We start from the raw sequence: 72,089 nt of genomic DNA, 5'->3' as shown, positions 1-72,089 counted from the left end.
CTCTGGGTATCAAGAGCATTATAAATAACCTATCATACTATCATATCATGTTTCCACTACGCATTATAGCAGTGCTGAACAGTAAAGAGAAGGCCTCATTTTAGTGTGTCACAGTTAAAAGCAGTTGAGTTAACAAAATCAATCTCAGAAGGCAGAGTTGGATGAGCCAAGAAGCCAAGGTCTTATCAAACTGGAGCAAACTGACATTGGATAGAAATCGTCTGAAAGAACAGAACTCCTATTCTGAAGGCATGGACAAAAACAAAAGACTTCAGAGGTCTATTGAAAATGTGTATTTTAAATGCACCAGAAGCTTGAGTCCATGGTCTCTAGTCATGTGGAAGGATGAGGTTGGACGAATGAGATGGTCACACCTACACACGAAGGCAGACTGTGCTTTCACTCCCGGAATTTCTCAGAGCTAAGAACACTATCAAGGACAAATTTCAAAGCCATAATTGACACTAGACCATTGAGGTGATGATGGATTAGTATGCTAATTAGTGGGAAGCTGGTGCTAAGGCGAGCTCACCTGCACCTGGATGTTCATCCTGCCTGCTGCTAGACATAGTTGGAAAAGTACTGATGGAGGTTAGAAGCCAACCAATTATAGACGACTGCGTAATTAAGGGTCCTATAGTTTTGGAGCCAGTGGGACGTCGTACATTTATTGATGTTCATAATGGCCATTTTGAGGGGAGGGCTCATTTGCCCCACCTGATGTTAAGTACCCTATCACTTTCATTCACTGACTCATGCTAGTATAGAAAGTATACTTAGGTACTCACTGAGAGCCTATCATTATCGAGCATAGGTTTTTATAGTTTGCCACATAGGATGACGTTGGTAGTTGGTAGTACGCAGGTTAACGTCATTGATGACTTATTTTGGGTACAAGAACACAGTTTTTTCGACAAAGTTTTGAGTAAGAGGATCGAGCAAGTGCATTGATGTTCGTTGTACTCCCTCTTTTAGATCATTGAAAATATAACAGTCTTCCTTTCGCCAAATTACCTGAGTCTTAGGACTAGGAGACAAAGCCTATTGATGAAGCTCCAGATGAAGATATCAATGTACCTTCACTTCCATGGACTTCAGAGGAAGAGAACATTTGACATGGTCAACTAAAAGAAGAAACTCTGGTTTAGGGCCTAACGAATGAGAGAGGGTAAGCTTATTGGCCATGAAGGGCAGTTGTCTGACATTCTCCACCTGCACCTGGGTTTCACTTTTTACATGCTGCTAACGAGTCAAATGCAGTGCCAGCCAATCATGAGGTTCTGTGTAATGGTGGATCATACATTGTTGCATGGGCCATCCGCTGCTGTTATGTTATTATCTGTATTTTACGCAGTTTAGCGGTAGTCCGAAGTGTGATGATCAGATAAATGCTATTCAATAGTAATTCTAGCCCCTATGTAATCATATAGGTATATGTTTCCATTAACTTAACCAATCCCTCCAGCCTGTAGGTGTTACTATTAGCCATGTAGGATGACGTCATAGCTGATATATGTCAAGGTATAAAAACGTTTGTATAACTGAAATACATTGCGAGTGTGTGAGCTGAAATTCGTTTTGCTTGCCAGATTTCCCTACTTTATTGGTTATTTGGGCATGAGATCGTTTATATGGTAGTCCCATCAAGCACTTGAAATGCACCCGGTGCTCCTGTACAATCTTAAGTTGAAGAAGGAGCACCGCAATGAAAAAGTGTGTGAAGAAAACACTTGCCAGCATCACTGGGGAGTCAATAAAGCAATACGCTGGTACCCAAAAAGCAGTTCTGCAGCAGGCAGTCAGCACTTTACAGATGTGGTTGCTGCACACTTTGTTCACCAACCAAAGAGGGGGCCAATGATGAGTCACTGGTGCAGGAGGGACACCAACCACCTTTGTAACATGGATTATCATCTATCCAGTGATTCCCATGTCAGGGGTCAAATTCAGAGGAGCGGAAAGGTGAGTCAGCTGTGGTTGGTAGTTACCAGCAATGCAGCGTTCCCATATCATTCTCTGGCACAGGATTCGCCTTCCTGGGTTGGGTTGAGCTCTGAGATATCCCGAGAATGGACACATATTGAACAATTGCTAGAGAAGATACAACGGAGAGGGGCCAGCCACGTAAGAATGAGGAGGAAGGTGAGTTTGTAGGTGGGGTCACAGGATTAGGTGCAGTACAGGCCTCTGGAGATTCCCAGCTGGGGGGTTAAATCAGAGCATTTTCTGGATGGGCTGGGCGAATGAGTCTCTGTCAGTTTGGCACAGAGAGTCTTTCTGAGCCCTGACATCGAAAAGGCAAATGCTTGGGGGACTGGCCATGCAGGCATGGTCAAGAGCTATAGGGAGGAGATGCTTATGAGCAGGAGTGGTGATCCATTTGTCCACATCGAATTAGAGGAAGGTAACACTGCTCCGGGTTCTTTCTGGTCATCCCGGAGAGGGAGAGGTTTGCTGTCAGATCATTCTGGGCATCAAAGGATTCTGGTGTAGAACTTGCATAATTCTTCGAGCAGCAGGTTTTCCAGAGCATAAGTTCAGAGTTCAATCTGTTGACAGGGTGAGTGGACAATGGGTCTGCTTGTATCCTCCTTAGGGGGCAGTGAGAGACCACAACACCCAATGACACTCAAAGCATCATTCAAACAGAGGGATGGTCAGCGAAATGCCAGCCATCTCTCCAAGCATACCCATGCAGGCATGAAAGGCACTCAAATAAATAAGTAAATCCACTCTGTCCTAGGTGGGCATCTGCCAGACAAATTGGTTCCAGGCTTACTACAGCCCCCAGTCCTGCGACACACTCATCTACTGGCCAAAGATGGCCACCTCCTCTTCCATACAAAAAGAGGGACAAGGGCTAGTCATGTGATCGCTCAGGTCTTTCAGGCAAACAAAGACAACCTCAATTTTATGAGCACAGGATTCGAAAGGACTGAGACAGGTAAACATAGATGTTACAGTGTGGAACAACTTTACAAAAATGAAAATGCAGCCACTAACAGAGAGAGGGTACTTTCTGTGGGCTCTTTCTACAGCCTCAGCACATGTTTATGACCTTACTTGCCTTGCCAGGGGGATGTTTGTATATCAAGCAAAACCTCTTCAAACAGCTTGTGATACGAGCATTGATGACATTTGAGGTAGCCAGAGGTAGCACCCATGGCACCCGCCTTGCTACCCCAGACAGTCCTCCTTCTAACCCTGGTCAAAGAGTCACTGTCAGTAGCAGTTTCTAACCGCTTCTCAGAAGCATCCAGTTCAATGCAGAAAGAAAACAGCACAGCCTAAATTCTTTTTTTGTTGTTGTGAAAAGCTAAATGCTGTAACATGCTGATTTGTTTAATGTCTTCATGACTTTGTATGAAACTCATGTTCTTAAACTTCTTGAATATGAAGCAGATGGGTACTCTTTGAGTGCACATTTTAGTCGGAGCATCATTCTTGTTTTAACATGTTATTCGGGCAATATTTATTTTCATAGATTTGGTTAAGGAAATAATGGACGTCCCTATTCATGAACAGGAATTAACAAAGTGTGTGTTAGCGGTGTTGACACAAAGGAGACTCCTGTTGTCCCTTTCCAATTATATTCTTTGCATTCTAGCACCTGTATTGGTGCATATACAGTACAGAAAATAAAAATACATGTACCAGAATGCAACGAAAGAAACAAGGATGGGATAGGTTTTTCACAAATCATACCTAGCAGTACTTCATTGTTGAGTCCTATATAAAAAGTTAAACTCTATTTAGTATGATATGAGGTCTGCGATGTGGCACCATGACTTGCTGAGGAACTCTATGCACACAAGCCAGTCAGACCCCTGACACTGAGGTCTAGACACTGAAGGCCAGGGGGGATTGAGACGCAGGTCAGGCGCTACCTGTTCATAAGAAGCACACTTGGCTTATTATGTCAGCACCTGGGTGTGGAAGACTATACTGCTCTCAGGTGACGCTAGAACTGGCATAAGTATGCAGTGCTCCTCAGCTGTGATGAGCCTGCTGGGAATGTTGTTGTAAAAGAACAGGACTGCACCATGGCCTATCAAGGCAATAAACCTGGTTAATATATGGTTGCTAACCAAAATAACTTTTATCTGCTTTTGAAACAATTTATTTGATTAGATTCTGCAAAGTGTAGGCTGTATTATATCAGGGATGCCACTTCCTATTATATCAACGTCAAACGTCATGTGACAGCGCTTCCTGTGATGTGATTGAGGTCAAAGGTTGTGTGATGGCACTCTCCCTACCTATGTCATTTTGGTGAAATGAAGTTCCTAGATAAGAGAATGTGTGCTTTAATTAAATAATGAATACGCATCTGAGTTGATATATTTTGAAGGTGGCAGGAGTGACCTTGGAAGACCAATGCTTGACGCTCTCCTCATAGAGGTCTATTGTACTAACTGGAGTAAAATTCTCTTTAGTCAAGTCATAAAATCGAGAAAAACTCCTTTAGTTGCATTAGATTCTATGCCCACTCCAGGCACTCTTTTGTTCATCTTTTCACGCCGGCCGCATTTATTTACTTAATTTTTCCTACTCATCATTTTATCTTATCTTCCCTGTTCCTGGCTTTATTTATTTATTCTCTGCTGCACCCAGCTTTATTTATTTCTTTAGCTCCATTCTTTACTCATATATTCTGTGCTTCATACTTTCTTCATTTACATTTTCCTGGACCCACAGTAATTTGTAATCCTCCTGTTCCTGTGTCCTTCCCTTCCAGCGTCCTCCCCTGTCCTCTCCCCGCACCACTTCCGTCAACCAAACTGGGATTGGCTGCCTCCCAGGAACTAGCCCTCTTAAAGGAGGACCCCAGGGCAGCCTTGCCCAAGCAGCCAGCTAATAGACAGAGGCAAAGGGCAGCCCCCTGGAGCAGCCCCCTCTGTGTTTGCCCCTATTAAATTGTGGGCACTTGACAAGACAACCTACAGAGGCAACAAGGTAAGGTGGTATGGGGTGGGAGCACAGCCATTACTGTGCTCTGTTAAAATCATACCACTCCTACATTACTACCATGTGCTCTTAACATTGTGCAGATCTTCATTATGCTCTCTAGTTAGCCTTTATGATGCCAATGTATCACACTTGGAAGAATTGTGACGGTTAGACTATGTATCGCACTTAGAAGAATTGTGAAGGTTAGCCAATATGGTGCACTTAGAAGAATTGTGAAGATTAGCCAATATGGTGCACATAGAAGAATTGTGAAGTTTAGACTAGGAATTGCGTTTAGAATAATTGTGAAGGTTATACTTTGTATCACACTTAAAAGAAATAATTGTGAAGGCTAGCCAATATGTTGCACTTAGAAGAATTGTGAAGGTTAGATGATGTATCACACTTAGAAGAAAGAATTGTGAAGGTTAGCCAATATGGTGCACATAGAAGAATTGTGATGGTTAGACTATGTGTAGCATTTAGAGGAATTGTGAAAGTTAGCCAATATGGTGCACTTATAAGAATTGTGAAGTTTAGACTAGGAATTGCGTTTAGAATAATTGTGAAGGTTATACTTTGTATCACACTTAAAATAAATAATTGTGAAGGCTAGCCAATATGTTGCAATTAGAAGAACTGTGAATGTTAGATGATGTATCACACTTTGAAGAATTGTGAAGGTTACACTAGGCTAGGTATTGCGTTTAGAATAACTATGAATGTTAGATTTTGTATCACACTTAGAAGAATTGTGAAGTTTAGACTGTGTATCGCACTTAGAAGAACCGTGGAGGTTAGCCAATATGTTGTACTTCAAAGAACTGTGAAGGTAAGCCAATATATTGCACTAGAAGAACTGTGAAGGTTAGCCAATATGTGCACTTAGTATATATTGTGTAGAATAGCCAATCTGTTGCACTTAGAAAAATTGTGACAGTGAGACTATGGGCCTCATTACACGGACGGCGGTAAGGGTTAACGGTCACCGTTAATGGCAACGGTGACCGTTAACCCTTACCGCCGTACTACGAGGTCCCTTTGCGGGTTGGAGGATTTAACGCCTGCTTCTTGCAGGCGTTAATATCCAACCCGCTAAGGGACCTCGGAGCTAATTACGGCACCGCAAAATTGCGGTGCCGTAATTAGCGCCTTCCCCATTCCCATAGAGCCCTATGGGGCAGAAATGGGAATGGGGAAGGGCAATGGCGGAAAGGGGATTTACTGCCCCTCCAACCTTGGAATGGGGCGGTAAATCCCCTTTCCGCCAAGGCGGTGCCGGTATTTTACCGGCATGGACCAAGGTGCTAATAGCACCTTGGTCCACCGCCTACCGTGTAATGAGGCCCTATGTATGGCACTTAGAAGAATTGTGTAGGTTAGCCTACGTATTGCACTAAGAAGAATTGTGAAATAGCCATTATGTTACACTTAAACGAATTATGTAGGTTAGCCAATATGTACTGCAGGTAAAAGAATTGTATCATTTAGTCTATAGACTGCACTTAGCGGCTGTACAATCTAGCCTCTGACTCAACCTGACTCAACCTAGGTGATTTGGAGTACAGCCAACATGTCTAGTCTAGGTAACTGTTAGAAGTAGCCAATGTTTTGAACCTTGTCGCACTCCATGAATATGGGACTGTAGCCGAAGGAACTGCCAATGACACGCACACATCTGCTATTTGTTTAGGTGTCAGAAGTAAAAGGGAAGGATACTGTCTTCTGTAGCATATTACTGGCTCATTTGGCAATAACTAGAGTATAGAAATGTGCACAGGCCACATTAATCTGTAACTGGTACAATGAATTAGTAAAGAAGCTACACCCTGAAAACCAGGTGTTACATCGGCAGGAACTCAATATAAATTGATATGGGGCACAATAGAGAAGTGTGTTGCAGAAGAGTTTGGTTGTGCTTCTTAACAATTCTAACAATTTCTGCTTTCAACACGTTTAACTAGAATAATCATGTTAAGGTACTAAATGCACTTCATAAATTCTAGGCACTTTATGTAATGAATGTACTTTAAATAGCTTGCGCATTTTATCATTGGTATGGTTCAGAAATTACCAGATGTAGCAAGATATAGTGTATGCATTACATATATCGGGAATATTTCTTTAGGGAAACCTTTTGCTAGTACAGTATGATTTCACACTGATTAGTAGGCATAGTTTAAAGGAATATATGGATTCATTAATGTTATGTCTTTTGCTGCCTATAATGCATGAAATGCCATTAAAAAATAATTGCTTTCAAAATTAAATGTGTGAATGTGACTTTCATGGTCTACCCTACCACAAAGAGTGCTAGGGTAGACCATTTTGTTTTGACCAAGGTGTTCATGTAAGAAGACTTTCCAAAATAATCATGATCGGTACAATTTGTATCTGACTTTCTGAGAGACTGTGGCATAGAGTGCCACAGAATATCCATCTACCACACACAATCCATTGGGTAGTTGGATCTTACAACAAGGTTATTAATGAATGTCCTCAATGTGGAGGGGCAATCTGGGGAAGCATATGGGTACATTGGTTGAACGTATGCTACATCTGCAATGGGAGTGACCCTGTTCCAAAAAATGGGAAGAAGCCTAGAAGCAAGTCATTGGAAGGCAAGTTTCTCACAAGTAAATCATGGCGGAAGTAAGGAGGAAGGTGGAAGAGGTTCAAGAAGTACATCACCCTTGGAAATTGACATTTAGTATAAGGTGTACCATGAATGGTGGTAGCTCTCACAAGTGCAGTGATTTGAATATATTGATGATGGCACACAAACATTATTCGAGGACACCAAGCGAATCTGGAGGGTTTCTCAACTGCCGGGCTGCAAGAACAGCTGGATGTTCGTGAAGCTGAACTTACCTCCACAGGCTCCAAGTGTGTTGGTTTCCAGATGAAACCGACTTGCTGCCAGGGTATCATGAGTGGGTGTGGTCCTACCATCATGATGCAACTAGAGAGCAAAGCTGCAATAGAGGAGACATTTGAGGCAAAAGAGTGGAGAAGCTTTTTCATGGGTGGAGGATCTTCATCCTTCCTGCGAAGCACAACGTGGCAAAGAAAGGTGGCACCTATGACTTTTGATCCTTGTAGAAAGCCAAATGCCTGCTTATCTTACTGGGCAAAGGCAGTCAATACGGCACTGAGGAGACAGGATAGGTTGGACACCCACAGTCACTGATGCATTGGATGAGGTATCACACTTGGGCATAATATTGAAGTTCTTCATTAAGCCAGCCCATTAAGGTGAGCAGGTGAATGTTTAGGTGCACAGTGCCGGAATGTAGCTTAACATAGTAGTGACTGGCTTCCCATCGCTTCCCATCGCAGTGTCAACGTTTTTAGGACAAGGCACAATTTGCACAGACCTGATAGGTAGTTTGCCGTATTTTATAGTCTACTTGGCTGGGGGTCAGGTAAGTTGGAGGTTACACCAGAATTTTTGAAAAATCTTACTAAAAACGTGATTGTGAGGATTTTCAGATGTAATTTAATGTTCACAAGAAAAAAAATGTAAAAGATGTATTGTTTGTCGCAGTTTATTAGGCATTCACACTCAACTCAGGGAGTTCCTTTTTTGCCCCCAAGCAAGGTGGGGCACAAACAAGGCACTTATACAGATTTACTTTGGTGAGGCCTCCCACTTATTTCGCACCAACCCCAACAAATGCCCTATGTCACCAATGGACTAGGAACCAGGCCGGTGTATAGTAAAAATATATATATTTATTTAAGGTTTGACAAAGCAGACTAACAACCAACATCAACCACCAATGCTGTGGCACTAACAATATCACTACTCCAAATTACTTTCCGTTACCAAAACAACACAGGTAACATTTTTAAATATGCTGTCACAATTTACATCAGATTTAATTGCAAATTACCAATAGAAAACATTCACAATACAATGGAGAAATCGTTTTGAAACACACATTCAAAGGACAGGCAGTGCTTTGGAATTCTGGTTTGGGATGCAAGGGAATAGATGGGAAATTTCATTTGTGGCTTGATTTTTAGAAAGGCATTGTTTGAGAAAGAAACTGGATGGGAAAATCGTTTTTAGGCTTTTATTTGAAAGGCAAGGTTGGGAAAAGGAAATAAATGGGTCATTTCATTTTGCACCACATATACAAAGGACAGGCAGTGCTTTTGGATTCTGGTTTGGGAGGCAAGGGAATCAATGGGAAATTTCATTTTGCAGCATCTACATTGACTTGAATATCAGCATTTTAGAGTTATTGATTTTGGGATTATGGACACCCTCTTTGGGACAGAGGTCCTGGGTTTCAGAAGGACAGTCACCCCAGTCTTTATTGTTTATACCGGCTCCCACACACTGGGCATGAACTTTGTTAGTTTTGAATTCTAACAACACTCATCCCGTGAGTTTCTATGTGGGAATTAATTGATTTAACTTCAATTCAATGCTCCAAGCATCTCCACGGCTTCCCCCGTGCCCCCAATTTAATTGAAAGGATTAAGGCGGGCTGTTCCCAACACAATGCAATTTAAATGGATAGGGTGATTTTCTATAGTGGAATTAATTTGAATTGGATTTAATATAATGTGCCAAGGGAACTAATGGAAAGGGATAAGTCAGGTGGCTCCAAGCACAATTGATGCCTTTTGGATTAGTCTACTTACATGGGAGGCCTTGGTCAGGGAAAATCAGCAGGGCTCCTCTGAGGACAGCACAGATCTGGTCAAGGGCTTTCAGTCAAGTACTTTCTCCTGAACCCATACTCCCTCTGGCTCCTCTGCTTGGGTCACAGCTAGCTTCTAGATTTCCCTGTCACTGTCTCCAGTGCAAGAATTGAGGCCTCTCTGCTAGTTGTTCCTCGCAAGAGTCCAGCAGCAGGCTATCACCAGGAATAAAGTGAAAAGCCCTGTTCTGATGCAAAATTGACCTCTCATAGGGCTGATGGCACTCATGCATTATCATAATTGCCACGGTAAGGATTGGCTAGCACTCCCCCTTCACCTCCCACAAAGACGCCCACTGGCTGCTGATAGGACCAGAAAGTGGGAGATCTGTATGATGTAGGCTGAGAGAGGAGAAAGATTAGTCATCACAAAATGACATGTGGGATTTACCCCTTTTTTGTTCTGAAAATCTAACAACATGGCAGCAATGCTAATGTTTCTGATAATTACATAAATATATATATTTTTGTATTCTACATTTTAGGGCGAGTCGGAAAATACTCATTTTATTTCGCCATACCCTTCCTGGGTGGAACCACCGTTTTTTGCGGTTTACTGCTGTGCCGAAATAGTTACAACTCTGACACTACATACTTCCAACATTACTTTCACTGTCTATTAGTCTATCAATATTTCCAATTCCTCAGATTTATGAAAATGCCAGAATCATAATTTGGTGGTCAGTCATTTTTTCGAAAAAAATTTCGAATGACAATTTTTTCGAAAAAATAATGGAAAAAAAAAAGTCTAATTCCTTTTTTTTCAATTATATATATATTTAGGGGTCCGGGAGTAAAATAAAATGGGTAAAACAAAAAATTCTAAAAAAGGGGGTTGGGTGAACCCCCCATTTCGAATAAATAACGTATTAAAAAAATGCGACTTTTTTTTCGACATTATTTTTTCAAAAAAATGACTTTCGACATTTTTGCATTCGAAAAAATGACTATAAACCTCATAATTTTGATCATAACTTATGTACATCACAAAAATGTTGTTTTTACATGGTCCAAACTGGCTTTTTATCCCCTTTGAAATGAACCCAGGGTGAGCTCAATAGGACACACAATGCACTTTTCATTCGAGAAAATGTATTCAATGCTTAATCAATGGCACTGCATAATAGGTGCTCCCAGTTTCAGATGGCCCCATCCAATTAAGTTTCTATTTCTCCTTAAGCATGTGACCAGCCACCTGCTCGAGCCAATGTTTATCCTACCCTCTCCTCCTGAGCTTCAACGGGTCTTTGTTCAGAGCTAATGCACCATTAATGGGGAACCTGATCTTCAAGGTCATTTCTGTAGGTTATGTTGATCTGTAAATCCCATAATGTCAGTCTACTTATTTGTATATCTGAGATGTATATTGACAACCAGATCTTCTTCTCCCAGGGTCCTCAGCCAAAGGTCTTGAAGTTCAAATGTAAACGGCACAGACTTTCTTTTTAGTGAAAAAAACACCAGCTGCACCCAGCCTTCAGAAAATCCAGCTTTAGATCGACAAGATGCGCTTACATGTATCATTTTAGCATTATATTTAGGCCTGCTGTTCATAAATACAATCTTTCTTTTCTACTACATTAGAATAGAGGTAGATTCACCATTACTCTGGTACACACAGACAGGCCATAGTTACATAAGCACCAGTGTTCATTGCTACAAAAAATGAAATAGGCCTTTCCTTATAAATGTCATTTTATGTAATGAAATTAAGGCTCTTTATTCTTCATGAAGGCAAATTGTCATTCGACTTTATTTTTCCAATGTAAGGCATCATTTCTCATTTTTAGCTTCCCAAAGCACAGTAATTCAAATGTATCTATTTCCTTCCACATGCACTTTACACGAAGTCAGCATCTGTAATGCCACATATACTTGGAATCCATCGCCCGCAGTTAATAATATTCCAGTTCTAAGTCTCCCTCTTTTCCGGCTGAATGCCTGTACATTCTGACAAAAGGGTGGGGAGGCCCATTCTGCTCATTCACTAGGCCTCATGTTGAAATCACTGTTTTGTACTGGCTTTTATATTTCAATGGAACTCCACACTGAGCCAGCTTCACTCTCACAATGGTGCCTAGCATGGCCTGTCCGTCTCTGTCGCTCTGGGGCTGTCTTTTCACCCCACATGTGTATTGGTCTTGTATAGACCACCTGTGCCATTGTAGGTGCCCCGGTAGTAATCTGAAAGAAAAGAGGGGTGGCGTTGTTAGTGGGCTAGAGGGGAAGGCAAGTGCTCAACATGAGGTTTGGATATGGGCAGACTGGAAGTACCCGAGTCCTGAGTGTCAGCATGGCTCTATGTGTTTTTGCAGTGACAGTTGGGTACATGTTTTACCTGGAGGGGAGAGCCCTAGATCAGATAAAACACAGCGCTGATTGGTCGATATACCCCCTGACTTAGGTGAGTGTGAGGTACATCTAAAGATCGGAGGTTTTGCATAGCCCTTTCAAGATTAATGTGGTATTAGGCATGAAATTGAACTGCATGGGGTGGTCTGTGTGTGCAGTGTTAGTTGGGAGACGATTTAGAGGTGAGCACCTTAGTTGGGGCGAAAGGGATTCATGATTAGTGAGGATGCCTGTTATGGAGGTTTAGTGCTATACTGAACTGCTGTTATTCAGCTCTATGCTATATTGAACTGCTAGAGTTTCAGTACATAGTTGGTCCAATTGTGCTTCTTATGTCTCCCTAGTTTTTTGATTGAGGTGTTAAGCATAGTCTAACGTAAGTGTAACTGAGACTTTCCCAAAAGGATCCTGTTTCCCTTGGGTCATGCTTTGCTCGGATCATTGTTCCCCTCATTCACTGTAGAGGTCTCCTTGGATCCAGGCCTGTGATGGGCATCTCTTTTGTAGGAGGGTCCAAGGGGTCAGCCTCTGCATTACATGTGCCTATGTCAGCTTGTGTCTGGGGAGCTTAGGCTCTGGTATGGTTTCTGATTGAAATTGGTCCAATGTGCTTCTATTTGGCCCATTCTTGCAGGTAGCCATTCTCGTTTGTCAGGTGCGGTCCTGTAAATAGCCAGTTGTTTATGGAAGTTGTGAAGATGATCTGGCCTTCCTCTGTGCGCAGATGTCTAGGGAATGAGCTTAAGATTTTGGTAGAGAGAAATGAGAAGGAAGATCCTCCATCGTGTTTTCAGTTGAAACATGAATGGGATTGTTTGCGCAAAACTCAAACCGCCAGAATTTCCAGGGGTTCGACCAGGTCTAACTAAACAGGGCACACTAAACAGCTTTTTCCTGCGGTTCTAGATATAATGTTCTACTGGGTCTGAACATACATCTATACTTAGGCAGACGAGTAGAAACGTGTGACAGTCAATGGCTGGCCTTTAAATAGGCAGACGCGGCTCTGGCTTATCTGGCAGTGGAAACTGCAGCTATGGAAGTGTAGGGTAGAGTAGAATTCAATTAAGAGTGGAGCATTGGTAGAGTTGGGAGATTAGGTTGACATTTTCTTTGTGAGGGGTTAGTGGCAGAGGATTTGTGGGTAGGTTGGAGTATATAATCTGGGTGGAGGAGCAGTACACCACAGGTGAATTTTGTAGGTATAGTTCAAGTCCAAGCACTAAAAACGAATGTGCATTTAGTAGGAATAGGAGACGGCCAGAGGGGCTGATAACCCAGAAGGAATTTAGTAGGTGAAGGAGAAGGCCAAAACACTGAGAATCCTCCATGTCTTTAGCAGGGAGAGGTGAAGAGCAAAGCACAGAGAACCGTGCATGCATTTAGTAGGGAAAGGAGCAGATCAAAGCACTGAGAATCCCATGTGCATTTAGTAGGAGGAGGGGATGGTGAAAGCACTTAAAACCCAAAATGCATTTTCTAAGTGGAAAAGAAGGCCAAAGCACTGAGAACGTTGTGTTATTTAACAAATAGAAGAGAAGGCCAAAGCATTGAGAATGTCACATGTATTTACTAGGCGTAGGAGAAGGGCAAAGCACAGAGAACCCTATGTGCATTTAAGAGGTGAAGAATAAGGGCAAAGCACTTGGAAACCCACATGCATTTACTACATGATGAAGGGAAAGGTACTGAGAACCTCACATGCGTGTACTAGAAGAATGAGAAGGAAAAATCACTGAGAACCCCATGTGCATTTAGAAGATAAAAGAGAAGTCAAAGCACTGAGAATGCCACATGCATTTACTAGGCGTAGGAGAAGGGCAAAGCACAGGGAAACCTACAAGCATTTACTATATGGTGGAGAAGAGAAAACCACTGAGAACCCTGTGTGCATTTAGTGAGCACAGTAGAATGTGATTTTAGTAAATGGGGAGAAGGTGAAAGCAGGGAGAACCTCGTGTGCATTTAGCAGATAAAAGAGAAGTCAAAGCACTGAGAACGTCACATGCATTAATTAGGCATAGGAGAAGGGCAAACACACTGGGAAACCAGTGAGAACCCCATGTGCATTTACTAGGTGGAGCAGAATGTCAATGCACTGAGGTGGTGTGGTGAGTTGTCTGTATGCAGTCCGGTGAGTGGGTGCTTATATGTGTTAGCTTGTGGGAGTAGTTGGATGCAAGCCCTGCTGACTCCTGGAATAAGGCAATTAACTTAATCTACCTGGAGTGCCTCGCCATTACAACTAAACTCATTAAGTGCCGAACATTCACTAGCTTCAATCCTCGTTCACTTCTAGTCACATCCAACGCCCCTTCTCACAGCTAAGCGCTACCTTTTCTGAGACACCTCACACACTCCTCACCAAACAAGCAGCCACTCCATCTAACTTTTCCCCTCTCCAAATACCAGACACTGCCTCTATCTAAAGACCTGGCATACACCTGCCTGGCTCGTTTCCTCAATTACTGCCAGAGACCCCTGCTGACTTCTCCCTAGAACTTCCCACATCACTTAAAGTGAAACGCCCACTGCATTACCACTCATTGGTTATAACCCACTACTCCTAACGTATTTGCTCGGCTACAGCGATGCACTTCCTCTAACTCCACTCACCACTTTAAGGCAGACACTGCATCTAGCTCTACACCTCACATCTAGACATCAGGTACACTCCTTTTAATAGCCAGACACAGATACTCAAAGATCACCCCTGAGTATCTACCACTCTCAATTCCCCGACTGCTTACTATACAGACAACCCCCCTAACGCCTCTCCTTGCATCCAAATATTCAATCTCCTTTACGTTTGCGTATGGCCAGAACGGGGGCCAGAACCACCCTGCTTGAGCTCCGCCTCGACCCCAGAACCTCCCCGACCCTGCCCTGTGCTGCGTGTGGTCCTAATGCCCCCTGCTCCGGTGATCCCCCTTCAGGTGCACTTGGATCTTAGCCTGTGGGGGTGGAGGGAGCACCTAGGACAGTTTATCTCCATGGTCCCGGGCCCTTTCCAATCAGCGAACTCCGAAGCGTGGCACGTGGGCGCCTCGCGGCCAATGGCGAGCCTGGCCGGGGGCAGAGCGTGGAGCGCCAGCCAGGTAAGGTTGGCACCTGTCACAGGTGGCTGGCAGAGCCCGGGGGGAACGGACAGCAGCCCCGCCATGAACGGCAGCGAGGAGCAGTACTTCCCGGGCGCGCACCTCTACAAGGAGCCCTGCGCCTTCCAGCAGCGCGGCTCGGACTACAGCCCCGGACCCCCGCCCGCTTGCCTGTACATGGGGCAGCGCCCCCAGCAGCACCTGCAGCAGCACTCCAACTTCCCGGGAGCCCTGGGTGCGCTGCTGGACCCGGCCAGCCCCCCGGACATCTCCCCCTACGAGGTGCCAGCCATCGCCGAGGAGCCGGGGGCGCCGCAACTGCACCATCACTGCCACCCGCACCCTCACCATCAGGGGGCGCCCTACTCCCTGCAGGAGCAGCGCTTGCCTTTCCCCTGGATGAAGGCCACCAAGTCGCACGCGTGGAAGGGGCAGTGGACGGGTAAGAGGAGCAGAGGGGTCCCGGGGCTGTCAAACTTTGACTCACATGGGGATCTCCGCGAAAGATTATGGGGGACCCTGCGATTAGCCTGATTCATGCCACACGAGTGTGCCATGTATTCTGAGTCAAAAACCATTATTGGGAGGGATTATGTGACATATATAAAATACTGCATCTATTAAACAATAACATATCGGAATAATATTTGGTATTATCTTTATTGTTACGATTGTTACTATTATCAATAATAATCTCACCCTATTAGAAATAAATTGAGGACTCACAGGGAGCCAAGTGCGTGTATTCTTTCTACTCCTTCATCACAAGAATTTGCATTAATTTAAATGTGCTATAAACAATGTTCAGATACATGCGCCAAACGCGCTGACTGGATTTATGTGTATAAATTGCGGCGCACCTGATTCATGGAATTATTTGCGTGAAAAACGCAGATTTACGCGCCTTTCGGCCCGAGAATCCCAGTTTGAAGCATGGGGATTTTCAGGCAGAAAAGCGCGCAAAACTGCGTTTTTCACGCAAATAATTCCATGAATCAGTTGCTGCCTCGGCAGGGCCAGCTCCCACACTAAACACTTTAGGTGAAAAAGCTGGGGATGTGTCTCCTGAACTCCAACACCCCACAATCCCCACACACTAGTGAAAGCGGGGAATATTCGAGGTTCGCTTTTACGAGTTTGAGTATAAACATGGTGAGATGAAGGTCCTCTCTTCTCCTTGCCCTTCTGATGGTTGTTCGCAGTGTTCCCCAATTTCAAGGTGTCATAATTTTCAGGTTCCCCGCTTTCAAGATTTCGTAGTTTTTATTCTTTACTTAAAAAAAGAAACGTAACGAATGAAACGAAAGTACAACCAATAGCCTTACAGCCCCGTGCCCTTACCCTCTCACAAACATAAAGACACACTCGTTTCCTGCGGTCTTTTCCTGTGTGTGAAGTGCCCCGTCTTTTGTCCCGCTTGAGAAATGAACCTCATAACTCGACCTTTGTTGGGTGGCGTTGTTGTTTTCGTTAGAACCTGGCAGCTTCACGGTGAACAAGGAGACACGTTTACGCTCCCTGCAGACATGGCACTTGTGTTCGCAGCAGCCGGCAGCCTCTCGCCCCTTCACACCAGGAACAGGCCATGGGGCTCCAGAGGCCTGCCCGTGTTTTCTGGAATGTTTGTTTTATTTCCTGGTGCCCCGAATCCACAACAGGCGATCAATTAGGGACACGTGCACTATCTGGGGATTAACTCGTGCGTCGATGGCCCGTTAATACGGCGTGAACGTGCGGACGCTCGGATTTAAGTCTTTCCTCAAGTCAGCTTTATCGAAGCTAAGCAGAAGAAAGCGGCGAGGAAAGCGTCGAATTGGCGGTTTTACAAATACTGCTGTCACGCTGCACAGTGGGACATGCGACACCCACCCGAATCCACCGATCCGGGAACGTTCGTTCATAGTAAACACTCTTGAAACAGCATGCCCTTGAAATGTGTTTTACATGTTATTACCAGCACAGTGTCTATATCTCAAGAGCATTTGTTGCGCTTGTATCCCTGTGAACAACAGGTGTTGGCATTTACATATATGTAGCCTCAGGGTGACAGGTCGAGTAATCCCCGTCAGGATTCGAACCTGCGACCTACCGAGCGCACGCAGATACTGGCCCCGATTCACGGAATTATTTGCGTGTAAAACGGATTTTTGCGTGCCATTCTGCCCAAATTGCTATTCGTCAAACAGGGATCTGCGGGCAGAACGTTACGCAAATCCCCATTTTACACGCAAACAATTCCATGGATCAGGGCCATAGTTAGTGCATCTATCACAGGGGCTATTATTGACTGGTCACTGATGACGGTAGTGTAGCCCACATGGGACTATTGCTTCGTTTAAGGGATGTGCACATACCATTCATCTGATGGACCGTGATGCAGCCCATGAGAGTCCCGACACTATGAGCCCGATTTACAAAACGTTTTTCAATGGGATTGCACCGTTGTTAAGCGTGTTTGTAAATCAGCCCCTATGCATTTCCATTGAATGCAGCCTTTTTCACACCTGTCCAGCGTCCACAGCCTCCCCCTTCCTCTTCGTCTTGAGCCGGATCGAACCCCACTGTTGCTGAGATGGGTGACCAGGGCCCTTATGTGTCCTCTTGAGTCCGGGCCTCTGACACCCAAATGCCTTCAGCCTCCACCCGCTTCCAGCACTTGCCTTGGCACCCACTGGCCTATGCCACCAAAGGCCTGCACTCACATATTTATTGGCAGCTGACCTCTCTCACCTGAGCACTTTCAGCTGCTCGCTCCCTAGCACTTCCCTCTAGGTACACCTAGCACGTATTCCCCCTCCCCACTTCCTCATCCCTTCTCTCTCTCTGCACTTGCATGTTCTGAATGTGGTAGGTAGGTAAAGGCCTGGTAGGACTGCCTCTATCTTTCCTGGTTATATTTGCTTTTCATTCCCATGTTCCCTCCCTGTCGCCCTGGGACGCTTTGGAACACAATTTACTTGATGTATAAGGGTCTTACAAATGCACAATAAATAAAATAAATTAATATCTCCAGCATACTGAGAACTCTGTTGCTGGCCTGCTTTTGCCAATTTTATGTCAGCCATGCATTGTAGCACTCAGTGTTCACAGCGTGGTTATGTCAGTCCTGCGTTGGAGCGTTTTGTGTATGTCTGCCTAATGTGTACACTGTTAGCTTTGTTCCCAGTGTGTACATGGCCTTGTTTTCATCAGGTCAGCCTCCATCCCTCGAACTTTCTTTGCCTGCACACATGGCATCGGGTCTAGTGTGCATATGTTCACTGCCTTGCTCTTGTCTGGCAAGCGTGCATGCCGTGAGCTTTGTGCTCCTACCTGGCTCCATAACCTTACAAACGGCACACGTTTTACCACAATGGTTCAATTAGCTTGTGCCCCGTCCCCTGCCCCTGCACACCTCCCACATTCTCCATCCAGACCTGCTTAATGCCCTTGCCATTGACACACCTTCAGGGATTCCCCTTTTCCTTCCCCCTCTCCTACCAACTGTACCACCCCAGCCTGTCCTATCAAACAGTTAAAACTAAGCCTCCCTTAACACTAGCGTGATTCCACAACCTGAAAAAACTGAACTACTACCCAAACTTCCAATGCATCTAGACCCTGCACCTCATACTTCTCCTATACTTCCAATTAGACAAGCCAATACTCCCCAGTTCCCCCCTAACTCGTACGGAAACCAAGCCGGCCCACCCTACCAACGTCAATACCTTTACAAATCTCAGTTCACCCCAATACCAAGACCTGCCACAAAAAAAACAGAAGCTGTCAAAACCCATGCCCGAGGAGAAACCACCCTCATATCTAATTTCGGGGCATGTGGTCTGGAAAAGCTCTGAAACCCAACTGTTAGGGGTGCCAGAATCTTCCCTGAAGTGTCCTTGCCCCAGTCCCCCATTCTAGATGTCAGGCTGTAACACTCACCTAATATCTCGCAGGAAGACTGCTCTCCAAGGACTCCCCTTGTTTACAGCACAGCTTGTACACACTTTGTTCCCCTGTGAGTAGGCAACTATGTTTGTGTCCTTTCAGTGTCGATACTGCGAGCATTACACAACATTGTCCAGTGTGCCAGTCACAGCCCGGTTTTTGTCAGCCCGGTGTGCACACATGGCCTGGTGTATGTCAGTCCGGTGTGCACGCATGGCTCTGTTTATGTCAGCCCGGTGTGCATGTACAGCCCGATTTATTTCAGCCCAGTATGCACATAGGCCCGGTTTATGTCAGCCCGGTGTGCACGCACGGCCCAATTTATTTCAGCCTGGTGTGCACACATGGCCGGTTTATGTCAGCCTGGTGTGCACTTACGGCCAGGTTTATGTCAGCCCAGTGTGCACACATGGCCCGGTTTTTGTCAGTCTCAAAATATCACAAAGGAAAGAGTGACAATCCTATCACGTATACATTTACAATGTGCCTGACCAGGATCCCAGAACACATCAAGTCCTTAAAAGATTGACTAACTCATGTTATATGTGGTGCAAACAATATATATCCTTCTATGCAATAATATTAAAAAAAAATGTATATCCAAATACTAAAAACACTGTAGGATGTAAGACCATACAATTTTGCAATCCTACTGTCATAACTGTAGTCACGCTTAAATGAAAAACCCCAAATTCATAGAAAACACATTTTCATATTTTCTTGGAAATACAGTGGAGTACATAAATGTCAATCTGTATCCTATGTCGCCCTACATGTTTCTGTGCCTTATCGCTCAATATGCCGAACATTCCTCAGGGCTGTGGCTGTGGTGTTCTCTGTAGTATGATCACAGAAGGCTATTTATACACTAAGGTTTATTCAAGAATTGTCCACAAAGATAGTTCACTCGTAATTCAAGTATATGACATACTACTTCCATTTCTATCAACAAAAAGAGACAAACTCTTATTTTGATATGTAGTTAAAAAATAACACATTACCGTTCAGACAATGAATACATTTATAAAAATGATTTGATAATATTCCAAACAATCATATAAGAGTGCCTGTCAACTATACCAGGTTGACCCCTCATCGCTGATATTCAATATCCGTCACTCAAAGTCTGACATCTTGATAAAACAAGTATGCTGCTTATGTCAGCCCAGTGTGCACACACGGCCCGGTTTATATCAGCCCAGTGGGCACTCACAGTCTGGTTTATATCAGCCCAGTGTGCACTCGCAGCCTGGTTTACAATTGCCTTGTGTGCACATATGGCCCAGTTTATGTCAGCCCGGTGTGCATGCATGACCGGGTTTATATCAGCCCGTGTGCACTCACAGCCTGGTTTATAATTGCCTGGTGTGCACATATGGCCCAGTTTATGTCAGCCCGGTGTGCATGCATGACCCGGTTTATATGAGGCCGTGTACACTCACAGCTCGGTTTATATCAGCCTGGTCTGCACATATGGCCCAGTTTATGTCAGCCTGGTTTGCATGTATGGCCCGGTTTATATTAGCCTGGTGTGCACTCACAGCCTGGTTTATATCAGCCCGGTGTGCACATATGGCCCAGTTTATGTCAGTCAGTGTGGCCTGCCCGGTTTATGGCAGCCCAGTGTGCACCCATGGCGCGTTGATGTCAGTGCTGGGTGCACTGATGGCCCGGTTTATGTCAGTCCCGGGTGCAGTGACTGCCCAGTTTATATCTGCCCAGTGTGAACACATGGCCTGGGTATATCTGCCCAGTTTGAACACATGGCCCGGTTTATATTAGCCCAGTTTGCACACTTGGCTCGGTTAATGTCAGCCCAGTGTGCACACTTGGCTCGGTTTATGTCAACCCAGTGTGCACCCATGGCCCGGTTTATGTCAGTCCCGGGTGCAGTGACTGCCCGGTTTATGTCCGCCCAGTGATCACACATGGCTCGGTTTATGTCAGTCCCGGGTGCAGTGACTGCCCGGTTTATGTCCGCCCAGTGGGCACACATGGGCAGGTTTATATCAGCTCAGTGTGCACGCATGGCCCGGTTTATATCAGCCCAGTGTGCACGCATGGCTTAGTTTATATCAGCCCAGTGTGCACCCATAGCCAGGTTTATGTCAGTCCCGGGTGCACTGATGGTCCGGTTTATGTCGTCCCGCGCGCTCTGCCCCCCTGCAGACCTGTAAGTGAATTCTAAAGCTTGTGGCTCAGGTCAGAGTGCACCGGAAGCCGGGGATTGGCAGCCAGCTCGCGAGCCTGCATCTGCACTCCGGGTTCGGTTGAAGCACAAGTGCTCTGTATCTCCTCTCACAATGTTATCGCGTGCACCCTGTGCACTTTTTTTTGTCACACCTGGAATGCAAATATTTTATTAATCATTCTGTCCATACAGACGGCGGGAATTGTATATTCTGGCAATATTCCGTGGGCGATAGTCGCTGCCCTTCGACCTTCCTGCAGTGTGAAAAAAGAAAAGCCTAGACACTCAGAGGCTGGACGCATTGCTCCAGTTTTGCATACGCGGCTTATCCCGGAAGGGGCTTCTTCCGGAATAAGGGCATGGTTGTTTCGTACCAAGAGAATGGAATGACACACGTTTCCTCCCCTATACTTCTGTAAAGAGGGATACAGAGGTGCTTCAGAAATAGCGTTAACAATAACGCGTAGAGCATACACCAGGTAATAATAGCAAGGTCGGCGTGCATGTAGCGCTTCATGCCAAATTCTCCACGCTTCTGTGCGCTATAGTGTCAGCCATTGTTATTGCACGTTGTAATGGGGCACAATTCCTCAAGTTCAGAAGGATAAGGCGCTGAATCGATTCGAAGGTGCCACAGGCAAGCACTTCACTCGCCGAGGTACAGGTCTAAATGACACGTGGTCACACCCAACTCATAGAGTCCCTTTCCCCACAATGACTTTGGCGCACAAGAAAGTGCTTTTGGCTTTTGTTTGGTTCACTTTGGTAAGGCCTCCAACCCATCTCGCACCCAACCCCAACAAGTACCCACTGCCACAATGGACTAGGAACCAGGCCGGTGTGTATTCAAATTTCAAATTAGATATATTTAATAATTTATTTCAACCACATATCACAAATAGATTAGCAACAGCCAATACATCATTGCCAGTTTCTTTCTTTTCCTTCCTGACAGGCCTTATGCATATCGTCGCACTTACATTTTTAGGCTCCATTTCTTTCCTTTAGATTGTGGGTCAATAGGCCCCATGACTGACATCATTTCTGTGCCAGCCTTACATTTCAGCGAGCATTCACGAATGGCTGTGACCTCTTTATGGCCTTTGGGGGATAGATTCACCCTCACAGGTATGGTTTATATTAGCACTGAAAATGACATGGGACACAGCTGAGCAATTTAAAATTGAGTTCCAGGATTTGATCCTTTGACCAGACGGATTAACACATCACGCAGTGAGAATTTAATAAATGAGTCATTTAGTCTGCACGGGAGCTTAAACTGTGCTCCGAATATTAGCAGACAGTGTGAGTGGGGCGCGTGTGGACACGGTGGTGGGCGCCGTGTATGAAGCTGGGGGCGAGGACCAGGCCTCCAGCTATAGGCCACACAGGCCCGCTCTTTCCTTTCAGCGCCAGAGCCGACGCAGGAGAATAGGTCATGGCGGCCCGACCGTGGAGCGCGCACCACGCAGACAGGGCGCGCACGCGCGCCAGGCGACGTACCTATCCGACCACACCTGCCACCGTGCCCCGATCAGGACACAGCGATCCAATCTCGGACTGGTGGTCCTGGATTTCCACATTGTAAATCGAGGACAGCACTTCCCGAATGCAAAGGAAACAACATGTCCGGGGTAAATTCCCCCAAAGTGGAATGGGTCGCATCATGCTGGGTGGCCCCGCAGCGACTGTCAAATCCTCATCGAATTTATTTTCAACCATCTCTTTTGGAATAGTTGGCCGACTGCGGGGCAAACCTGGCCACTGCGGGCTAGGGTTTATCAAATAACCATGTGATGGAGGGGGCTCCCGCGTGGGGTCCCGGAATCACCCTTGGCATGGACGCGTCAGAGCGTACATACAGGAAAGGCGACGCGCTTGGATTTCAGACCCGTTGGAGAGCAGCGGCAGACATTGACATCTCGATGGTGAGACATCATTAGGGACTCGGTTCGGAATCATGTGCACATGAACTATTGTGAGCACTTTCATTTTTTAAATTCATGGAATATTAAATACATATATATGTGTATATATGCACATATATGCAGTAATATATATTTTTTTAATTGTTCTATTTGCATTTTGCAAGACAATGCTTGAAACTGGCAATTCAAATATTTTTAAATGTTGCCATTTACGTTTTGTGACGCAATACTTGAAATTGTCCAACGAAACAATGAATAATGAAGGCCGTGTCGCAGGGGGGGGGGGGTATTTCAGGGCGCACTGCATGAGTGGCAGGGGCCGGAGCGAGGCGGTGTGGGCTGCAGGTCGCGTCGTTGGCGTACGTGTCCCTGTTCCTGAAGTTGGCAGAGAGCGCGGGCTCGGCTGGGTGTCCCACAGGTGCATCGGTTCCCTGGCTCCTGCTGCGGCCGCGGGGTATCAAGGCCGGGTCAGTTGAGGGGCCACGGCCTGCGTAGTAAGCGTGACGCGGCCTACCGCGATCTCTTGCCGTCGCAGGCGCTCCTGGAAAGTTTTCACCCCCCAAACCCACAAGCACCTTTCCAGGCGCCTCTGTGCCTCTACGGGAGGGAGCCGCCAGTCATCCGTGCACAAAGCGGTCTAGGTTGGTGATACCCCAAAGCGAGCAAGCACGCCCCCCAAAAAAAGGAAAGAACGCTGCGAGCCAGTAAGGTAACACCCCATCCACATAGGACCTCAAACTACCCGAGATGTGCGTTCAGTGCAAGTGGGGTGTAGTTTGAGCCCGCACGCCACGGCCCACACCTGTGCATGCCAGTGCCACTGGTGAACCCCTAAACGGCATGGGTGGCATGGAGGGCGCTTTGCACCAATCACAGTAGCCACTATGCATCTAGCCCGTCTGCTTCCTTGTCGTGCGGGCCCGCCATAGGGAGTGAATCCTGGCGCCCCCACGCGGCGGGCGTTCTTTCCACAAGGGTGGCGACTGGTTTGCCCCCTCAAGTGTAAACGGCGGGTTAGGAATGGGTACACGTGATGCCAGGATCCCGGCTCCCTTAGATGTAATGCTGTCTGATCTGGTACGGTAGCTATTTGTGGCCAAAAGCCTTGGCAGCGTAATGTCTGCATCGTTTACTACCCAATGCTCGATATAATGTAAGTAGCTTGAATAATACCCCACACACCGGAAATATTGAAGGACTGATTTACAACACGTTCTTTTTCAATAGGCTAAAACTCTTCTGCAAATCAAGCCCGAGTGTTTTATGTCTTGGTAGCTCTTCTAAGAGAACACGTACATTTTTTTTTATTGAACCGGCCAGCCTCGTTTTGATGAAGGTATGAAGCAAGATATGAAATATTCACACTGTCAACAAAGTATAACTGTTTAGGCCTACAGATGACGTGATCACGACGCTGCCCGCCCCTCCTTCCGCCCTTCCTTAATGCCGTGAGCTTGGGAATAATGGTGTTAACTAGTGCCTCAAAACAATGGATGTTTTATTCTGAGTTACTTTGTCGCAGTTCGTGTTTCCCTGCGCTCCCTGCTAACCCCCGACGTTCTATTACATGCAAATTCACATACATGTCAAAGGCGGCGCCAACCTTTTACAAGTCATTAGAATCTCGGCGCACACAATCACCTCCCGGAGAAGGAGCGAGAGCAAGCGCGAGCTGCAAAAGGGCAGCAAATAGATATGGATAAAAATGAACCTTAAACAGAACTACCCAGGTTGCCACCCTGGAAGGGGACTCGCCGGTTTGTGTGGTCAGCACAGTGTTGCTGCACGCCCCCCCCCCCTCCCGCCCCCCCCCCGGCTTTCTAGTATTCATTAGAGCCGCTGGGCCGGCTGTACGCAGTTTTAAACAGAAATAAATGGGCCTTGTGAACATTTGCAGAATAGTCCCCCGAACCGTATCCTGTCAAGTCTCGTGGCAGGGTGCGAATGCGTAGAAGCGGCATTTCCATGGGCTGTGAATACATATTCAAAACAACAGCTTATTCGTGTTTGCTCACCTCTAAAGACCGGATGAATTAAGCATCCTATAGTCATTTCATTTCTGTCCAAGTTTGCCCCTGCCGTTTCCTTGTCACCCTTAGCTGACACAAACATCCCCGCGCCTAAATAATACCTGTATCATTTCATTACATTTCCCATTTTTTAAACATCAAACGGTACCGATCGGCTAATTCAATCTTCATTCCAAACACTCTGGCCCTGAATAACACAACATTTTTCAATGGTAATTGAATTGAATTTCAATGGTAATTGAAAAACGTTTTCTGAACTAGGCCCCCTGTATTTTTTTTTATTTTTTTATTTAATTTAATGTGATTTATTTTATGTATATAGATATTTGACAAATACATATCAATGTAAATATATGTATTCATAAAAATATACAATATATATATATATATATATATATATATATATATATATATATATAAATGGGTTAATACATATCAATAACAAATTAGTACATCATAAAATAACAACACAATATATTTCATAGTTTTCGAAATTGTGTAGAATAAATATAATTTATAGCAGATTAATTTATTACTATATTGTAAGAATATTTAAAGGTTGATTAAATTCAACTAAAACAATAATAAAAAAAATGTATAGCATAATGCATTCCATTTCACATTTCACGTTCACCCTTTAAGTAGCTGCCACTTTCCAGACCCTATAACGTGCCATCTGTGCTCCCTTATTATTAGTGTTTGGGCATAATACCAAAAAGACTCTGTCAGGATAGAGGCCAATTTACCAACATATTGACCAAGATTGCACATATGGACTGGTCTAAGGTCCTTGCATTCAGTTAGGATGTCTTTCCCCGTTTCAATCACGGTTTGAATCTAACAGATTCGACAGGATCTCTTGTCTTTTGATGATTTTAATTCGGGGCCTAACAGAGACAAAACTGGGAGTCGATTAATGACGGTCAATAAAAGAAATCAAACCGAGCGAGAGCGGCAACGGAAGAAGGACGGACATCACAACAGGCAATGGAATCCCAGAACCCCCATTATAAGGAACATTGATACACACATGGAGCAGAGAACTGAATTGAACTAACAACACTCAGATGGAAAGAAGATTAGCTTCTTCAGGAAGCTAAAAGACTTAACATTGGTACACCGCCTTAAGAAAGCTCAACAGGCGAAACTTTGTGGCCATAAGAGTCGGCTAGACTAATCTGCCAAGTTGACAATGTCACTTAACCAGTAACACACTGCAACAGTGATGTAACTAAGCAGTATATCTCATATATTTCTTTTATAAAAAGACGTTTTGGAAAGAATTTAATTTCGCATTATGTGCCTCATATGTGGGAGTTGCGCTCTTAACAAGAACACCTGTGCTATTACTCTTCAATAAGGCCTAAGTTGAAAGCCTTTCCTTGTGGTAAGCAGCACTCCGGGCAAATCAGCAAAAGCTGTATCAAACAATAGAAACCATTGGAAGGCGCTGCCAAACACAGCCTAACCACCATCTAGATACACAACGAAAGCAACCTGTGCATATCCAGCGAGGGACAGAGAACGCCACATCTTTGCACAACCTTACAATCATACAGTCTATCTGTTAATATAGATTCAACTGCATCAGGTGTTTCATATTTTGGAGCCAGTCCCATCTCTCGGCCTTCCTCACAAAAGAATGTTACAATGTATAGATGTCCTATTTCTAATTTGGGCACTAGGAAATTGCATCGAAATAATTAGCTACGGTAGTAACACATTTTTCATTGCCACTTTTCTTCAGGGCGTCACCAAGTAATGATAGCAGGGGGCATCTAGGGTTGGACATGGACTTAATGTGTAGGATTCCTTGTTTTATCAAAACATTACTTTTTAGTGAGATTAAGCCGAATTCTATCCTTAGTATAGCGATTGGGACACAGACTGGCAGACCCAAGATTGTTCTCCAGAGCCGCCCATCTGCTACACTTAACCAATCCAAGTCCTGCAGGTTTAGTGCTTCAAGACCATATGTTATTGCAGGCCAGAAACACTGTCTGCATAAACAAAGTATTCCGTCTAGACTAAAACCTGCTGCCTGTATACTACACTTAGATATAGTCTGTGTTAGAAAGGCTGCATTTCTTTTCTAATTCGTCACACATTCATCATAAGTAAATGCAGAATCAATGTCAATGCCCAAATACCTATAGTTATCTATATAATCAAGGGGGCCATCAGGTGAGATAAACCAGATTTTTTAAATCTTGTTACCAAAATACATAATCTTGTTTTTTTCTCTGTTAATTTTTAAGGTATGTTCCACTGACTAACGCCACAGTTCACCGATAGACCCCTTGAGTCCAGAATAAGTGTGGTTAAAGATAGCTAAGTCGTCTGCATAAAGCATCCCGTCTTCAGCACCTTGGGAGATCCGCAATGTACAGGTTGAACAGTAGTGGGGCAAAACATTTCCCTGCTTTACGCCGATGTTAGTTTTTATGGAGCTCGACATGGACCCCCCAGTGTTCAACCGTACCTGTACACTTGTGTCTTCATGGAAGAGTTTCAAGAAATGCAGTAAAACTGGGGGGAAGCCGTAGGCAGCAAGTTAAGACCAAAGATTCCCTGTATTCACAGAGTCGAATGCTGCTTTGAAATCAACAAAAAGGACATATGGCCCGAGAGCACCACGCATTTTAGTTTTGGCAATTAATAGGTCTATCAGTCTCAAATTGTGAGATGTCGAAGAGCCTGCTCTGAATCCCGTTTGAAAGGTATCTAGTATCCCAGCACTATTTGTCCATTTTGTGAGTTTGTCAAGTAAGAAAGATGCAAATCGTTTTCCCGTACTGTGACAACAGTCTGTAATTAAATAGCTCGGTATGTGAACCCTTTTAAAATACAGGTAGTAAAATCGCCTTACTCCAGATTTTGGGGATACGTCTTGAGTCCAATACCTTAGATAAGAGAACTTCAAGTATGCAGGACCAGGTCTCCGGGTGGCTCTCTAATACAGTGTTAGCTAACCCATGGGGGCGCGAGAGGGTTTACATTTTTTTAAATCAAGAATGTCATCTCTTGTTCTTTGCATCGTTAGAGCCCCACTGTTAATAGGACACTATTACATTCCAATTCTTTATGAAAAAAATTCTGCTGGATATATTTCTTCCATTGGGATTCATTGATAGCATTAACAGCCAGGTCGCTTTTTTCACTTTTGCAGTCCCCAGGAATTGCCAGATAGTCAGCGTATTTCTAGAGTTTAGTGCTCCAATCATAGCTTGCCATCGGGAAGTTCTTCCGGATTTACACCACCACTTTGTCCAGTTATAATATCTATTTTTGATCCTCTTTATTAATTTCAATTGCCAAGTAATATTCGTACTGGATTTAGTTAGGTGGCGTATGTTCTGGCACATCTGTCTCTCCGTGTCTCTAATATTACTGTCATAGGTTGGTGAAGATTTTACCTCGTGTAATATACAGCTGGCCTTTTGCCAGGCTGCCCCTACTGAAAAATACTTGATCCAGTTTTCAATGACATCAGCGTTCATTAGGTATACATTCTCCAAGCAGTCGTGATCCAACTCCCTAGTGTCTGGCAGCTTTGCGAATGTTTCTAGCGGTCCATCTGATGCGGGAGCCACCATGATTTACACTTATATTGCCTAGCCTTATCAACGTTTGTGGTTTAATTTTAAAATTACAGTACGTAATTAGTGTGGCGTGATCACATAAGATATTCTGTTTTGTTAAAATACTCTTGATAAAAGGCATCATCGTTCTATTTACCAGAATAGTACTAAATTGTGTCTCTTTTCTTTCCCCTAAACCAGGTGTAATTACCAGGCAGGTCACCCATAATGCGGCCATTCATCATTACAAGGTCCCATCCGCTTAGGAAAGTTAGCCACAAATTACCCTGCTTATTTGGTTTGGTCTGCAACATTGTACTTTTACCCAGAACACTACCCACAGGTGATGAATTACAGTTACAAACACAATTGGCGTTTAGATCACCCCCCCAGGATTACTAGATCCTCATTTTCATCATTAGTCGATTCCATGAAGATTTCAATCAGGGTCTCAAAGATTAACTCAGTCGAAGCCATCCCTGTGGGGGCGTAAACGTTCATGACCAATAGCATACATGATAGAGCAGGACCAGGGCCCGTTGGTTCCACTGCTAGGATGTTGGCATGTTGTGATGGGTGTTTTAATTTGTTTATAACTTAAATCGTTTCAAACACTTATCACTAGGAAAATGTAAGGTCTTCTATATTCACCCTTGCTTGCTAGTGTTTGATAAATGTGGTAGTCATCAATATAGATGTTACATATAAGCCAACTTTCTTGTAATAACCATTTCCAGCGAGCCTTTCTGAGCCAAAAGATGGGAGTGACCTCTAGTGTTCCATGTTAAGATGTTAAAGTTTGAGTGAAGCAGAATTTTTGACAGGCAGAGACTCTAGCAACCATTTTCACACGAACTTTACGTCTTCTCTTGTTAAGCCATGATCTACCACCCTTCCATTCACCTTTGTGGCTATTTGTATGTCACATTCAGCCTTCGTTGATTCTGACATTTTATTTATTAATAGAGGGCTGTTATCAACGTTGATTTGGTGTCCCAATTTTAAGCATTTTTCTGAGTGACTACGAATCATTTAAGCTGTTTCAATGCTCAATCAGTGAATTCGAGACACATTCGGATTAGAGCAGTCGAGCAGTTCTACAAACTCAAAATCATCGGAGTACAACGCTCTCAGGGGGTGGAATTTGTTTAAACATGTTTAGCAATTCCGGGCAATTTAACCTCCTGCTTCTATCTTTCTGATGCAAATGCTTAATCATGAAGGCCTTGCCATTTAGGACATGAGAGTTAACCCTGTTGTCCATCCTTCCAAATTTCGTTCCAATCTCAGCACTTTTGATAGCATTGCTCTTTGTAGGTCGCTCCGGAGTAGAACATATTTCTTTGTGTAAGTTCAAGCTCTCGTCCGTTTGCACTCGAATGAGGTCAACATGCTCTTCTTCTGCAGAGCTTTGCTCTGTGTTAATACAATTTGTCAGCCCAGTAGTTAGGGTTCCATCTTTCTTTGTCAGCCGCTTTTTCTTTTTCTTTGCCTTTTTACGCAATCTCTTAGAAGCCTTAGCATTAGTTGATGTACCCACACTTGCATGTATATCTCCATTACTATGTTTACCAAGAGAGTAGGAGCTGTTTGCTTTTTGTTAGCGCTCCTAACCTATCTCCTTTGTTTCCTTGTTAGGTATATTGAAGAACAGTTAGTGGTATTTATCTTTTATTTATTTATTTAGTTGATTTAATCAAATTAATGATTTTTACAAAACATGTAGAAGAAGAAACTGTATATCCAACTGTATATCGAAAAAGAAGCTGCATATCAAAGAAAGAGATTCATGTGAAGGACGATAGATGCTTTCGAAGTGTAAAAGAAGAGAACCAAGAAAACCAAGAAGAAAAACATTTTTGCAGAAGTCATTTCAGCAAACAGCGCTCTAGTGGCTAAGTTTGTTGTTTGAGTAGTGATTTAGATTTCATAAAGATAGAATAATGTTGTGGCGATTGTCCAAGTGTTCCTTTCTCCGCTCATTAAGCAGCTCCACCACAGTTCCTCTTCCTTAATATATGATGCCGAAAGGTGTGGTAACAGGAATTTCTCACCTATTTCTCTTGTTCCTGGACAGTTTAAGAGCAGGTGGCGTATGGTTTCCACCTTTGTGTCGTTCTTACAGAAACGGCATATGTCTGAATTACTCTGTCCTCTGAGTTTTAAGATCTCGTTGGTTTCCAGTAAATTTAGACGTGCTCTCAAGAACAAGTTTCTGGCTGCTTTGCTGGGGAACTTTCTCAGATAGTTTGGAACAATGTTCAATTTACTTTGATAGGGCGGAAGATGACTGACTGATTTTGCTTTTGCTGCATTGTCCAAGGTTTTGATCCAGTCAAGCTCGCCAATTTTCCTTTTTATTTTCGTCGGATTACAGATGAGGTCTTGCTCTGAGGAGTGAATTTCCAGTAGTTTCGTTTTGCACGCGGCTTCCCAAGATTTTAACACACTACAACGTGCGGCCAGGGTTTCAGTGCGTATAATGGCTAATAGATGCGGACAGTCTGGGAGCAGCATTTTCCTATAAAGCATCATGGATTTTATCTCCGTAGTCCCTTCCAGGGAGAGAAGACCAAACTCTCTTCTGATGAGTGGCGCAGATGTTGACTTTGGAAGGCCTAATACCGTGCACCAGAAATAGCCCTCTAACTTCAGCCACAAATGCACTGGCGTGTGAGGGAGCGCTTCCGCTGCGTAGGTTGAGTGACGGAACCACCTTCGCACGGTAAAATTTGATCATTGGTAGCAAAGAAAAACGTCCAAATTTCTTATCCAGGACGCTGGCTTGTGCCGCTAGTTTTTTTGCTTTGTTCATTAAGCAGCTCTGCAGAGTTGCATTGATACTGGAACAGTCCAGTGTTACTCCCAAGTATTTGAAGCTCAGGACTTTTTCTAGTGCGTCCCCCTCCAGGTACCAGGATAGTTTTTCTTGTGGTCGTTTGGTTTTTTCCATGATCATGATCTTGGTTTTAGATACATTGATGGTTAAGTCATTTGCTCGAGTATAAGCGGCCAAGTTATCGAGCTGGCGCTGGAGGCCAATCGGGGTCATGTCCATTAAAATTAAATCATTTGCGTATAGTAGCCTTGTGGTTTTCGGCTTCCCCATGGACGGCGGAAAGGAGCGAATAGGTAGTTCTGAATCCTTGAAATCGCCGAGATAAGCAATAAAGAGGGCCGGGGCTAATGGGCAGCCCTGTTTCACTCCTCTACCAACTGGGATTTCTGCTGATAACAAGCCGGCTTGATTTAGCCTCACACGCAGCTTGGTATCTTGGTGTAGTGCTTGAATCGGTTGAAGAAATTCTGTAGGGCATTTCCAAAGTCTCAGTTTTCCCCACAATTTCGCTCTGTTTACTTGATCAAAAGCTTGCGCCAGATCTATGAATGCCAGGAACACTCTCGGGCCCCCTCCGAGGACTTTGCTTTTTAACACGCTGAGGAACATGATATTTGTCGTTGTGCCATTGTTTTTAGTAAATCCCGTTTGAAACGGGTCAGCACACTCAGCGTTACTTGCCCATCGCTGAAAGTGTTGCAGTAGCAGTGAGCCAAAGACCTTGCCGACAGTGTCCAGGAGTGCTATAGGGCGGTAGTTCTTTGGGTCTTCTTTGCGCCCTTTTTACATATGGGCACTACAATTGATGTAATCCATGAGGACGGGATTTGCCTAGCCTGTTTACATCGTTTGAAAATTTCGCTAATCAGCGTAGACTATTCTTTTGGATGTTGCTTAAGGTCAAGGTTTGTGATTCCATCCGGGCCGGGGGCCCTCGATGGTTTAAGTCTTTGAAGAACTTTAGTAATCTCTGCTTCGTTGCTCAGGTCTACCCATGGCTCCTGCTTAGTGCTGGTCTCCGGAGGGTTACAGGCTGCGGGCGTCTGGAACAAGTTTGAATAAAAGTTCATCCAGTCTGTTTCACAGATCGGGTTTGTTGGTGATTCCTCTAAGGGAGCAGATGTGGATTTGAGGAGGGACCAGAACTCTCGCAGCTGATGACCGCAGACCAACTTCAACATGGCTTCCGCGTCTTGTTGGTATAGGTGAATCCGATGTTGTCTGATCCAGGATTTGTAGATTAGCTGGACCCGATTGAAGCTTGTTTGATTTTCTGACGAGGGAAAAGCGCGCAGTTTTCTTCTCGCTTTCCTCACTAGACGCCTTTTCACAACCAATTCTTTGCTGTACTCATGTGTAGCCAGTTTGTGTCTCTGTCTGGAGCTATTGGATTGAGATCTGAATGGCACCAGGAGAGGTTGATAGTCTGGTAGTTGCGGGTCTTTCTGTTGACCAGGCTCACTTCCTTTACTTAAGTAATGGTACATTATCTTCAAAATGGAAGCTGCCGATAGTTTTAGACGGTTTTGTTGGTTATTTGACTCCACTTGAGCAGGCATGTGTAAGTTGTGAGTCGGACTAGTCTTCCTTTTCAGGACCAGAAAATTGTGATCACTCGCAGAGGACTTTAGCACTTCAAACGAGATGGTTAAAGGTGCCAGATATCTGCTGATGAAAATTTGATCGATGTCCGCATGAGAGTTGCCTCTTTCCCAGGTTGGTGGCCTCTTTTCTCTAGAGAATAGGTCGTCCGCACAGAGCAAGTCTCTGGATGACATCAGGGACAGCCACGTGGCTCCACGTTTGTTTCTGGGTGATGAAGAAGGATGAGGAATACCAGTCGTTTCATGCGGGGACCAAGTAGCATTTAGGTCGCCGCAAATAATCAACAAGGCCTCTGGACAATTCACAACAGCTTCATCAATAGTCTCTCCAGTCAAGGCTATGAAGGATAAATCACTCATGGCTACAGGATTTCAGTAAACGTTGATGATAATTAAGGGCTGCGGTTTGGATTTGCCCTTTTCCTCCTCAAAACTCTCCCAGCTTACTTCCGTGGAAAGCAGGTATGTAGTAGATCACAGAGTTTTCTTGAGATGGAGTCCACAGCCACAGCGGATGGCCGTTATGAGGCCGGATGAGGGGCGGCCAAAGATCCCTTTAGTTGCTGGAGCACAGGTTATGTCATATCCATCCATGGAGGGACGTTTAATCATCCAGGACTCTTGTAAGCAGATTATATCAAAGCACCCAAGATTTAGGTCCCCTTTCTTGGTCAGATGTAAGAATCCGCAGGTGTTCCATGACCCCAAAGACAACTCTGCTTTCCCAGAGGTTTGTCTGATAGAAAGGGGTACGGAGAGGTGCTTGGTGGGTTGCTATTTGTTCTTACTGAGCGTGAGGGCCTTCGGTAACCAGGCCCATAGTTGCGATAATGGGGCTTGTTTGAGAGTTTGTTGAGAGCCTAGATCCTTTGAACCAAGGGATTGGTTTACAAATTGTTGAATGTTTGCCATAGGACCGACAGGGCGTCTGCCTATACCTAGGGGATCTTTATAGGCAATTTCATTTCTTGTGGCATCTTTCGTGGGTAGACGAGTCTCTGCTTCACAACGAGAACTCGGGGGCGAACCCCGTATATAGAGGTCCTGAGAAGGTGGTTCGTTGATTTGGACTATCTGTTCCGGGCCCCTCGACTCCGTAGTTTCCCCAGACGATTTTGTTTTGCTGCTAGGGTTTGTTGAATGGGAAAGTTTATTATTACAGATGGTTTTCGTGGTGAGGCGGGTAGTGCACTCTCTTCGAGTTCGAACAGGTCAAATCCCAGCTTTAGTAAGTGTTCTGCTTCCTCAGAGATCCTAACTTTTGCCCAGTTTGTATGCACATGCAGGTAGGCACTGCCAATTTTACCTTCGTGGAACGGTTCTACCCGGGCTAGGTCTTTTGTTTCAACTCTACGGAGCGACGGCACACATTTAAAAAGTTGTAGTAGGAAACCTCGGTTCAGTATCAAGTATTTTGTGTTATCCGGCAGTTGTTCAATCTTGAAGTTGCGTTCTGTTTTGAAGCCGAGGGCCGATCTCCTAGGAGCTTGCTTTGGACTAGATTTAAGGCTGTTCCAGTTTTTCTTTCCCTTATTATTGGTTTCTGAGTGATTTTGCATTTCTGTTAGCCATTTGGCCCGGGTAGCATGCACCCATCTAGTCGTTGGAACAGTCCTCTGTCCAGGCGGTGAGGTGGTTTTTTCAATCCTCCGTCTCAGGGGAGAGTACTGTAAGCCGGACTGAACATTTTCGGCTCCTTTGTGCGGGATTCGGTGTGGTTCCTGAGTCCGAAACTTCGGAGGTCCCGGCCCCCAACTGGACTTCTTTATAAGGTTTTACAGCAATTGTCTAAGGTTTGGAAGGGAGAGGTCTCCTCTTCCATGTAGTGGGGTTGACTGGTTACCTCCTGATCGTCAGGTAGCGTGTAAAACGCTAAGGTTTAGTAGGTCCTCGTCCACTTCTAAAATGTCCCCCTTAGTTACTGGTAGGCTGCCCACAACGGTATCGCCACTCTTCTGGTTTGAGTATTCCTGCTCGACGAGGATTGTCGGAGATTCTGTGTACAAGGGTTTCTCAGTCCATGTGCAGGGCCCCCCTTCCTCTTTGGAGGGCGCCTCTTTACTGCTGTTCGATTTGGGGGAGAAAAACCTATTTGTTTTCTGGCTTTGGAAGATAGCGAGACATTTATTTGCAGGTACATTTACCTTTACATTTGAGTCGTGAGTCGGCTCACGGTCAGGTAAGATGGAAATGGTTTTGTTATAGATGGCTCTGTTTGCATTTACGGTTGCCGGCTTGGCTTTCGTCCTCGTGGAGCCCCTGGAGGGGGGATCTGGACCTGGCTCTTCCGTTTGCTCCTCAGGGTAGGGGATCAACCACAACTCTAGGGTCTGAGAGCTCGAGTCAAGAAGTGGGACTCGCGTAGATGGTGCAGCATCTTGGGGCTTCAAAGACTCCTCATCCATTTGGCATTTTTCTATTTTGTTTTAAAGTGCATTTATGTAGCCTTCCAAGAAGATCAGGCGACTGTTCATCATTGCTATGATGGAGGTATGATCTTTCAGCGAGTCATTTATCGACTCACACAGTTTGCAAAACGGAGCCATAGCCAGAGTTACCGTGGACATAATTAACCTTAAGTCTGTCTTCTTTGGCGAGGAGTCTTTCGATGGATTTCCTTTTATCTCGCTTGAGCGTCGCGTTCTGGTTGGACTGAATGCAGTTTGAGAGCTAAAGTTCTGGGTCCCAGCGGAGGCTCTACGAATCGCAGGGCTCGCTGAAGCCGCAAGGACAGGTCCCCCACCTGGCCTTGAGAGTTCTCTGGTATCCGTGGCTTGAACTGTCAAGGTTGTTGGGGAGTCCTCAGTTCTCACCCGAGGTTCCCCCACAGACGCTCCTGGGTGAGGGGTAGTTTGTGTGAGGTCAATGGTTTCCAGTTCTTCTGCATAAGCCTCTCATACAGACGAGGGCGAGCCAGGCAAATGATACTCGATATCACTTAATTCGTCGATGGCTTTCACCGAAGGTCGTTGGGACCCCCAGTTCCGCAGTAAAGGCTTAGGTGTGGGCGGTGTAGCCACGGGGCGAGAGACAAAGCAGCAAACTCCCCTGAATGTGGTCCCAAATTTGAAGAGGCCTTCGGGACCACCTCGAGGCACTTTGAAAACGGAGGGTTTGTGACCTCTTCCATGTCATTAAAAGTGATGGTGGACCGTCTAGATAGGGGGAGGCACCGGGTCGCGGTGAACCAAAATGCCATCTGAGCATGTGCTGGTTCTAACGAAATGCTGGTCCCACGCCGGTAGCCCCCCCTCCGAGGTTCTTAACCGTAGGGGTTTGGTCCGTGACAACTTTCAAGATCTCACAGTCGGAGAGTTCTTCCGAGACTGTTGATTTCTTTTTTTTAAAGTTCGCGAAGAACCTGTTGTTTCCGGGCAACTGAGTCGTGTCATCCTTCTGGGGTGGTTTCTGGAGCCTGTCAAGCGCATTGGTGAGTCTTTGGCGCTTGGTCGGCTGGGCTTTAAGCCCCGGCTTTTGTCGTTGGTGGGCACATCGTTTCCTACGCGCCGGCACTCCCTTCTTCTTTTGGTGAAGGGAGTTTGCAGAGGCGCGTGAGGGTTTGGTATAACTGTCCTTTAAAGTGACTCCCGTGGGGGTTTCGGGCGAAGCAGGCTCAGGTTGTTCAGCCGCGGCTGGTGCTATATGCGGCTCAGCCTGTACCGAATCCGACAGGGGTAGGACTCCCCCTGTCTGTACCTCCCGGGACTCAGGAAGAGGGTGGCGTAGAATGGGAACCACTATGAAGTAGTTCGTGCCTGCAGCACAGTTCTCCGCAACTGACGGAGTTTTGGAATTCTTCTCCCCACCTCGATCTTTAAGCCCCTCCGTAACAGGGGAGGCGGTGGCCGGTGGGGGGGGTAAGGATGGGGGCTCCCGAACCACGGGCCCGGGAGGCAAACGGTCAGGCAGTTTAAACAGGTCGAGGTCCCCTCTCCTACCCTCCCCACCCGCAGGCCCCACCTTACCTTTAGCGGGCGGCGTTTCCTCTCCTCCGAGGAGCGACGCTGCGCTCGTTTCACACGGCAAGAAGCAGCGAGCGGGAGAGAGGAGCTCACCCATAGTAGATTGACGAGTGGTGAGGTGAGTCTCCAGGTCGTCTGGCTGGCGGGCTCCGGGTTCCAATCCGAATTCAAGTCCGGGTTCAATGGTTGCCTGCCTCACCGTGGGGGGATCCACCTCTTGAACCAACAGAGGCGGTAATAGCCCCGGAAGGGCCATACTTGTTTTTGCACTCCGTAGTCGGGGGGGCCCTTGGTCTCGGGCTGAGTAGGGGCAGGGTTGGTTGAATCAGGCAGCAGAGTCTTTTTGGCAGAGGCAAAGGTGGGAAAAGCGCAGACTCTTCTGCTAGTTGGTCTTGCCGCCCTTGCTGCCATAGACTGCAGAGACTGCCACTCTGCAGCCACTCCGCGGCCGCTCCGCGGGAAAGAGTGTTTTTGAACAAATGTCCCACCCTCACTGCTGTAGACAGTTCACAGGATTTCACATAACTCCAATCAATTTCTGCAGGAAATGTTTGCAACGCCAGGGCACCAAGTGTTGTACATTGCCCCCATAAGCTACACCTGCACATCGCCAGCCGTGGTATTTATCTCTTCAGAGGCTTGAATCGGAGGATTTTCACAGGAGAAAGGTAGTGCTGATTTCAATATGTCCTCTTTATCCATCAGTTGGGACATTTGTCCAGTTAGCAGTCAGAAGCTTGTGCAAAGCAGCTTCACCATTCTTGGTAGATGGTTCAATGAAAGGGACTAATTCTATTACCCTTTCATTTATGCTCCCACAGAGCTTCAACCTAATTTTCATTGCAAACTGTAATGTGGATATAGAAGCTTGCATTTCTGCTAATCCTTTTGATTCCATCCGGGAGGTAATAGGACCTTCTAATGAATCAGATGGGACAAACAGATTTGTTGAGGCAGACAGCCTGAAATTTGACTCAGTCATTATTGGAGAGTCATCAGTTTGCTCATTTAAGTTTGCCCCATGAAGCTATCCTGATCGAATAGGAGCGACTTCCACTACAGCCGCTATTCTCTGTTGGCGAGAGAGACATTTCCAGGAGAGAATTGTTGACAATGTCATCCATATTCGAGTGATCTTGCTCGATTTCTGAAGTCTGACCTGTCATTAGGTTGAAAACAGTCTCTACACCTTCAGTCAGCAGCCCCTGCAGTCTCTGCTGACTGCACTCCAAACCACACTCACAGTCGCGCGCTGTCATGCTGGATTGTGGGTTATGTGGAAGGCCAAGCAGTGGAGAGGAGTGGCATTCCACCGTATCTACGAGAGAGCAGCAGATTTCCTGGTATCTCCCTCAGTGTGTCAGTAATCCAAACTCTAGCGAATGTTAAATGGCAAAGACCACCAAGATAGCAGCCCCTGCAGTCTCTGATGACTGCACTCCAAACCGCACTCACAGTCACTGTCCAGGCAGGGCTCCGGCCCACTTAGTGTTCATTAGAGCCAAAGGGCCGATTATAAGCATGTTTAAACAGAAAAAAATGTGTTTTTTAAAAAATGTTCTTACTTGTCCCCGAACCACATCCTGTCAAGTCTCGTGGCAGGTGCGAATGTGTAGAACTGGCATTTCGACTGAGATGTGAATACATATTGAAAACAGCGGCTTATTAGTGTTTGCTCACTTCTAAAAACCAGATAAATTAAGCATCCTATAGTCATTTCATTTCTGTCCAAGTTTGCCCCTGCCGTTTCCTTGCCACCCTTAGCAGACACAAACATCAACGCGCCTAAATAATACCTGTATCATTTCATTACATTTCCCTTTTTAAACATCAAACGCCAATGATCGTCTAAATAAAGCTTCATTCCAAACACTCTGGGCCTGAATAACACATCATTTTTCAATGGGAATTGAAAAGCGGTCTGCGAATTAGGCCCTCTATATCGTGTCGACTATTTTGGAGGTGTGACATGGAAGACCCTTCTTAGCATTCTCCTACTCACCGATCAAGAACCCAGAGTTATTGGCCACATATCCAACTAACGAGGTTGGGTTGGTGGGCCTACGGCTGATGTATAGGGCAGGAACAAGAATAACCGTGAGGGAGTTAGGGGAGGTTTAAAAATTCAAAAGGATCTTATTAGTGCTTTAAGTGGGCCAGGGCTGAGCCACGGCAGCCTCCAACAAGTGTAGCTGAGCAGGAGCCCTGACGGGGTCCACCGGTCCCACCACACAATGGCATGACCACAGCCGCAATGGGAGATGAGCCCGCCGCCATGTTCAAGTCAGGCAGCTCTGACTGGCTGGAAATTATGTCAGTCACAGCTTCAACACCGTCTCCAAACTGTAACTTCCTCTCGCGATCGGGCTAAAGCATGTCCACACCTCCTGCTCAGGTCACTGAGGCTTCTTTGATCCTCGGCGAACCTGGGGACTCAGTGATCTAATCAGCTCTGCAGCGCACAGGACAGATTAGATCTCTGCATTGAATTTGAGAATGAGGTGTGCAAAACGTAAACGGAGTTCATTGTGGTAATACATAGACAAAAATAAAACAATGATATATATGAGCAGTGAGCTAGTATGAGTCTGGAAAGGATATTTTAAAAAAAGATATTGTATATTTTTGGGAGATCATTTTTACATGTTCTTACTTAGGCCACACCCATCAAGTCTTAGATCACGCCCATCATGCAAGCCTCGCTCCCAAATGAGGCCCCAGCCCCTCAATTTCTTGCCACATTTAAAGCACTGGATCTTATTTTCCTGAAGGGGGAAGCAGGGAAGGCCTTTGGTCTTCATGCATAATCAAGCAGTACACAATCTGCGTGTGGCTAGGCCTTATGTTTTTAATGACTATTTTTTTTTGCACCAAAACTAAAACGTGACTGAGAGAAGGTTTTAAATTTACCATAGCCCCTAATATTGCTTTGGGCAACCTTACAAGCTACATGCTGGACGCAGGACCAAGACTGGGTTGGAACTGACTGGTTCCCTTCTGTAACTGGACAAGCAGACACAAAATGGTGGCATGGAGGCTGCTCAGAGCCATGATAGTAGTCATGATTAATACTCTATCACTTTGTGCAAAGAGGCTGCCCAAATGGAAGAAGCGGTGGTATACAAAACCCAGTTATTTTACATTGCATTTTTATTTTATTTTATTCTCTTCCCCTCCAGAATTACATTCATCATATATCAACCCTTATGTTTCATCTGCCATCAAGTAGCTTAACCCACTGAATAGATCATTTGAATATACTTTTAAGGCACCTCAGTTGGTTGATGCTCCTGCTACAGCAATCTCTGGGCAAGCTGTGAGTCGCACGTTTGCATACTGGATTTGCTGGAAAAACAGTTAATCCTTCTGAGGCTGATACAATGGGTAACATTGAATTGGCTCATGCCCACTTGTCTGGGAAAGGATGGGCAAGCTCCCAAAGGAAGCCTTTTCCCTAGTCTCACAGCAGCAAAGTTGTGAGCAGCAGACAGCACCTACATGTCCTGGATGGTGGGATAGAGGGGAGAATAAAAGCAATGAGTGGCATGGAGCAAGCCTCAGGATTGGTCAAATAGCCCACAGTACTAAAATGAATTCTTCTCCGCCACCATCCGACTCGCAAACTGTGACCCAATGGCCTCTGCCGCTTGGTTGATGCGGGTGCAAAGTGTGAAATCGAGCTGGTGGGCTCCTTACATGGTCAAAATTCAGGCAAGTTCTTGTGCCACAAAACATTTTAGTACTAAATATATGTCACTTTCCTGTTAGGAGGGTAGCATTCCTCACAGTGCAATGGGCATTGGTCAAGCTAGGACAAATTAGTATTTGACTGTCAGTATGTGCATGTTTGTATTATACATGCAGCAAATGCTGTAGTCAATTGAACCATGTATGAGTGAGGCTTTTTGTGTAGGAGATGCCAATTTTGGCAGCCAACCTCAACAAGATCCATGTAGGTAGAGTGATTTGCACAGGATCACATAGATTGGTCAAGCAGGGAATCCTAGCTCAGAGCACATGTTTCTTGGTTGTATACTTTGAAAATGTGTGCACGTCACACTGTCCTTTTTTTATTTTTATTTTTTATTTTTGCATTTGGTTTACAAAAAAGCTCATTTACGAAAATAAAATATTTCCAAAATGTAATTATAGTATCATATTTCAATGTATCTCTTTAAAACTGCACATTTTCATGCACATTTCATCTTTAGGTGTTCTGGCTAAGGTATGGTTGTTAGGCCATTTCTGGCTTTTTAGTACACATTATACTTTAATTGTGTACAGTACTTGTAGGTGTATTTTGCCTTTGTGAAAGACAGGAGGACATGTAAGAATGCAAGCCGATGAGAGTCTACAGGACAGGATTCGCACAGCGCCTCTCATGGGTGAACTTGAGATGTCTTTAATATCCATGTGTGACAACACCTTGTGCTCCTAGTCAGTACTGCAAACAGTAATCCACCTTCATGAAATGGTTGATGTGAAGCCAAGTGGCATTCCAATGGAAAAGCTACACATACAGTGACTTACATCCACTGGTGGTGTTCAGTTTTAGAAAATGGCTTTTCTTTGTAACTTAGTCCATTTCGTTATTAAAATTGGAATACCACGTTTAAAGCAAAAAAAGCCTCGTGCACTTGTTCCGCTTAAGGTAACGGTGTGTGACAGCAGTTGGGAATGTCACACTGCCATGTTAACGGCCCTCCATCACACATCTGATGAAACCGCTTGTCAAAATGAGTCACTGTGGCTAGAGCAGCCCAAGAAAAGGTTCGGGAGTTTTCCTAGCCACCCTTCAGTCCCCATAATCCGTGGTCTTTATATTTCAATCTCAGTGGTGGCGAGGGGAGAATTTTCTGAAAGGGGGGGGACTGGCGAATGCTCCCAGTGCCGGATTGTCCAGTAGGCCTAGTAGGCTTCTGCATATGGGCCCCACTTCTTTTAGGGGCCTGCAACAACGGATCAAAATAAAGGGGTGCAGAAAACTATAAATGTATTAGGAGATCATTTGCGTGGGGGCGGTCCTGACATTTTGACTACCTAGGGGCTCCACAGGGTTTAATCCGGCACTGAAGGCTCCAGGCCTCCCTAGTCCACGCCACTGATCCCGGCAGTGTGTTCCTTAGAACTCACGTGTACTTCACGTATATACCAAGATGTATATCCGCAGAAGAGAACCTGTTCCCCTGAGACCTAAGTGTCCCTGAGGCAGAGGGCCAGGTGCCACTTAGAGCTCACATTATTGCAAGAAGTTTCTGGCAGATATATCTAAATAAGGGACTATTGTGTTGCTGGTCACTCAGTATATCTACAGAAAGGACGCTGGTGTTCCTGAGCGTTCACAAATATCCGCGGAAGGGATCCCACCCCAAATCTAGAGAAGGCACCCTTGTGGTATGAACCCAAGTGTGATGTGTCTTGACATCAGGGCATTGGCATGTATTAGCTTCTGCATAAAAGCATCAGCTCTTGAGCATGTTTTTGTATTGAGGGAACGAGAAATGTAAATTGGCAAAAGGTATCATTGCCTAGTTAAAAAAGGCCAGTGATAGAGGGTGTTCCCCCATTTTGGGGAAAAAAACAGATATTTCTGCCCCAAAGCCTTTACACAAATGCTAAAGACATAAGGATGTTTTTAACACTGACCTCACATATAGTGATTCAATCTCAACACTTTGCTGATGATACTCAAATTTTTTTTCTGACCCTCCCTCAACCCAGTCATCTCGGGATGGATTAGCAACTATCCTGCTGCAGTTCGTCAATAAAAGGCTCTCCACTGCTTCATGCTAAAATCTTTGAAAATGGAAATCATCTTTTTCCCTGCTTCCATTGCCATCTCTACCCTCTCCTCTCCAATCTGATTCCTGCTTGACCTTTTTGCTCCCATGCCTAAGGTTCACAACCTTGGGAACCTCTTTGATAGCAACCTCCAACTGCAACAATTCATCACTACCACAACCTCTGCTGCTCGTGTTACCTTCTAAGAATTCAGAAAATGTAGCAATGTATTGCTCACCACTCTACGAAACTCTAATCTCCACCCTGGTGCTCAGCAAACTCAACTACTGCTCATGCCTACTCCATGAACTTCCTCTCTCTGCACTCTCTTCAACCTACGCACATCCTACTCCCCTTCTACTTATCAACGCCATGCTGTTTGGATCTTCATTCACAACCCGCTCCATCCTCAGAACCCGTCTGACTCTATCTCTGTCTACTCACCATCTTCTTCCCTCTGCTCCTCCTCTCCTCCTCTGCCCTCAACCTCACCTGCCCATGCCACCTCATGCCTCCTCTCACATCCGCTCTTTCACCCTACTCCCTCCACTCCAGGGGAACCTGCTGCCCATCACAATCAAAGACAGCATCACTGTAGATTTCTTCAAAGACCAGCTTAAACTTCAACTACTTGCAAGGGGAAGCTTGCCCTCCTCTCTCACCCCTCCCCATCCTCCCTACCTGACTCCACCACTCCCCCTAATGTCATGTTGTATATGTGTACATTATTTTAATGTGAAACACCTGCCCCACTATGTTAATGCCATCTTTGTTAGTCACTTTTTTTTGGTCCCTGGTATATATCCCACTTTGTTCACACCATTATAAACTGGCTCATCACTTGTTCTCAGCTTTGTGCTATTGTGCAGGCAGACTTTTGAGGGATGCCTCCTCTAGCTGTAAAATATAATTGTAAGTCAGTTATTACATGCCTGTTTTTAAAAAAAAAAAATCTAAAACAAATCTGAAGATGCGGCCCTCATGTATATTTAAAGACGTCATCCTTGTGGTCCTGAGAGCTCTGTGTATCAAAACAGTCACCTGTGGTCCTGAGCCCTCATGTATATACAAAGAAGAGATCCTCACGTATGTCTGTGGAAAGGACTCTTGTTCGCGTAATTCTGAAGAAGGGGCCTTTGGATTATGACGGGCCACTGTTATCTTGGGGCTCCCATGCATCTGAAGAAGCAGCCTTTGCACTCCTACAAGGTTATCCGTACATCAAGAATAACTATTAATCTGCCCAAAATCTCATACATAGACAAAGAATGATCATCTGTGTCCTGAATACAGCATTTATACTCTATCAAAGGTTCATTGCGGTTTCAAATGAGGGCCATATTTTCGGCGTGTGCAATTTGTGTATTAGTATTTGAAATGGGTCATAAGTGTGTTTGTGTCATGTGTGGTGCAAGACATATGACTGCTCTTCATGTAAGTGTGTAGCATGTGAGTGCATGGCATATAAATGGTGTATGAGTGTTTGGTATAAAGTCATGAAACGCACATGTCCTATAAGCCTCCTATAAATATGAAAACTATCATTAAAAGTCAGGTTTTACTTTCATGAGGGTTCTACTTATACATGTATGCAATGTACATCTCCTGAAAATTGACATGTATCATAGGAGTGTATGTCATAACAGTGTGTGAAGTAATTCTATGTCATAACAGCATGTGTTGTAAGAGTGTATGTTGTAAGTGTGTGTTATGAGTGTATGGTAAGTCTGAGTGCCGTAAGTGCAGTTGTCATAAGTGCGTGTGCCATAAGAACATGTGGTGTAAGAGCATGTAGTGTAAGTGTGTCTGTCTTATCTGTGGGTGTCCTAATTGTGAGTGTAGTAAGAGCGTGTGTCTTCAGGGCAAGTGTTGCGATAATGTGGGTCATAAGATTGTCGCAAGAGCATGTGTCACAGGAATGTGGGTGGAAACCGTGTGTATACTAAGAGTGTGTGTCATAAGAGCATGTGGTATAAGAGCATTATAGGTTTGTGTGCCATAGGTGTGTGCATCTCATATGTGTGTGCTGTAAGTGTGTATGTCATAACAGTGTGTGTCGCAAGTGAGTGTGTCCTAACAGTAAGTGGTGTAAGGTGTGTGGGTAAATGGTTTGTAAGTGTTTGAAATGCACACATACTATAGGCCTCCGATAGACACAGAATCCCACATTAAAGTGGGGTTTAACTTTGATGTGAGTTTTTAGAGGAATGTTGCCATTCGTACATTTACACAATGTAATCCTCCCATATGTCTTATATACATATGAAAAGTGACATCAAAGTCTTTTATATGAGTTTTCCTTTCATGTAGTGGCAAAGTACATATTCTACTCATACTTGAACAGTTTGTATGAAAGATGTACATTCATTCTGTGCATGCATTATATATAGATAAACTTTAATCTTGAATTTCACCAAATTGGGCAAGTCGATTTTGGATTTTTTATGCCAAATATTGTGGAACTGGAACTGGGAAATATCAAGATATTGTGGCCAAACATACGTTTTCAACGTGATCAAAGTAATATATATATTTTTTTAAATATTTAAATCTGACCATGAAAACTGCAGAAACGTTCCATGCATATGCAGCTACCTCAAAATGTTACTGTGGATTTATTTGCCACAATTTTCAATGCACGTCTTTAAAAGTTATTCTCAAAATTTATCTTGTGAGCAAGTCACATATTCCATGATACCTAATAGCCATTTGCACTGTCCTCCTAGACAAAGTCAATTTCCTGGAGAAAAAGATTTGCATTTGGGCTAATTTGCATACCCACAATGCCTTGATGATGTGGCTTGGAACTGGAGGTGAACTTCATTACATAACATATTTTGGGAATTATCTGTTAAAAAATATAAATAAATAATAAAGTTATTAAGATAATTAAAAAACGCTGTTTTCACCTAGTACCCATTTATTTTCCCAAAGACTAATAGTCCACATTTTCCTCACGTGCACAGCCAAAACTGCTGGATCGAATTTGACCAGGTACGAAACAACTTGGGCACTAAGCATTGACTCGATTTCTGTGGGGGCGGGGGTTATGCAGTTATTTCGTCCAGTGCTTGTAAAAATATTTGACAGTTATAGCTAGATCTCCCCCTTGCAGCAGCGAGGCTGACATTTTCACATTCAGCACTGATGCTGAATGTACGTGCATGAGACTTGCATCAGTGCGTGCATGAGACTTAATCACATGTGATTAAGTCTCATGCACGCACTGATGCTGAATGTTTTATGAATTTTGTTGAAATAGTGTCCAAAGGGAAGACCTTTTTGTATGTGTATGTTTTACTGTTGACCTCAGTCTCAGTTTTCATTGGGATTGGAGTTCCGTTTAGTTTTACATTGTTCCCAAAATGTGCAGTTGTTTGAGGGGGAGGGGGTTTCACATGTGATTAAGTCTCATGCACGCATTGATGCTGAATGTTCTATACATTTTGTTGAAATATTGTCCAAAGGGAACACCTGTTTCTATGTGCATTTTGGGAACAATACATTATAAAATGAAAAGATTATTCAGTAAACAAAATATCACAGTTTCACAGTTTTCAGCCCATTAATTTTCCCATATAGAAAAAGTGTAGTTTTTGAACAGACGCAGCAGGAAAGCATTGAATTAAATTTCTTGACTGATTTGGGGTAAATCCACCCAGATGTTTTTAAAATATTTGACAGAGAAAAGGGTGCCCGATATACCTAAAAACCTCTATATCGGCCTTGGTCCTTTTTACAGCAGAGAGGCTGAGCGAGGCTAATAACTTTTGACTTTATGGATGGAAATTTTGGGAACTATTTGTTAGAAAATGAAAAGGTTATTAAGAAAGCATAAAAATGCTGTTTTCAGGCTAGTTGCATTCATTTTCCCCTAAAGGAAAAGTGCTGTTTTTGAACAGCTGTAGCATGAAAACCGCTTGGCAAATTAGAAACAATTTTGCCAAAAAGCGTTCACCTAATTTCCTTGACTGGTTTTGAATACATCCATCTAGTAGCTTTTAAAATATTCTACAGAAAACGGGATGCCTTTTACGCCTTAAAACCTTTATATCAGTATTGGTGCTTTGCAGCAGAGAGGCTGAGAGAGGCAAATAACTTTTGACTTGCTGGATGGATTTGGCTTCACTTTTCTAATCCAAGAGATTATCAATCCCCCTCCCCCCCAAACTGGACATTCTAGAAACAGTTTGGCAAAAAATGAAAAAAGTTATTAAGAAAAGATAAAAAAAACAGTTTTCAGTCTACTCCCATTTGTTTTCCCATAGGGAAAAAGTACAGTTTTTTAACAGCCGTAGCATGCAGCAGAGAGGCTGAGGGAGGGTAATAACATTTCTGGGAGTGGTTTGGGTTTCTGGGGTTATTCCGCAGTTGTTAAAATATTTGGTGAAGAAGGCAGTGCCCCTTCTCCTAAAATTATAGCTATATTTGTGTCCGACAATGCTTCAGCAAGGCTTTTCAGAAATGAAAACGATGCCATTTCTTTTGCTCGATGTGAGAGATAACCGTGGTTATAATGGGTATAAGAAGGAAACATTATGAAATGGCAACAGGCTAGATGTGGGATGGGTAAGAGGACACTGAGTTGAATTGGAGTTTTGGGGAGTCCTAGGGACCAAGTTCATAGCTCGAACATTTTCTCATAACCGGGGTTGTCTGGCGAGATTCCCGCGGCTATGATAGAAAACTAGATTGGGAATGAAGGTGCATCAGATGAAAGGACGACTGTTAGGGGGAATGGGAGAGGACTATTGAGAGGGAAATAGCTTTAAGGCAGTGGGGGAGCATGACACAAGGAGGGGTGCTCTTGGTGAGTGCCTGGTGGGGCAGGGAAGAGTGCTGGATTTTGCTGGCTTGTGATTTGATTTGAACATTTGTACTGCACTCCGGACAGACTTAACTGTCTGAAAGATAACTGAAGTTATCTGTGTGCATTTATGGATAACAGTGGTTATTCGTGGATATCTAGAGTATATTGATAGCTGCAGTTGTAGGGAACACTTTTTTAAAAGAACGAGTTAAAAGAATTAGATTAAGACAAAAACGGGGGCTTTTACAGCTACAATGTAGTGTGTGGTAAAGGGTGTGGGCGAAGGCTATGGCTACTGGGTAACCTTAAGGAATCAAATGATGCAATATGGAAAGTGGTAGAAGGCCTTGACTAGTGGGCCCCAATGAAAGCTAGTGGGCAACATGCCAAGGGGCCACTGTGAAAGGCCATGTCCAATGGCCATTGCTGGTCCGCGGCTGGGAAGTGGAGCATACACCATAAGCACTGGCCTCATGGATGCGTTCTGATAAACTATACTGAGCTAGGCATTGACCCAAGGACCAGAGAGAATGTTGCTTCAATCCATAGAACTGTTGCAAACTGGGAAAATCTAAATTGGTCAGATTTGCTGTTCAATTTGAAACCCTACCTCAATCATCCCAAGATAGAAACAGGTTTGATATGGTGGAACTTACGACTTATCAACAGAAAGGCCTTGATAACGACCACGAGGTTTCAACCAGAGCGCGACTCACCTTTTCAGCTTTGCTATGTGACAAACTTGCATAGATGCTTGATATTTACAAAAACTTTATTGTTAGGGTGACTTATGTTTATATAAAAAAAAGTTTTAAAATGAAATGCCTACCAAACTCACCGTACATGGTAGTTAGTGTTTCCATCATACAATTCTCATAGACATATATGACAGATACAAAGCTCTTTGGTCATTCTTCCCAAAATGCTCTTTAATATACAAAACAGCCAAAACCTCATTGGTTTTATTGGTGCCACTTCACATTATCTTTGGAGTTCTTTCTAGTCAATACACAGATAGACTGTGTAAAGCAATCACTTCTATATTCAAATAGACCACTTGCATTTTTTAAACTGCTGAAAAAATTAGGGGTTTCCCTTCAGAAAAGTAAAGGTTAAAAATGATGCATCATTTTACAATATTAAATGCATGCCTATGCTTAAGTCAAGCAGAGTTCCCACAGGTGGCACTAAACTGATGTTCAGAAGCAAGCACTCATTTCCCTCCCCGGGCCCACATTTCAGAGGTCTGTGGCTGCCCAAAAGGTGCAAGCATGAAATATATCATAGAGAAGTTAAAATGGCGTAGAGTAAATCTGAGTGCGCAAGTGCATCAAGAAATCTGTGAAAGAAACCCAAAGCCATAGATGGGTTGGAACAAAACTGCATGCCAAAGGTACTCACAGTTTCACAGCTGTAAAGGTGTCCCACAAAGATATCTATTCAGCCATCTTTACAGTAGCTTCTCAGTGCAAAGCAGGCACATGGCGTTACTGCTGGGTTTATCATGTGCTTTGATGACCTTCTGCTGCACACTCAGTACTACCAGGAGAACCAACCGCAAAACATGTCACACAATGCATAACTGTGATGCTTATAAGTAATCTTTACAAGAATTATATTTTAAATACAAGGCAGTACTTTTACTGTGAAGCAGTACTTCAAACGACAGTAGGACATCTATATCTATAGCCACAAATCTAAAAATGTTCCTTTATATTGAACAGTCCAACCAACTCTACGGATTTTAACAAAAATGTATTATCTTAAACGCAAGCTGGCAAGAACCATAGCATAAACCACACCCACAAAGATAACATTGTGCTGCAACGCCCGCTCCATTGCTCAATTTAACTCTTGGAGTATGTGGTATTTTGAACAATTACAGAAACAGCAAGGATTTAAACAGTATGCACTACTTCATTTGTTATAAAAGGTGCCTGCATTTTTCAGCTACAGGGAATGCTGTTGCTTCCCACACAAAGGGGCGGATTGGCCCCTCTGCCTTTCGGCCCATGGCCGGGCCGATATCGTCCCTGGGGAGTGAGGCCGGTTTCTGGCCATGCCTGGGCTGGTTTGGAGAAAAAAAATTGAAAAGACAAATACATTTTTTTACAATTATTTTTTTTTTTCAAAAAGCCTTCTTAGGTCGATAAATGAGTACCAACACAGGTTTGGTGATAATGTATGCATATTTGTTCTATAAAAAAAGAAATTAATCGTAAGTGCTATACAATAACATATTATCATTTGGTCTTGGACGTCTGCTTGGATTCACAGTAATTTAGTGTAATTAGGGACAATGCTATTTGATGACACTTCCTGTTTTGTCAAGGGGTGAAAGGTCGTGTTTCATCGCTTCCCGGGATGTCACTTTGGGGTGGGGTCAAATTAAATCACTTCCGGTGATGTCATCAGAGGTCAAGGGTCGTGAGGCAAGGGAAGGGACACTTTTTTGAGGCAAGGGGTGGGCCACTTTCTTTTGGGTGACCGGGCCTTTTTCTTGTCCCAGTCCGACCCTGTCCATACATGAATGCTCAGGGTCGCCCTTATCCATTACTCCACCTTGAGAATGCACAGAAAAAGATTCCAAGAACCTTCCCCAACTGCCTTTACTCTACTGAGGTGCCTGTTCCCAGGCAGAGTTTACAAGCTTCACTTGTGATTTTTCCATATTTTAATGGTGTTCCAGCCCAAGGGGTTTGGGGTATATCGGCTGCAGCAGGTAGCTTGCCTTATTTTTATTTGAGTTCTTTTTATTCAACATGATTATAGATGTGCCTGTACCAATTGCATACATTTCATATGAAAACTTAAGACTGGATGTAGACATTTAGTTATGTTGCATTAATATTACAGACCAGTCTAAGTGCTTCTCAGTGGAACAGCAGACAATTTGTGAGAGAAACTACATATAAGCATTGAAACCAAAATTCCTCATTCCAACCTTCTCTCACTTGTGTCCAGTTGGCAGACAGGTTATGTTCTGATCGCTTCCTCTAAAAGATAGTTTTGTAATCTAACTGAAAGTAGACAATTAGTCATAACAATGACCTATAGAGCACTCAACTGTAGAACACTCTGCCATCTCCAAATCTTGGGCAGCAGAGAACTGAAAAACATGGTTTCTGTTGTGATGTCTTAAGGGAAGCACTGAAAGCTCCCTGCTCTCCCTATATGATGAAGTCTTAACCCTGTGTGATGTCATGGAATGTTCTGGTTGCATCTTACAGATAATGTTCTAAGTGGGTCAGTTGGAGGAAAGTACTGAAGGAGAGGAGCCTCTGATCGTTGGGGGTCTTCTTCCCTTATATGTAACCTAAATAAATACTGTTACATGTCTTACCTGACTGCGCCAGCCTCTTCATAACAATGGCGACGAGGATGGGATAAGTGAGGTCCCGCAGACAGGTCAAAGGAGACCCCCAGCATCTGCCAACGTCGAGTCGCGGCCCGCAGCAGGCGATCGCATCGCCCCGACGTCTGATCCGCCCGGTTTCCTCTGAGCAGCCGGGAGGACGGAGTTTGGAAGTGCTCCGTGAGATAGAAGCTGCTGAGAGGAGAAGTGTCGGCGCCACCAGAGAAGTAATCGACTGGCAGTGGGCTGCTCCGCCTCCTCTTTGCGTTGAGCGGCCCGCCACACACAACGACGGATGCTGAGGCCCCATTCCGGGGTCCCTGAAGAAACGACAGAAGCTGCCGAGGGAGAAGTTCAAGGAGGACGGCACCGCTTCCTAGCAGCGCGCCGAGCAGCTGTCGAGTGATCATGGCCTCAGGGAAGGTCGCTCCGCTTTCGAAGCGTCGAGTGACCACCGTGTCCCTGCAACGTTTGTGCAAGTAAGTGCCTTCAACTCCGTTCAGTGCTCCTGCTGGTCCCGGCCCACACTCACACTCGCCAGCGTAGGGAAGACGCCAGACTTTGCTACCGTATGTCCCTAGCGGATGTCAAGGAGAAAAAAAGGGATCTCTTACTGCATTGAGTTCCAAAAGTGAACTGTCACGGCGGATACACGCCTTGTTGAACTGGTGCAACAATTCTTGTAAGGATCGAGCTAGGAGGAGTACATTTTCGTACAGAAGCATGGCAGCGTTACCTGGCATATCGGGCCCGCCCATTTTCATGGCCACTCCAGGTGCGGCGAAGATTGCTTGGCCCCAGTGGCGAAAAGGTTTTATGCACTATATGAGGGCAGCTGGCGGAACAGCATATTCTAGTGAAAGAAAGGTGGCATTGTTGTTACACTTCCTAGGTTACGAGGGACAGAGAATTTTCGAGACACTTCCTCAGTTGGTAGGTGATCGAAGCGGAGATGACTTGAATGAATTTGAATCGGCACTGCTCAAATTAGATAAGCATTTCAACCCCAAAAGAAGTACAATCTTGGAGCGGTATAACTTCCGCATGCGGATTCAGGCTCACGGGGAATCTGTCGAGGACTATGTCACCGCTCTCCGTCACCTTGCACTGACGTGCAAATTTCAAGAAAGTTTCGATGAGCATATCCGCGATCAGTTCATGATGCACTGCCACTCGAACAAAATACGTGAGGAACTGTGGCTGAAGGACGAGCCAAATCTGGATGAGGTGTTGGATTTGGCCAAGCGGGTGGAGCACTCACTGGCATGTGTTGCCAAGCTCTCCAAGACTGAAGGAAGTGAGTCAAAGGAAAACAGGCAGGAGGTGCTGAGTGTGGGTGAAGGAAAGAACAAAAGGAAAGGAAGAAACAAGCAGAAGGAGAGGAACAACGCAGAAGAGAAGAGAAACCAAGTGTCGGCTCAGAGAAGCGAAAAGAGAGAAGAAAAAAGGGGCGAGAGATTGTGTTATCGATGTGCCAGTGCGACGCATTTTGCATCCTCTGTAGTGTGCCCAGGGCGAAGGGCGGTATGCAATAAATGCAAGAGGAGAGGACATATTTCCACGTGTTGCAAGAACTATCAATTTGGCCAGACGGGGCAAAGGAAGATCCTGTTTGTGGAGGATGAGGATGATGGGGAATCGTCAGAAGAAGACACTGCGTTGGCATTGACAAATGTTATTGTGAACACAGTTAATGTTGTAGCCAGTGGTGGAAACACGGATGATTGTGAGCGGCCATATGCCGTGGTGGCAGTGAATGGGTGTGAGGTGTCAATGATGGCAGATTCAGGATCAAAAGTTACGTTAGTATCCAGGAGTGTTTTTGAAGACGAGTTTAAGGGGAAGGTGTCAGCGTTGTCTGAACCAGACATAAATCCGGGAGGCTACAACCAAGATAAGATTGATTTACTAGGATATGTGTGGAGTAGATTTGAATTTAAAGGTTGCAGTTGTGATGGGAAAGTCTATGTAACAAGAAAAGGACAATCCTTATTGGGATGGAGAGAGCAGAAGAATTTAGGAATCAGACTAGATCCCAACCACCCCGAGCAAGTTTTGCAAGTGTCAGAGGCATCCACGATGTCCTGCAAATACGCGAGGGAGTTTGGTAAAGTATTTGCTGAAACCTTGGGAAGAATAAAGGGTTTTCAGCATCAAATATTGCTAAAAAGCGGGAGTGTGCCCACCGTAGCCAAACTCAGACCGGTGCCCTTTGCTTTGCGGGATAATGTTAAACAAGAATTGCAAAAATTATTAAAGACAGGAGTGATTGAGAGGGCTGGGGGTGTTGAGTGGGTTTCCCCAGTCGTAGTAGTGAAGAAGAGCTCAGGGGACATAAGATTGTGTGTGGATATGCGTGAGTTGAATAAGTGCGTGTTAGTGGACAGGCACCCGCTACCCAACATGGGTGAGTTGCTGACCATGGTCGGTGGGGGAAGTATTTCTCCAAATTAGATATGACGTCGGCCTATCATCAGGTGGAGTTAGAGGAGATATGCAGAAAGGTCACAGCGTTTGTGACGCATGAGGGAGTGTTCCAGTTTAGGAGGATGCCCTTTGGGTTGGCATCTGCCTCCTCTGTATTTCAGAAGATAATGGATCGCCTTCTGAGAGGAGTGAAGGGGGTATTCTGTTTTCAAGATGATGTATTGGTGAGTGGAGCGACTTTGGAGGAGCATGATGGGAGTCTGTACCAAGTGTTAAAGATATTCAAGGATAGGGGTATCACGCTGAGAGAAGAGAAGTGCAAGTTTGCCGTGACAAATGTGGACTATTTGGGACATGAAGTATCGGGGGACGGGATTAGACCCAAAGAGGAGATGGTAGACGCCATAAGGAGAGTGGAGAGACCTTGTAATAAGAGTGAATTGAGGTCTTTTCTCGGAATGACGGAATTTTATCAAAAATTTGTAGTAAATTACGCTGACAAAGTGCAAGAGATGAGAAAAGTTCTGAGGAAAGGTGTTGATATTGAGTGGAGTAGTCAATGTGACTTGGAATTTAAAAGAATAAAGGAAGATATAGACTTAGCTCGTCTTTTAGGATGTTTTGACACAAGAAGACTGTCAATCATTACAGTAGATGCCAGTGAGTATGGACTCGGGGCGGTATTATCTCAGAAGCAGGATGATGGGTCTGAAGAGGTGATAGCACATGCGTCGAGGGGTCTCAAGGGAGCAGAGATGAGATATTCGGTTATTGAAAAGGAGGCATTGGCGGGCTTCTGGGCCGTAGAACGATTCAGGAATTTTGTGTGGGGAGTAGAATTTGTAATCCGCACAGATCACAAACCCCTAAAGGCCATATTCGAAAGCAAGGGCCTAGATAAAGTTTCCCGCAGAGTGGCAGGTTGGGTCACCAGGATGCAGACACATTGTTTTAGAATGGAGGTCATTCCAGGAAAGGATAACATATTCGCGGATAATTTGTCGAGGGTGAGAGTTGCAGATTCTGGTGTTGTGGACAGTGAAGAAATGGATTTAGTATTTATCAATACCGACGGTATTGTGTCCAAACAGGAGTGGCTGGACGAGGTGAGGAAGGATGAGACCATGAGCAAGGTAATTTCTTATGTGGTGTCTACGGCATGGCCGATTAAAGCGAACATGGCAGAGGGGGTGAAGCCGTTTTGGGAAGTGAAGGATGAGTTGTCTGTCATGGATGGGATTTTATTCAGGTGGGGAAGAGCGGTAGTCCCGATAGGGTTGAGGAAAAAGGTGATAGAGTTAGCGCATTGTGGTCACATAGGTGTTACAAAAACCAAAGGGGTGTTGAGACAGGAATATTGGTGGCCTGGTTTTGATAGATTGAAAATTACTTAGCAAATTGTCAATTTTGCATCAAGAGTGGAAAGGGAGTTGTGGCCAAGAAGCAACCGTTAGTGGATGTGGGCCTCCCGTCAAGGATATGGAGTGAGATAGCTATGGATATTCTAGGTCCGGTGGAGTTAGGTTACGGTCGAGGAAAATTTATTGTTCTGGTCGTAGACCTGTTTTCTAGATGGGTGCATTTTAAAATTGTGAGAAATATCACTGGAGAGAGTATGATAAAGACATTGCAGGAGATTTTTGCCAATGAAGGCCTACCGGAAAGTATCTTGACAGACAATGGTCCCCAGTTCATAAGTGGTAACTTTACCAGTTATCTAAGGAAGTGTGGGGTTGACCACAAGAGAACTTCATTGTACCATCCCGAATCCAACGGGGTAGTTGAGAGAATGAATAGGTGTGTGATGGAGAGTATTCGGATGGGTGAGGAGTGTGGTCAGGACAAGATAGCCATGATACAGAGTAGAATATGGGCTTTGAGGATGGCACCTCATGCGACAACAGGTCTGTGCCCGTTCGAGTTTATGAGGGGCAGGAAGCCTTATTCCGTGGCATGTCCGCCATGGCTGGGTAGGAGTAGAGAAACGGATCTGGTCGTAGATGAAGTAAGAAAGTCACTGGTGAAGAAGAAATCTGAATGGGTCATGCGCGAAAATCGCAAGAGAGGGAAGAAAGAATTGCGCGTGGAGTGTGGAGATTGGGTCAGGATAAGGAAGGGAGTAGTCAAGAGGAAAGGAGAATCTCTGTATTCGGATCTTGTCAGGGTCGTGGCAGTCATGAAAGGGGCTGTACGTGTGACGGGAGGGCAAGTGTGGAATAAGGATAGAATTGCCACTGTGAGGCGAGCCCATGTATAGATGAGTGGAACGCCATGGGACTGTTTGCTGCTGTGTTGTTGTTAGTTTGTGTGTTTCGTTTGTTTGGGAATGGGTGCGTGTGATTTTCAAATGTGAATTAAAGGTTTAAGCTCAAGGGATAAGTTAAAAAAAAAAGGGGAGATGTGTTGTGATGTCTTAAGGGAAGCACTGAAAGCTCCCTGCTCTCCCTATATGATGAAGTCTTAACCCTGTGTGATGTCATGGAATGTTCTGGTTGCATCTTACAGATAATGTTCTAAGTGGGTCAGTTGGAGGAAAGTACTGAAGGAGAGGAGCCTCTGATCGTTGGGGGTCTTCTTCCCTTATATGTAACCTAAATAAATACTGTTACATGTCTTACCTGACTGCGCCAGCCTCTTCATAACAGTTTCAACTAACATAACATAGAAGATGACAGGCTTGAATTAATAGAGAGGCAACAATAACTTTCTAATCCTTGCCACCTTAAAAAAAAAGTCCCTTATAATGTTATGGAGCCAAAATGGAGCATAAGGGATGAAGTTTGGACAACACAGACAGAGTTTGTTTAAGATGCAGAATCTGGTGAAGGTGCAGAGTCTGGCAGAGGTGGAGTAACATTGGGAGACATGCACTTATTTGGGCTTAGCGCAGCAGAAAGCCTGAATATGTCTTTTCAGGGGCATGGTTCTGTGGTTGTGTTGAGTACCCTGCCTAGACTTCATAATCTGCAGTGGCCAGATGGGAAATGATCAACCCATGCTCAACACACTAAGTAAGTTTACTAGTTATTATCAAAAATGAGGGTCAATAAGGGCCAAATGGACCTAGAAGAGATGGAACAGTTATTGTTGCTTCTTCTTCACTCTGTCACTAATAGATGGCCCTAACTACACTGACTGAGTTCTGAAATAAGAATTCCATCGATACCCCGCAGTTGCCACTGGAATTTCTACTGGAGGTAGGCGAGGAGTTTTCTCCAATTTATTTTGACATTGAAATCACTTGAGCTTGATTAATTCTATACTATAAGGGGCGAGTGGGGACATTGGATATATTTATATGGTAATACAAACATCTATTTTAATTACAGACAAGCCAACCAACACATCATGGTGTAGTAAATGGGGTTCACTGCAACACCCATTTTCGTCCTGAAGAAGGCTGATGTCATTTGAGAGCTACACCAAATAGGCTCGCTTTGTCCAGCCGAAACATGTGTAGACGACATTATTGTTGTTGAATTAGTGTCACACCTAACTAATGATAGGGTGCACAAGAAGTAAAATAAGTAATTTACCACATAAATATCTCAAATCATATGAGAGGCGGACTATGAATAAGGAACAACATTGTCAGAGTGTTACTATGTGTGAATAGAGATACGCCTGAGCAAATAGGTTGAATGTGTTTGGGAACAACCAGAATATAAATGTGTCTAGGAAATTAAATGTTATGAAGAGAAATGTGATATTACCAGAGGTTATTAATTGAATGTGAAGAATAATACATTTCTATTTTTGTATGACATATATGGGTGCAAATGTTGTTAATTTGCTAATGCCTGCCACTCTTTGGTCTTGATCAATTGTTTTTGCTATATACATTGATCGCCTGGATGATCAAGACCATACCAGGTACCCTTAGTGATTTTTGAGGTACGCTACTGGGGGGACATGGCTTTATGTGGGAAGTCAATGGGAACACACCGAGCTAAACTGCTTGTGACTTCTGACATCCGCTCAATTTCAAGGTTTTTGTTGCATTAATTCTGCACAACTTAACTGCACCTAAGGTTTTTTCAGTGAATGTATATATATATATATAAATATATATATGTTTTGGGATGGTTAGGAAAGGCTTAAAAAGACTCCTTTTGGAACTAAGAAAAACTCACATATATTTATTACATCTTTGTAAGACCTCTTTGGTGGGGATGGGCGCAGCATAACATTTGGATAATGTAACAATTTAAAGTTATATAATAAATATGCACAGTCAAAGCCACAAGTGTTAACATCTTGAATTGCTACGTCATTGTTTCCTGCCTTTCCTTTGTAACAAAGTATCTACGCCAGTGCGAATTTCGGAGATATTCTGCCAATATTCGACAAAATTCATGTGAATTGGTTAAGAAGTGTATTTAGTTTATTCACTGCTTAGAACCCGAGCTATTAAAACTGGACTCTGAATGATGGAGATGTAAAAAAAAATCTCTATTAATAAATTCGCATTTAGAAAAATAAATTGACCTTTTCTGATTAATAACTTACTTTATGTCTTTAATTACGCGCGTGCTGATCAGACAATGAAATAATACACGAAAAATTGTCTATTTGTACTGTTTTGTAAGGTTTGAAAATGTGTGTCTCGTTAAAAATAACCCACGACTACATAACTTCGATAAATAACCATTAGCTATTAAGGTGAAATCTAGCCGTGCTCTTAAGTACACGCCTAGGGCCAGCAATGTCGCCGTTCACACTTCCTGAGCTCTGGTAGTAGCTGCACACACGCCCCTCCCCCGCTATGCACTCGCGGTGTTCTTGTGTGTTCGGGCTCCTGCTTAGCGCAGCTATACAAGAGGAATAAGAGACAGAATGTTATCATATTTAGGCAGTGCTCTCTTCTGGTCTAGAAAGGATGTAAAATAAACTATCTGATTCGCTATTCTATTCTATTCTCCCCGAAAACTTGACGAGCTGTTCGCCCATTTCCATTTCCGGCTATGAGATGAAATACACCCGTAGGCTCATGCAACGTGTCCCCCTGTGTCTTCTAATGTGGCTGTAGTGAGAGTGCACCACAGAAGGGTGTTAACGGTGTGCTTCTGTGTCCTTCCAGGTGGCTCGTACATCGTGGAACACGAAGAGAACAAGCGGACGCGCACGGCCTACACGCGCGCGCAGCTCCTGGAGCTCGAGAAGGAGTTCCTCTTCAACAAGTACATCTCCCGGCCGCGCAGGGTGGAGCTGGCCGTCATGCTGAGCCTGACCGAGCGCCACATCAAGATCTGGTTCCAGAACCGCCGCATGAAGTGGAAGAAGGAGGAGGACAAGAAGCGGGGCCGGGGCGGCGGCGGCGACCCCGAGCAGGACTCCCTGGTCTCCTCCGGGGACCTGCTGGGCAAGGAGGAGGGGCTGCAGAGTGCGGGCGAGGGCCCCGGGGACCTGCTGCTTTCCTCCAGCCTGGGGCCCGGCTCCCCCTCAGGTCTCACCACGGTCTCTGTCAGCAGGCTGACGGAGAAGCGATGAGAGGTCCGGGTGCCGAGGGGACCCTGGCAAGGACATGCTCAGTGCGCATGGGCAGAGAGGACCCGATAGCCCCATGGCCCGGCTCCAGCATAGGACCTCACTAGCCCGGCATCCCAGGGGGCGATTCTACACCTTTGGTGCATTCCACGTGCACGCTCTGTGCACGCTTTATTGTATAGTTAAACTGTGCGTTGTTGATGCTGTTATGTCTGTTTGTTCTTTTATTTCTGGATTGCACCAGGTGTCAGGCTGCGGTGGAGACTACCAGCCCTGGTATAAAGTAGTCTACATCGACGCCAGCTATATAGCATTGTATTCTAGCACGATGCTTTAATTCATAACCGAAAGTGTATCTTGGCGTTTCATCACAGTTGTATGGTATACATTTCACATGTGAACATTCGACGTTTACCACTTTATTATATGTATGGAGTATCCACCATTTACCAGTATAGCGGTGAAGTGAGCGAAAAAAGAAGCTAATTCCATTGGGCCTGATTGACAAACTCGTTTTGCAATGGTGCACTCCCATTGAAAAACGCGCTGTTAATCAGGCCCATTGTGCATTTACTGGGCGACTCAAGTCAGAGGTCGAAAAGACTTGGCAAAAGTTGCCACTTAACAGGCGTTTGTATGGCCCTCTCCCAAACGCAACACAACACACGTCCCCATTCACGCTCACCGCGATCACACACATGCATATCAAGTCAGAACATGCAGACACGAAATGCATACCACAAACCACGCAGAAATGAGCGCGAGCGCGTGCACACAAACACAACACCGCGACACTCTGATACAGGGGTCCAGTGGAAGCAAATATCTCTCGTTTACACCATACAGCACACAATTAGAATTGTAAGGGAGAAATAGAATGCACAAATCGTGCAGTTCACACATGCAACGTGCCTCCACCTTCCTTAAGATGAATCTATGTGAACATTACGTCCCATTTTGTCACAATCCGAATAGCAGCTATATAGCACAACATCCAAGCCAGGGGGCCTGATTCCTGGAATATTTTGCACGGTGCAAAGTACTTTTCACTGGTGTAAAGTGACGTTGCACTACCAGTGCAAAGTGTATTTTTGCAGTGCAAAGTGACTTTGCACCAGTGAAAAGTACTTTGCAACGTGCAAAATATTCCATGAATCAGGGAGTTAGAAATTGCACTTTTACGTGTCACTAGTGCGCGCACAACAACACAGCGAAGGCCGTTATACGTGTCGCATCAGTATAGATGCGTCTTTCCCTCAGTCATCCTGGCCTTGAACCCCCCCCCTTAACTTCACCCCCACACTCCCCGAGACATCGATTACTTTGAACCATGTCGCTTGAGTGAATGTCAAATGAAAACTGCCCCCTTCGCTATAAGAACATTCTGTAAAGAAACGTGTAAGCAGCGCTACGCGCATTTTATGGCGCTGAAACATGAGGGTTTTCAGGGTAGGGTATCTGTCACATTTCCTTCTGCTGGTGCCGGCAGATTCACGACCGTATTTATAATAGAACGCATGCCTTTAAGGTCTACCTTTTCTTGGTGTGTACCCATGTCTTTGTGTAACGGGCACCAAACGCGCACAGAGAAATCCGCAACCACCCCTGGTAACTACGGCAGCCAGCTCGGCGCGTGGGATGGAACGCGCCGCCGCATGCGCACAGAAAAGTCCGCGAGCACCCCTGCGTAACCGCGGCAGGCAGCCCGCTCGGCGCTTGGGATGGAACTCGCCACCCGCATGCGCACAGAGAAGTCCGCGAGCACCCCTGCGTAACCGCGGCGCTTGGGATGGAACTCGCCACCCGCATGCGCACAGAGAACTGCGCGAGCACCCCTGCGTAACCGCGACAGGCAGCCCACTCGGCGGTTGGGATGGAACTCGCCACCCGCATGCGCACAGAGAAGTCCGCGAGCACCCCTGCGTAACCGCTGCAGCGCAGCCCGCTCGGCGCGTGGGGTGGAACTCGCTACCCGGATTTAATGTATCCCTTAGTTCCAGTTATTCTGCCCTCTAGTTCTGCCTTTATCTCGCACCAGTTCAATTTAAAATGTGTTTCTGGACATTAACTTTTTAAATGGGATTATCCGCTGCTGGGCGCCGTTATATTGTCCCATTGTGACTAGTTACCAAATTAGATACAGCATAACGGCGATAATACATTCAATTCGAAGTAATTTGCCTGGTACTAATTACGTACTTCTGTAATGACAGTGTAAATAATGTGTTGTGTTATTTGTCGGTGACTAAATAAACGCGTTTTTTTAATGGCTTAGTTTGGATTTTCATCAAATAACCTTAAAGTAAAAGCGGGACAGGTGACGAATCCGACGGCGGAGTTGCTTCAACAGGTCTCGTGAAAAATGTGAACACTTTTATTCTGTGATTATTGCTCGGGCAATAGTGTCCCACAAAAGATGTTTGGAAGTTCCGTTCGAGCCCAGATGCGTTCGCATTTCTTTGGGATTTGAGAACGTAAAGCCATAGGTAGCATACATTATGGGGTAAGAAGCGACGTGCAGTAAATATCAGTGAGGTGCCTTTTTCTATCTTAGTGACGGATTTGTTTAATAGCCAGAACTAGAAACAGAAAAAATAAAATATGATACGCATGTGTATATAAAAACATTACATATGTAACACAAGTCACACGCGAAGAAAAATTAGTCACCTGAAAATAATTAAAAGAACGAAAAATGGTCATTAAAACAAAGAAACACAATTACAACATATAAGCATGTATGTTTATGTCAATTTCAGGGAAATAGGTTACACATGTTGGGTACAATGAGATTGGAGAGTCCGATGGGAAGTGTTTTTTTTTTTGTTGTTGCCCCAATTCAGTTACGATTTTCTTCATTTTTTTTCAAATGACCATAATCTCATATCTTTTCGCAATTATTTAAACAACAGAAATTCGACATTTCTTTTTCTACATATCTGTGTGTAAAGGCCATATTGGAAGATACCTATTGTATTGCTGCATTAATGTCCTACAGTTCAATTAATAGCCAGAAATCCACTCAAATAAAAGCTGGCTTTACACACCCAGGGGTCTACTTTTTGAAGACACTAAGCACTTGGGAGTGCCTTAGACAGACACATGTAGACAAGATAATGCCTTTTCAAAATTATCTCTCCACTCAAACTGACAAGTTGATTGGGTCCAAACACATATTTTCAAAACCGTGAAGCAAGACCCCCTGCAACCAAAGTAAGTGCCACATATCGAACACCTCAGTTTTAGGGGTGACAGCAAACATGTCCTTTGCTTGATAACGTCCCGATCCAAATGAACAAAAAGTACCCGCCTGCAGATAACCATAGAGCTATGTTTTTTGGTTACTTTATATACATATTTACACGACCAAGACACGATGATGATCAGTTTATTGTGCCCCCTGCACCCCCGCCCCCCTTTGTCTTATTCTATCCCAGCTCCCCCCTCATAGCAAAGTAATGTTGTATTGCAGCTGGGATTGTGTACATAAATACATCGACCATGCTCTGCTGTGCTTAGGCGCTCAGTCTTCAAACTGACCATAGATCATGACAGGATGGCAGGAAAATGAAAACTAGCACGTTCTGGGCGACTGGGAGAGTTCTGCTCTCAGGGGAGGGGCGGGGCATATGTTGCAATAAAAAGATGGAATGGATTCCTGAGATGGAGCTTGTGATGTCATAAGTAAGTACCGGGACGAGGAAGAGAGACGTGAAGGTAATGTTTAAGCGTGTGTATCCTACACCGTACACACTTACAGCAACCCATGAACACGAAAAGGATGCTGTTTCAGAATTGTGTTCAATGTTCTATGGCTTTGTCTAAGCCAATCGTATGCTGTTTTATGAAGCTCTAGTTATTGCTGAGTCTGCTGGGAACACACCAATAATGGCATGCAAGCATAAGAAAACAAACTTTCTTCTGGTACAAGCTATAGTGATCCTCCTGTGTGTGTCAAGTATTCTTGTGCTGATTCCTGCAGTGGTGGCTTGAGAGATGCTTCATACTCCTCCAGCACAACAATTTATGTGAGGTTATAAAGATTTTATACTGTGCCAACTCCTGTCTCAGAGCACCTGGCCTACCCGGAAGCATGCATAAACAAGTGGCATGGAGTGCTGCACAGGAGATATACCCAACATCAACACAAGAAGCCTATATGCAAAATTGCCCGTAAAGCTGGTTTTGGGCAGATGGATAAATACAGACTTTTGTGAATGCCAATGCGATGATACCTCACAGGCACCCATTATTCATTTGTTATTTTGTGGTCATTTGTATTGTACCTTACAGAGAGCCTAGCTTAAACCCTTCTGGTGTCAAACCTGTTAGGTAACAAGTGCTAACCTGGGCAAAGAGCACCCGCACTGAAGCAGTGATGTTAGAGGTGGTGACCCTTCATAGCTAGAGTTTGGAGACTAAGTAGTTAAGCCCGCCGAGAGGACATGGCATAATTTGGAACCTGTAAGGGTTTATTGAGAGGCCACCTTCAACACAGGGAGTTCCTTCTCTCCCCACTCAAGGTGTGTCGCAACAAACTGTTTAGCATATTCTTTGATTCAGCCCTATCTCAGACTCATATCATGCCCCTTGGATCCCTCCACCTGAGCTAACAATGAGCCAAAAACCAGGCAGGTGTACAGGAAATATATTGGTATTTAATTAAATTAAAAGTAGTAGAAATTTGCATGAAAATGTCAAACACCACTTTATCCATGGCACAACACAATCAGCTTTTCTCATAAATAAATCACAAAACTGAGTTGAAAAGAACACAATCACAATTCTTTACTTTCAATAAACTTCACTTCAAGAAATAATTAAACTGATCAATAATAAAAACAATTATAATGTAGTGTTGTGCGATTTTGATTTTCCTGTGGGCTTAAAAGGCTAGCAGTAGGACTCCAAGATTGGTACAAATACATGTGGCAATTATGATATCGCCCACAGTTTTGGTTTAAAATAAACACTGGGAGATTTAGTGGTTTGTTTTTCAGACACCCCCTTACTTTGGTCTGTGTTTGGGGAAGTCAGACAGAAACATTGGAATGATTTGTGAACTTTTGGATTTCAGAACCCCCTGAAAGGCTTGTGTTGGGGAAGCTGGATAAAAAAGGTTCTACTGATTTAACAATAAAGACACCCCTCTTCCTTAAAGAGGTCAGGGCCAGCAGGACAAAAAGGATTACCCAATTAAATTATAGGCTATAGTTTTCAGCGCACACTGGGAAGTGAGCTTTGTTAATTTGGAATTTTAACAACATTCACCCTGTAGTGTTCTGCCAAATGGGGAATTAATTAAATTCATATTTATTTTTAGTTAAATAGGTTAAGGTTTTGTCCCCCCACCCACTATAAAGAGAAATGATTTAAGGGAAGCAGATTCCCCCACCTTTTGGTTTTACAGGGCTCAGTTCTACTTACTTAGAAAGCCTCTGTTTAAAGTTCAGGAAAGCAGCTGCATCTCAGGACACTCTGGAAAGATAGGGCAGCGGTCTGGTCACTCCACTCTCAAAGATGGTCTCCTGCTCTCCACCATAGGACCCTGTCAGCTTTGAGGCCTTCCTAGAAATAGACAACTCCACCCGGATGCACTCTCATCAGTCTCCTATGGTGTTTCAGCTGTCAGACGGTAAGTTTCAGCAGCCCTCCTGATGGTAAATTTCACCAGCTCTGTCCCCACCACCTAGTGCAGTTTCCCTTACATAGCAGCGATCACACCACCAATTTTACAATTTTGGATTGGAGAGTTACTCTTCTCTCGCCTCCCAAATCCAGCCTTCCTCTGAGGATTGGTTTAGGGGTCTGGAGCAACATATGGCAATTCCCACTTGCAATCACCATTTGTTCTCCTTTGAAATATTTGGCAAAAACTAGTTATGTATGAAAAACTTTGTGATTTACTAGTAACTGTCATAATGTATATATTCCTTTTCATCTAATTGCGGGGCATTTAATCAAACAACAGCCGGGTCCGCACCATGTTGCATGACTGTTTGACAAGTTTGAGCTGTTTTCACAAAAAGCATAAAAGTTATGAATATGTCATTTATTACACATATTCCTAATTTTTCCCTGCAACCGTTCACCAACTCTCATATTTGGGAACTTTTCAGGTCAGCCTAAATGATAATAGTCCTTTAAAATTAATTGTGAATCTTCATGTGGGACAAATGGCCATTCTCCTGCATTCAGGCCTAATGGTCAAATTGGGTCAGCATGTAATCCAAGTTTGTATTATTCGCTTTGCGTTTGCAGCTTACTCTTTGAAGTCGGTTGCCTCCATTTTCACACCTTTTGGTCATGCTCCAACCAAGGGGAACTTGTCCTGCAGTCACTGCCGTCAGAGCCAGAAAGTCTGGGGAACACTGAGCTTTCCACACCTTTAGCAGGACTCTTTATTGCCTTTATAATTGCTTTTATAATTTGCTGGGGGATGTACAATCCAGACCTGCAGTTGGAGATTTCCTTGTGAAGCTTCCCACAGCAAGAAAAAGGGTTTGTCTCTAGCCTGCAGAAGCTTTTCCATGGAAACCAAAAAGGGCTTTTCTTTCAAATGTTAGCAGGGGTAACATTTTCACATTTAAACTGCAAACACACATGCAAAGCCATTTTTGTGTCATTGTTTAAAAATCCTGTTTTCCATGTGAAAGGTACCTTTGATTTTTCTTCTTGCTTTGTGAATTACAATGCTGCTTATCCTTGGGTAGTGACAGGTAGGCCTTTTTCACACGGCCCTTCACATAATCAAAGCTGTGTATGGTGTTAGTGTTGAACAATCTTGCTTTTCATGTGAAATGGACCTTCAGTTTTCCCTTGCAGCCACACATGCAAAGCCGTTTTTGGTGACAGTGTTAATCAATCCTGATTCTCTGGTGAAGGGGAACTTCATTTTGGGGCCTTTGAATGCACCCCACCTGCCCCACCCTGTTCTTCTGTTCTTCCATGACTCTTTGTTGGGGAAGAGCAGGGCAGAGTGGGGTTTCATTAGGTGTAATTGCCTTGATTAGGGAGTGGGCACTCAGTCTCCCATTCCATCTCTGTGTTGGAGGGTATGGCATGCCCCCCCCCATTCTTCCTTCATTAGGAAGTGGACACTCAAGCCTCCCCTTCCCTCTTTGGGCTGGAGGATGTGGCACAGCACCCCCTTTCTTCCTTCTTCTCCAGGGTCCCTGGGGTTCTCACTGGACTCCCCTCTCACCTCCAGGCTGGAATTTAAGGAGGTTAGTTCTCTAATAATAAAAACAAAAAGAGATTCAGTACTTTTTACACACATATTTCCCTGGAAGATTTAGATATAATTTACAATAACAAGAACAACAACAACATACCATTATAAAATGACATTTTCACCATTTCACAAAACACATTTTATGTATTTACTTAATTTTACAATTACACCAAATAAATTACTGACTGTTACATAGATATTCGTCTTAGTTTCCATCCGATTTTTCATCCTTCCTTTTCATTCTTCAGATCGTTATGATATGATATGATATGATTGGTTAGTTATAAATAACCAATCATATCATATCATACAATTTCAAAGGCACCACGTCAAGATGCAAGCAATTTTCGCTCCTTGGTCTGATTCCCCTGAAAATTGTACAGTAAACCTTGCCCCCTACTTCATAATCTTTCTTCGTCATATTTCAATCATAATAGGTCATCATGCCTTCAGCCGACATTTCTAACTTGCACTGAGCATACGCAAAAGAATGGTGGCGGTGCTTCCTTAAATTTTCAATGTACTCATAAGTAGTGGACGCATTTATCAGTGTCTGCTCCTGTGTCTTATAGAGCAGATGCTGCGGTAAGACAATTTTTCATCCGGTCATGAGCTCAAATGGAGACATATTCGTTGCAGAAGATGGTGTAGACCTAATGGCCATAAGGACAAGCAGTAATCGGATATCCAAACTGGGTCCAGAGTTTGCCACAAACTTCTTTAAGATACTCACAATTGTTTTGTTGTATCCCTCTACCCCTCCTCCCCACTTGAGGCCCGGCACTAGGCAATGTGGAGTTTTCTTTTTACCCCTAGAATCTAACACATCTTCGCCATCACCTCACTGGTAAAATGGCTTCCTCGGTCCGACTCAAAACTTTGCGGGAGGCTGAAATGAGAGAAGATGTGGTTGATCATTAGTGCAGCAGCTGTCTCCGCCTTAAAATTTGGGGCTGGAAGACATTTTACCCACATTGCCATCAAGCATGTCACCTTCTACATGTACTTTGTTTCCTCTAGAGGGGCGAATCACTGGCCTGATGAAATTGGCTTGCAAATCTGACCAAGGCAGAGTCATTCCCCTTTTTTGTAGGGGAGCTTTCTGTGTGAGTGAACTGGGTTGAAATTGAGCATTTATATAATACACCCCTTTAGGTATGTGTTGAGGTCCTGGCCCATTTGTGGCCAGTAGGTAACCTCATGCAATATTTCTAATGTTGTATGGACCCCTATAACCAACAGTGGCCACATCATGGGCATGATTCAACATCAGGCTTCGGAATGAGGTAGGTAGCACCCACTGGTCACAGCCAGACAGGGCTGTCCTTACCAACAAACCGTCTTGGATCTGGAACATTTTGGACATTTTCATCAACACCCAGAGATCCTCTTCACCGGTATAATCTGACTCGGTTAGAGGAAAGGTTACGGGGTCTTCAATGTGTCGATAACATTTCCCAATGAGCGGGTCTTCTTTCTGTGCAGTGATCAAATATGTATCTGGGGTATCTTTACTCCACTCGGCAGTCGAGAGTTCGCTGTTAGCGCGAGTTTGTGACCTGGTGACAGTAGCAACTTGGATTTCCCCCAGGAGGGATTCTTTTTCTATGAAATCCACCTGCAGAGCTACGGTTTTACCCAACTGGTCAGCCAGGTCATTCACAGTCTTATCTGGCCCCTCTATTTTGGAATTACCCCTTATTTTCTACCAATAGATGGTAATCTCATTGGAGGTCCATCAGATCATCAATTGATTGGATCCGTTTGGCATGCTTTAGGGGTTTGTTGTTGGCACAAAGCATGCCTTGATTTTTCCAGTTAATCAGGTTCTCCACAAACCCATTCATGACATAATCAGAGTTAGTGATTATGACCAGTTCATTGAGTTGGTGGTGGTCTTCAATGAGGATGGCTTGATAAACAGCCATCAAATCTGCAACCTGAATACTTCTGGGTCCTATTTTATAACCAGCGAGGGTTCAGGGGTATCATTCACCCAGGCATTCCCAATGCCAGCCAACAGTTCTTTCCCCCTATTGTTTTCAACATGTTAGTAGGAGCACCCATTCACATAAACTGTGGGAATCCCCTGACACATGTCTTCTTCATATGTCTTGTGTGGAGAAGTTAAGTACACCTCCATGTTGTTGTTGGTCAGTATACTTTTTGCCCTCGAGACAATTTTCTTGAACACAATCATGCAAGTCCACCAACCCTTGACTGAGGACTCGTCTTGTTTTGGCTATATCTGACCCCCACAGGAAAGCCTTGTATAAACAGAATCCAGGAAGTAATTCTGGAATTACTAAAGTTTGTCGCCCGGATTCTGTCACTTTGGGGATATTGCAAGAGTTGGTGAGGAGTCTCGACAATGATGTGCTCCCTCTGGATGAATGGGCAGTAATTGTTCAATGCCCATACGGTTGTCAGGAGTGCCTACTCACAGTCATTGAATTTTTCCTCCACAGAGGATAAAGTCTTGCTCTCGTATGCAATGACTTTGTTGACCCTTTTTGGTGTTTTTGGTACAATACAGCTGTTAGGCAAGTTTCTGAGAACCGTGTCTCCAAGAAAAACTCCTTGTTCTGAGAAAGGCTTCTTTTAAGTTGTTTGACTGCCTCGGACTGTTCTGAACCCCACTCCCACTTCACTCCAGCCTTTAATAAATGGACCAAGGGTTGAGTGACCTCTGCGTAGAATTCAATGTACCTCCGACTATAAATAGTTAGTCCAAGAAGGCTTCTTAATTCTCGCAGAGTGGTAGGGTCTTTTAATTTCAATAAAACTTCTACCTTCTTCACCTGGGGATTAAGACCATGGGTGATCTCGTGCCCTAAGAATTTCACTCGGGTCTTACACTACTGTGCCTTCTGAAAGAACAGTTTTGCTCCAGCTTTCTGCAACTGGGTTAGAACATTGCAGATTTCTGCTATGTGTTCCTCCACAGTTGAGCGCTTGATCAAAACATCATTCACATAGCCCAGGTTTCCCCTTTTGCCCAAATCGGGCATGGCCTTATGTAGTAAGATGCTGAATATCCAAAGGCGGTTCGGGTCCACGTGTGCTGCTGCCCCCTGAAAGTAAAGGCAAGCTTGTACTGGTGTTCCGTACTCATGGGTACTGTCCAGTAACCGTTGGTCAGGTCAATGGCAGTGTACACCTTTGACACTTGGATCTGGGCCAGTCCCTGATCGATGTTGGGAAGGGGCCATCTTGACATGTGGACCAGTTTGTTCAACTCCCTTAGGTCTGCACATAGTCTCCATTGGCCGTTTGGTTTGAGTATCCACAGAACTAGGTTGTTGAAGGTACTGTGTATCAGATGAAATTATCCCACAGGATTCCAAATTCTTAATCTCTGTGAGTGACTCCATGGATGACAAACATAACCAGTATTGTTTCACAAATACTGGAGCCATCTGGGGGTCAGTGGGAATGGTGGTTGAATGAATGGATGTGCGTCCACAGTCATATGACATGAGCCCACTGAATAGATATATTGGAGTTTCAGGAAGACCTGTTTTAGCTTTTGTATTTGCTCCTCTGTCTCACAAGCAACAGCAAGATTGATCCTTTCCACAACCATCTGCTTGAAACATGGAAAGACCTCAGGCTTGGCAAATTCAGTGGTATACTCCAACTGGAGATCTCCACCATTCAGTGGAGAGTTCTCTTTCGTTGGTGTTGACCTGGACAGGCGATTCAAGGTTGTGGTCTTTGACTCTGAACACTACCTCCTCTTGCCTAATTTCACAGGTCACCTCTTCCACACCGAAGGGGCAGGAATAGTACACCAGGAAATTTCCCCCATGCCTAGTAAAAATCTTTTCTGGAGGAATGCCATTGCTGATGTTGAAACAGTAATTTGGGATTGCTCTAATGATTTAATTACTTAAATCAATAGAATAATGTTGTGCATCAAACCGCCATTCCAATAAAGGTGTGCGCCCAAAATGATACTTCGAGGGTCGCTGTTATCCAGCAATATTCGAATGGTGTCGTGTTCGAGGTCTATTAGATGTGTTGGATTTAAATACAAACCTTGTTGTTGGATAAGGGAATTTAGATTTATATAAGCGTCCTGATGTTTGAGGTTCTGCCCTGGCTTAATTTTGAGAGGGTGAGTAGATTTTTGCACCTGTCCTGGGATGGTAACCTCGCACTTGGATTTCAACAGCATAAGGCAGCAATTGAGCTGACTGTAATGTTTTTTCAATGTTGTCAAAGCCCATCGTGTTACCCCCTAGTTGGGACCAGACTTTATGATTAATTAGGTCCAAATTGATTGAGAAATGGTTGGGAATGCCACTTCCCAGATAAAAGGTGGAAGGGACATCTCTCATGACCCAACAATTATGGTTTGTCCTTTTGTTGCCAATAGACATTTTTAGCATTCACATGCTAGGCAGGCGATGTTTAGAATTTGGGGTTTCCAGACCAACTTCCCATTTGTCAATCAATTTAAATGTGGGAATGGTATTATCTTTTTGGAGTTTACTGAATAATTCTTTGCTGACAAAGCTCTTTCTATTATTCAGGCATACTCATGCAAGCACCAACTCCTCCCTCTCTTTTAACTGAATTGGGAAAAACAACTGCTCGCCCTTTTTCAGAATGGCTATCAGACTTTGAGCGTGCTCTTCCTTATCTAGTTTCACAAGACTCAAGGTTTCTTCTGATTCTGAACTGGTGTAACATTTTAGGGTGTTCCCTTCCAGGGTGCATTGCCACTTAAAACTGGCAGGAAGGTTGATTTTCTAAAATGTAGAAGGTTTCCCATAGCCAGTTTGTTCTCCTACAGAGATAACAGTGATGTCTGGGACTTGTTTATTCTTGAAATGGAACTCTACATTCTCAGAATGTTGATCAATTATGTGACAGGTACCATTCAGGCTTACATAATTGGTACTTATTTTACATTTAAAGGGTGGTTAGTCAGAGTCCAGAGGACCTTGTTTACACAGTCGATCAGAGGTGATAACCTCCTCAGCAGATCATTCCCCAGTAAACAAGATGTGCCCTCTGTAGTCACAACTATCACCGGATGTTTCAGCCGGTGCCGTCTAATTTGTATGTTCAGATCTGCAGTCCCTTCGACAGAAATATCATTCCCAATGAAATTCTGCAGTTGTCCGGTGAAGTGGTGTGAGTGGAATTTGGAGGCCCTCCCCCCATCGTGAGTTTAGTTGGTCAAATACCATTTTGGACAGGAGGGTGGCTTGGGATACAGTATCCACCAGAATTGATAATTCACACTGACCCTGACCCTGCACTTTGACTGCACAAAATTAGCCTTCTTTCTCCTCCAGGTTGCAAAGAAAGTGTGAGTTATTTGACAGTGCGGCGGTCATTTTCTTAATACTGAACTTCGACACAGTGTGATCTTGGTCAATTTTCTCTGTTCCGGAATTTTTAAAAAAATGTTTACAACTCGCAATGGGAGTTGTTGGGGAATCCACTTTTCCCCCGGCTCCTTGTAGGTCAACCTTTACCTGGTGACAGTTCTCAGAACTTGTTTGAAGAAAGGACAACCCCTCTGTTTACATTCTGTCTGGCTCACATGTTTGGGGTTGAATAATATCTGGTTCTGACTTGGTCACCATACTTACCCTGTCCCACTCAGTGTCTTTTGGGACCCATTCTTCTTTGGGAGGGATTCCCGTATTTTTGGAAAGAGGAGGTCTGCTTACCTGAATCCTCCAGGGATTTCTCTCCTTCAAAGGGGATAATCCGGAGTGCTCCCACAAAGTTGGTTCTTCTTTGGCCTCTCCTATTTACCCGTTGCTCATTCGGTTCTAACATTTCAGGGGTAGAAGAG

The 72,089-nt window shown here is 44.4% G+C and overlaps 1 protein-coding gene across 1 annotated transcript; it reads left to right on the top strand.

Annotated features, from left to right (window-relative positions):
• Positions 1-15,178: 15,178 nt before the first annotated feature.
• PDX1 (pancreatic and duodenal homeobox 1) lies at positions 15,179-59,040 on the top strand. The gene is made up of 2 exons (XM_069639514.1): positions 15,179-15,557; positions 58,631-59,040. Exons 1-2 carry the CDS (start codon positions 15,179-15,181, stop codon positions 59,038-59,040), a joined length of 789 nt encoding a protein of 262 aa, XP_069495615.1.
• The last annotated feature ends 13,049 nt before the right edge of the window (positions 59,041-72,089 follow it).

This window comes from Ambystoma mexicanum, chromosome 7q, assembly GCF_040938575.1.
Source record: "Ambystoma mexicanum isolate Mex_15411 chromosome 7q, UKY_AmexF1_1, whole genome shotgun sequence".
Lineage (NCBI taxonomy): Eukaryota > Metazoa > Chordata > Amphibia > Caudata > Ambystomatidae > Ambystoma > Ambystoma mexicanum.
This window is presented reverse-complemented; position numbering and strand designations above follow the sequence as displayed.

Excerpts from the sequence above, each read along its gene's own strand:
- PDX1 (XM_069639514.1), top strand. The coding sequence starts at position 15,179 with ATGAACGGCAGCGAGGAGCAGTACTTCCCGGGCGCGCACCTCTACAAG. Across the intron at positions 15,558-58,630 it reads GTGGAAGGGGCAGTGGACGG|GTGGCTCGTACATCGTGGAA; the intron begins GTAAGAGGAGCA and ends GTGTCCTTCCAG.